Source organism: Thalia democratica, chromosome 1, assembly GCF_965202585.1.
Source record: "Thalia democratica chromosome 1, ktThaDemo2.hap1.1, whole genome shotgun sequence".
In the NCBI taxonomy this organism is placed as follows: domain Eukaryota; kingdom Metazoa; phylum Chordata; class Thaliacea; order Salpida; family Salpidae; genus Thalia; species Thalia democratica.
The window spans coordinates 89,852,042-89,924,130 of NC_139165.1; the positions used below are offsets into that span (position 1 = coordinate 89,852,042).

At 26.3% G+C, this 72,089-nt stretch overlaps 3 protein-coding genes and 1 pseudogene across 3 annotated transcripts; all 4 read right to left on the minus strand.

Annotated features, from left to right (window-relative positions):
- Positions 1-10,467: 10,467 nt before the first annotated feature.
- On the minus strand, positions 10,468-24,728 carry LOC145848881 (tRNA-dihydrouridine(47) synthase [NAD(P)(+)]-like). Its single transcript, XM_082954090.1, has 12 exons — positions 24,595-24,728; positions 24,176-24,389; positions 23,278-23,464; positions 22,115-22,344; positions 21,254-21,658; positions 20,738-20,890; positions 20,312-20,428; positions 18,295-18,471; positions 15,395-15,570; positions 12,946-13,134; positions 11,867-11,995; positions 10,468-10,747 (listed from the first exon to the last, which is right to left on the minus strand). Exons 1-12 carry the CDS (start codon positions 24,672-24,674, stop codon positions 10,675-10,677), a joined length of 2,130 nt encoding a protein of 709 aa, XP_082810216.1. The 5' UTR covers positions 24,675-24,728; the 3' UTR covers positions 10,468-10,674.
- LOC145848907 (cytochrome c oxidase copper chaperone pseudogene) lies at positions 24,693-25,513 on the minus strand (annotated as a pseudogene).
- Positions 25,514-25,540: 27 nt separating this feature from the next.
- On the minus strand, positions 25,541-26,214 carry LOC145848893 (cytochrome c oxidase copper chaperone-like). The gene has a single exon (XM_082954095.1). It carries the CDS (start codon positions 26,190-26,192, stop codon positions 25,971-25,973), a length of 222 nt encoding a protein of 73 aa, XP_082810221.1. The 5' UTR covers positions 26,193-26,214; the 3' UTR covers positions 25,541-25,970.
- Positions 26,215-47,785: 21,571 nt separating this feature from the next.
- On the minus strand, positions 47,786-58,422 carry LOC145849259 (large ribosomal subunit protein uL14-like). The gene is made up of 5 exons (XM_082954404.1): positions 58,363-58,422; positions 51,971-52,054; positions 50,542-50,670; positions 49,851-49,964; positions 47,786-48,008 (listed from the first exon to the last, which is right to left on the minus strand). Exons 1-5 carry the CDS (start codon positions 58,373-58,375, stop codon positions 47,926-47,928), a joined length of 423 nt encoding a protein of 140 aa, XP_082810530.1. The 5' UTR covers positions 58,376-58,422; the 3' UTR covers positions 47,786-47,925.
- Positions 58,423-72,089: the final 13,667 nt, after the last annotated feature.

Genomic DNA, 72,089 nt, shown 5'->3' on the forward strand with positions numbered 1-72,089 from the left:
TTTTATTAAACTGCCCTTCAACTTACTGGTGTGACTAACTCAAATACTAGAGATTTTATTATTAAAAGTTTTTTAAATTGAAAATATTTAAATCCAGGTATTTATAAATACATATGAAGACGTAGATATATATACATGTATGTATATAAACAACTAAGTTTAAGTTTGTATCATTCATCTGCGTTTACAGAAAAAAACATAAAAACACATTTAAATAAACACTTCAAAAGTAAACATATAAACTGATTTTTTGTTGTAACATTTTTTGCTTTCAGGATATATGTTGGAATCCCTATCCTTGAATTTTTAAAGATGGGTAAGTAAAGTGTTATTTATATTTAATTTAATTTTTAGAAACTGTAAAGTATAACATTTTTGCATAAATAAAAAGCTAAACAGTTTGTGCCCGTATAAATTAAAGTTTTATTTTTGTAAAAAGTTTTAATCTTATGGTTTTTTTTTTAGTTTAAAAAGCGTAAAAATTTTATTCTATTAAAGATTTGTTAAAATTAATCTTTAATTTTATTTTTAGAATAAAGTAAAACTTTATAACTTCTACAAACTAAATTTTAAAATACCTTAAGATTAAGAGTTTTTTTTTTTGATTTCATCTCCTGTAAACTCTTGATTATTAACATTAAAAACAGTTATTTCTAAAAGTTTAAAGATATGATAATTTGTTTTTGTACTGAAAAACCAAAGCAAAATTGTTCTGTTAATAGTTTCAATCAAAAAGTTATAATCATTCCTGGTATTACTAATAAGTATCAATAATAGTTGTTTAAATATTGAGTACTCTTTTTCCACTTAATAAAACTATCAATGAAAAAATCTCTAGCTTTTAGGTAGACTTGTTTCAAACTTTTTAACTTTAAAAAAATACCACCAGTAAAAAGTATAAACTGTTTTAAAATATTTTTTGTTATTAACAATTGAACGTTTTTTTTTACCAGTTTTACCCATAGAGCTTCTGGATTTCTTATGCTTTCTAGTTCCGGCAGTAGGTACTCTATACTTGATCTACACGATGTTGACTTTTCAAAATGCCCGAATATTTGATTGAGGGTGTGGAAACGAATTTAGATAATTGAAATTTTTCGTAACACTTTAAAAATATTTTTTATAAATTTGTAACTTTTGCTGATGTAACTTTTTTCGGATTTTAAATAAAGTTTTTATTTATAAAACAGAAGTTTTATAAGTTGGATTTTCACTACGTCTTTATGGATTTTTATAAAACTCTTTGTGTTTCACTTTAAGTTTAAACTAAAACTTGAATTTTTTTACATATTTAGTGTTTTTTTCCTTTTGTTCGAAAGTTTTAGACCTGCTATTGATTTTAGAAAATAAAATATTGTTGCTAGTTGAATATAAATAAAAACGAAAATTGTGTATATCGATTTGTAAACATTTTAGTTAGATGTCTTTAATAGTTTACAATAGACTAAATAAAAATACTTACAGTAAGTTTTTTTTTTTATAACAGGCTTAATAATTTCATATCATAAATTTCTTATGTGATATGAAGTACGCAGATGAACATTTGATTTATTACATTCTTTAATAAAGCTTGATTGATAAATTACATTTTGCTTTGTTAAATTCAAAAAACTATGTTAGTAAAAAAAAGGAAATAAACAATAAATTTAACAAGTTCTACTATCATAAAACAAACCTAAGTCGGTTTAAAGTAATATGATTGTGGACTATATTAAAATGGGAACGGGTCTAAATTGCACGAAGGCAAAATTGTACGAGGTTAATAAATTGCACGAGAACAAAATTGCACGAACTACATTTTTGCACAGGAGTAAAAACTACAGAAAGTAAATATAATTAAAAACAGAAAAAAAACTGAATATTGATTTAATAAATAAATAAAAATACCGCCTGAGGGTAGGGGTCAGGGGAAGCAGTGAGAATAAAATCAATGGATTAAAAAAACGATAAAAAAAATTAAAAGATAAATTTAACTAGTTCAAAAATGTCCTCGTGCAATTTATCTTCGTGCAATTTTATCCTCTCGTCGAAAAGCGTTTTCGTGCAAAAGTATATTCGTGCAATTTTGTCCCCACGTGCAATTTTTTACGCTCGTGCAAACTTGACAACTACCCAGTTAAGATAGTAAAAATTCGTAATGTTTCGAGGTTTTGTACGCATGTTTTGATTTAAAAACTCATAAGTTTTTGTAAAAGGACTCACAAAATAAAAATGTACTAATTTTTCCTTGATTTTGTAAAAAAAAAACGGAATTTTCTAATTACCAATATATAAACTCTATTTTTGGTAACATGATAATGTTATAATTGTAATTTATCCCGTAAAATAAATATTAGCTTCATCTTTAGAAAAATATGTTAAACTATAAAAAGTATAAACCTTTTTTGATTAGTTCTATTTCTATGTTAGTGCGAAACTTAATGTTATTATTTATAGCAAACAATAAAATTTATGTCAACTTACTTGTATGTATCAAATTTCATAAGTCAAAGTTGCAAGATTTGTGCTTTTGTTTTTTTTTTAGGAACATTTGAGAAATATTCCGCAGTGGGTTCAAAAAACGCTAAATTAATTATTTAATTTTTCTTTTAACAGACCTATGTAAACATTCTAAATACTTAAACTATGATTAGCCAAAGATTATACCAGTTAATTAGTTTAAAGAGAATAAAACGGTGGTTTTAGAATAAAATGTTTTCAAAAGTATTCAGCTACAGACAATTTTCTTTTTGAAACTTTAAATTTATTGAAAATAAAACTAATTATTAACAGGAGTATTCTGAAAATAAAACTCTAGTTTAGCAGAAGGCAGTAAATAGAATTAGTTGTAGCTTAGAGAGCTTGGAGTAACAGTTTAGGAAGTAAAACCTGTTTAGGGTACAAAAAGCTTTCTACAAATCAAGTGTAACCCTAATTTCTTACAAGTTGATAACTACTTATATTTTATTTTTAGGATTTTTAAAAAAATTTAAAAGTTAAGTGCAAAATGACTGCGCATTATTTTATAAATTTTATATTGGTTTAATGAATTTTTCTTCAATCTAGATATTTTAGTTATTTTAAAGTCCATTTGTACTGTTTTAATGTTTTCAGTATTCATTTTTTATTTTACAAGTACTTTAAATGTTTTTTAAACATTGTTAAAAAAAAAGCTTAAATTTTTTGTTTCAAAAGTTTAAAACTTAAACGATGGACGACAAAAATAAAAAATTAATTTAGTTTTATTCATTAGTTTTAGTTTTTATATAGTGGAACTAACTATAAACTTTAATAACAAGTATTCTTAAAATAAAATTTAAACATTTTGTCTAGAAAAAGGTTCTCAATTAAAATCAGCAATATCTAAGAAAGCTTTAAGTAACATCTTATTATATAAAGGTGATTTAGGATACAAAACATTATACAAACTTATCAAAATTCAAGATCCGAAATAACTCAAAAAAATGTTGGTTATAAACTAAAAAATTATTTGCTAATGTTATAAACTTTGTCAAGTTATTTATGAAGCTTTTTTTAAAGTTCAAAATTCAAGCTATTTAACTTGTTTTACAAATATTGTGCCAAATTTAATAGTTTTTTTCACAAATTAAATTTTTTCTTGATATATTGTAAGTGTTTTTGTCTTTTTTTATTGTATATTCAATTTTCATGCTTAATATTAATAGTAAATTACTTGTTTTGTTGCATTTACTTAATCAACTGAAAAAGCTCTTTAACTTATAGTTTAGTTGAGTTGAAATACTTTATATTTTCAAATTTAGCAATACAGCACAACCATTTTTATTAACAAGTAGATTAAACAATTTTTTTTAATGAATTTAGCCTCGTTCTTCCCTTTTGTTTTCAGGTAGTACCCAGGGTTAAGAAAACAAGTCAAAGCACACCCTTCTTACCGAGTTATTATTTAAGCTACATTTCTTTTTTCCAAATACTTCTAAAATATTTTAAGATTTATTTGTGGATAAATATAGTTATTACACAAACGGTTTGCTATAAATATACAAAAAATATTATTGGCGCTTAAAGGTTCAAACAATAGCATTATATTTTTGTGGCTGATATTATGATTTTTCTGTTTCAACCAAGTTATTAAAACTAAAAAACAGTTTACAGAAACATTGCTACAAAGTTGTATGTTGTATATTTGAATTTTAAGTATGTAGAGTCAAAACAATTCACTCAACCGTAACTAAAATTAAGTTTTACTTTTAGATTTTATTTATTATGGTGTGTGTAAAGTACATGCTGATAAAGTTTTATAAAAATTAATTTATATGTGTATTAATTATTTAACATTGTTCAGATACAAAGTTATTATTTAAGTCAAGTTTAAATGTTTTAAATATTTTGAGTTAGATTTAAGTTAGTATTAAAACTTTAAGTTTTTTATAGTTTACCGCTCCGAAAACTTGGTTTTATTTATTAAGGCTTATTTATTCTAAGTTATATATAAAATTAACTTAAATATTTTGAAATAGTGTTTTGTGGCTTTTTTTTTATAATAGATACATCGTTCAAACTGTCTTGTCTGATTTATATAAAAAAGTCTCAAATAGAATCTAGTACTTATAAGATAGTAGTTTAATAGGTAGGATTTAATTATGATTAGTATTGCCAATAAGTTAAATGTACCAAAATCAATACCTTAAACAGTTTATAAATGACCTTAAGTTACAGTTTTTTTTCAGGCTTTCAAAATATAAAACAATAATTATGATAGACATAATGATATTCACACTAATTAGTGATGCAATAGAAGATGTTATGTTAGTTTACAGATAGTTTTTATTAAACTGCCATTCAACTTACTGGTGTGACTACCATACTATAGTTTATTGAACAAAAAAGCTCAAAATATTTAGTCCTAGGACCTGGTGCACGAGGAACCTTTTTTTATTGAGGCGTTTTTACGTTGAACCACGGATGCCTTTTTATGTCTTGTCCAGGACAAAACTGACTCAAACACTAGTGATTTTATTATTAGTGTTTTAAATTGAAATGATTTAAGTACAGGTATTTATATATATATAAATAGATATATATATATATATGCATATATATATATATATATATACATAAACACAATAACAAACTATTAAACAACCTAAACTTCAAACAACAAGAAAAAACCTGCAACTGCAGGAAAGAAAAATGCCCGTTAAACAATAATTGCCTATCAAAAAATATAATCTACCAAGCAACTATAAAAACAGATGATATAACAAAATTTTACGTAGGTTCCACTAGTACAACATTTAAAAACAGATATAGCAACCATAAAGCAAGCTTTACCAACAAATTAAAAAGACACAATACCGAACTATCGAACTATATTTGGGAATTAAAAGACGCAAAAAAAGACTATAATTTAAAATGGGAAATACTCTGCAGAACCAAAACAAAACCAAAAAACAATAAAACATGCCATTTATGTTGCTTGGAAAAATACGAGATTGAAAAAATTAAAAAAGATTTATCATTAAATAAAAGAAAAGAAATGTAGCAACCCTGCCTACATAATCAAATATGTATTTCAAAAGAACAAAAACCACTAAACAATAACAAAAAAATAACAACAAAATAAATCCAAAAACAAGAACAAACAAAGCAAAGATAAGTTAACTTGTACATAAGTTGTTTTTAAAATAGGCTAACTAAAATTATTCAGTTTTAGTTGAAACGTCACAATGTGTTTTTTTGTTTTTTCTTTAAAAATCTTACTTTGTTCTTTATTTCGTTCTGAGGAGATGCATAAAGCATCGAAACTAAGTAAACGATTTGAAAATTAGTTGTTTTTTTTATAATATAAATATATGTATAATATATGTGATATATATATAATATATATGACGTAGATATACATGAACAACTGTTTTTAAGTTTTTATCAGTCTTTTTTGTTTACAGAAAGAGAAATAAAAACACAACTAAATAAAAATTAGTAGTAAACATATAAACTGACTTTTTGTTGTAACATTTTTTATTGTTTTTCGGAGGCTGTGTTGCAATCCATTTCCTTGAAGTTATAATGATGGGTAAGTAAAGTAGTATTTACATTTAATTTAACTACACTAAAAACTGTATAGTAAAACATTTTTGCATGAAGAAAAAACTAAACAATTTGTACTCGTATCAATTTAAATTTTATTTTTGTGAAAAGTTTTAGTCTTATGGTTCTAAATAATTTTAAAAACGTAAAATACTACGATAATAAAGATTTGTTAAAATTAATCTTTGATTATAGTTTAAGAATAAACCAAAAAATCAATAACTTCTACTTCCTAAACTTTAAAATGCCTGAGGATTTTTTTGATTTCATCTCCTGTAAACTATGGATTAATAAACAGAAAATGAGTCATTTTTAAAAGTTAAAAGATATAATAAAATGTTTTAATTCTTAAAACTCAAAGCAAAAGTTCAATTAATAACTTCAATCAAAAAGTTTCAATCATTCCTGGTATTACGAATAAGTATCATTAATAAATGTTTTGATACTGAATACTCTTTTTCCACTTAACAAAACTATCAAAGAAAAAATCTCTAGCTTTCAGGTAGACTTGTTTCAAATGTTTTAACTTTAAAAAAATACTACCAGTAAAAAGTATGAACTATTTAATAAAAATATTTTTTATTATTATAGCTTTTTTTTTTCAGCTCTACCTATATAGTTTCTAGATTTCTTATGCTTTCTACTACCGGCAGTAGGAGTTCTATACTTGATCTACAAGATGTTGACTTTTCGAAATGCCCGAATATTTGATTGAGGCTGGAAATGAATTTGGATAGTTGGAACTTTTCGTAACACTTTAAAAACATTTTCTGTGAATTTGTAACTTTTGCTGATGTACTTCTATCGGATTTAGAAAAAATATATATATAAAGAAGTTTTAAAAGTTGGATTTTTACTACGTCCTTATAGACTTTTAAGATTTTTTAAAAACTTTTTGTATTCCAACATTAAGTTTAAACTAAAGTTTTAACCTTTTTATATATTTAATCTTTTCCTTTTGTTCGAAGGTTTTAGACCTGCTATTGATTTTAGAAAATAAAATGTTGTTGCTAGTTGAATAAACCTACTAAAGTTTATTGAATCACAATCATTTTTGTTAGATGCCTTTAATAGTTTACAATGGACTAAATTTATTTTTTATAGGCTTAATTAATTTATACCATAAATTGCATATGTGATGTAAAGTAAGCAAATGAATACTTTTTTCATTATAATTTTTCTAAGCTCGTTTCAAAAATGTTGTTTTGTTAAATTCAAAAGACTATGTTAGTAAAAACATAAAACTGCAATAAATTTAAGAAGTTCTACTACTATAAAACAAACTTTAATTTGTCCGATAAAAATATGATTGGGGACTATAGTTAAAATAGTAAAAAGTCGTATTGTGTTGAGGTTGATTATGTCTGCAAGGACTCACAAAATAAAAATGTACTATTTTTCCCTTCATTTTGTAAAATAAGAGAATTTTATAATTATCAATATATAACCTTCGTTTTTGGTAAGATAATAATGTTAAGCTTATAATTTATCCCGTAGAATAAATATTAGCTTTATCTTTAGAAAATTTTCTTAAGCTATAAAAAATACAAGCAAAAAATATTATTTGTTAATACGAAACTAAATGTTACTAATAATAGCGAACAATGAAATTCATGTCAGCCTACTTCATAGTTGCAACTTACCTGGAAATTATGAAAAACCTGGAGTTTGATAAATTTTAAAAACCTAAAAAACCTCGAATTTTGAATAAAAATCACTGAAAACCCTTAAATTTTAACAATTTTCATGTGTTCAGTAGTAAAATTTCGATTTGACTCAAAATATCTACCATATAAATATAACATTTTTGTTATCATAAAAAAAAAATTATTAAAAAACATAAATAAAGTAGCTTTACAGTATCTTTTCATTGTTTTATACTATTTAGCACAGTTTCTTACCTTAAACTTAACTTTAAAATTAAAATAGACTCGATAGTTGTACTTTTAAAAACCTAAAATTTTGGAAAAAACGAGTTGCAACCCTGCTACTTGTATGTACTAAATTTCTTAAGTCAAAATTTGTGTTTTTATTTTTTGTTTTTTGCTAGGAATTTTCGAGAACTATTCCGCAGTAGGTTCAAATAACGCAAATTTAGTTGTTTAATCTTTATTTAACTGACTTATGAAAACATTTTTAAACTTTAATGTAGCCAAACATTGTATCAGTTAACTAGTTTAAACAGAACAAAACAATGCTTTAAAAATAAAAAGTTTTCAAAAGTCTTCAGCTACAAAAAAAAAATTTGAAACTTTAAATACAGTGAAAATAAAACTAATTAATAACTGAAGTTAATATGTTATGTAAGCCAATACTTTATGTTTAGTTCAACTATATATTTATAAGTCTATTGTGTAAATATTTTAACTAAATTTGCTTAGTTTTTTTTAGTAAACTACAAGAGTAGAATTTTACAGATTAAGTTTATAACCATTTAAACAAATTTTAAACTTTGAAACTAAATAAGATGTTTCATATTATCTACTCTATACTTATTTTGTGTATAACAAAATATTTAAGCATCATGTGGCTACACTGATGAAATTTTTATAAAATGATGAACTTTTTAAAATTCTAAACGAGTTATTGCTACTTATTTCGTTTCAAAGGCAAAACAGCAATTCATACTTTCTGGTTAAACAATACTTTAAGCATTGATGCTTTAAAGATATTTTGTTTCTAGTCGTTACTTTTTGTAACCTATCTAAAAAAAATTTGAGGACAGTAAAACTCTAAAAACTGTTATAATGTGATTCTGGAAGTTTGAGTTTTTCTGAAATCAACAAATTTAATTTAATTCGTTCAAAACTTTTCAGCACCCTTAGAAACCCAAGGAATAGCCCAGTAAAATTGTACCACGTAATTCAAATTGCAAGTCGGCCATCTGTCTAGTATTGAGCTCGTTTTAAGACTGTTAGTCAAAAGATAAATGAATTACTCAAGTTTTGCTTCAGGTAACCTTGAGTAGCTGTTTTCAGTTGTGACGCAAAAAGACATAGAATGATATTAGGATGAAACCGTAGAGTTTAGTATTTTTATATCTTCAATATTTTAGTGACTTTATAAATTTTTTACCCACAAATACAGTTTGCAACACACTTTCAAGACTTAAGGCGTCAGCTGCAAAACTAAGATCGCTTCTAATTGGCTAATACTTTACTTGGTTTTATTTTTAGTTTTAATTAACAAAACTTTCGGTTTATTTTTATCTATTTGGGTAAGGTGTGTAAGGATAAGGGTATGTAATATAATGTTCTTTATATTCTGATGTAATGTTAGTTTACCTTATTTGAACAATGTTATGAATGAAAACATTTCCAAAGCCTTACAATTGCATTTAGGCAGCTAATAGATATTTTTTTAATTTCCTTTCTGGCAAAAACATCAAAAAAGTTGGCCTAAATTACGTATTTTTTTCGAACCCCCTAAAGGTTATGGCTCGTAAAATTACTAAAGGGATTAAAACAAACATACTCGGCTTAAAAGCTCAATGTAAAAATTTAAATAGGTTTTTATATAAACCCAAAAGTGGGTAATACTACCCGTTGGAGCGATAATTGCTTTCAGAAAGCGATAACTAATGAGGCAATGAAAACATAAATGATTAACTGGTAAAGAAGTGGTTTTTATTTAAATTTCTCCTTGAGAGAGCAATTTTGAAAATAAGTCTAGACAGTCTTGAAACATCCCTTGCAATATCGGCTATTATACTGCTTAATTGGAAAAAAAAGAATCATGATAATATTATTTCTTGAGAAACCTGTGGTTTTGGGCAAGAGAATATTTGTTCAGGTCAACTTTTTATAACTCAGAACAACTCCTTCAAATTCAACGCTTCGAATTATATATTTTTATGTTTTACTAGGTACTTTACTTGAACAATAATATTTTTAGCATGATGTTTTCTTTCATATATGATTAAGTTTTTAAGAAGATCTCCTATTGTTTTTTTTTTTTTTTGTTTAGAGTAGTAGCTTTTAAAATTAATATATACCAAAATTTAAGATATTCATAGAATAAAATATATTTTTAGCGATAATTTATAAATAATTATTACTATAAGAAATATAAATAAATTTAAGTTTACTCTAACAACTATAAATAAAGCTAATCGTTTTAAATTTAACAGACGGTATGTAATAAAAATACAAAAAAAAGTTTATTTTAGCATAATTAACATAAGTCATAATAAAAACGTTTTTTAATCAGAGCTTTCCTAAAATGTTTTATAAAAAGTAAAACCTTATTTAATTAGACTTTTAGATTTTTAGATTGGTATGAAGCAAGTGCAAAATAACAAGCTACGTATTCCAAACGTTTGTAATTCAAACTAAAAACGTGCAATAAATAACCTAATATTCTAACCTAAAACAATAAAACTAAATACTTCTTTTGATAAACAAAAACATACATCCCTACTAAAAAATATTAAAATATAACAACACATAAAGTGTGGACACTTCTAAACATTTTCCATAAATTCAACTCAGATAGATTAGTTTCAAACTAAAAAAATTCAAGCCTTTTTTGCCTAACAAAAATTCATACTAGCAAATACTTATCAGGCAAGATGAAAAAGCACCACTAAATTGACTAAACATTCATCTAATTCGTTTTCTAAACTTTTCAGTTGTAAGAATTGGCTTTGTGTTTTGGCAGAAACTGGAAGCTTTTCGGAACTGGGCCAAGTAGCATTTCGCTGTGAAAAAAAATATGATATAAAATAATATTAAATTAATTACTATCTAATATGATTATTAAAGATATTCAAGAAATTAAAAGTAGTTTCTTTTTTCATTTATATTTGCAACACTTAGCAAAACAGTTTTACATGTTGTGTTATCCAACATGAAATTCAATAACAATCTTTGTTAAAAATCTTAACCATAAGTATTTTTGCCTTTTAAATTCATAGACATGAAAGTAGTTTTTAAACCAGCTCATTTCAAGCTTAAAATTTAAAAATAAATTTAAAGTTAAAAACTAACAACATATATAGAATATTATAAAATATAGTATACAGTTTTAGTACTATTTTAATTTTGTAATACTTATAACAGCTTCACATTTAGTTTATCAAACAATTCAAATAACAACTTAATTTTGACCTAATAAAACTAAATTTAAAGTTAAAAAGTATAATGGATATAGTACACAGTTTTAGTACTTAAGTTTTGTAATAATTGTATCTTTAGCATCAAACAAACAACACAACCCACCTTATTTTCACCTAATAAAGAATTAAATTTTTGTGTAACAGCTTTACATTTAGCAAACACACAATTCAACCAACCTAATCTTCACCCAATAAAACTAAATTTAAAGTTAAAAAGTATAACGCATATAGTACACAGTTTTAGAACTTAAGTTTTGTAATAATTGTATCTTTAGCATCAAACAAACAACACAACCCACCTTATTTTCACCTAATAAAGAATTAAATTTTTGTGTAACAGCTTTACATTTAGCAAACACACAATTCAACCAACCTAATCTTCACCCAATAAAACTAAATTTAAAGTTAAAAAGTATAACGCATATAGTACACAGTTTTAGAACTTAAGTTTTGTAATAATTGTATCTTTAGCATCAAACAAACAACACAACCCACCTTATTTTCACCTAATAAAGAATTAAATTTTTGTGTAACAGCTTTACATTTAGCAAACACACAATTCAACCCACCTAATCTTCACCTAATAAAACTAAATTTAAAGTTAAAAAGTATAATGGATACAGTATACAGTTTTAGTACTTTTTTAATTTTGTATCACTTATAACAGCTTCACATTTAGTGCTATAAAACAATTCAACCCACCTAATTTTCACCCAGTCCCTGCAGTCACCCGAGGCGAACAGCGTTTCGAGGTCGTTCCTGCCAACGTACTGCGGCGGCCTCTCGTTGATGCACTGCGGCTGCTGCTCCAACAAGCCCAGTGGAATGTACCTGTTTGTTGTGTTTATTAAATTATTAGTAAACTAGTATATATTACAGTGGAATGTACCTGTTTGTTGTGTTTATTAAATTATTAGTAAACTAGTATATATTACAGTGGGATGTACCTGGTTGTTGTGTTTATTAAATTATTAGTAATATAGTATTAATACTGATTGATCTGCAAAATCGTTAAATTAAATTGATCTATAACAATTGTTATTATTGCTGCTGTTCCAATAACCCCAGTGGGATGTATCTGGTTGTTGTGTTTTATTAAATTATTAGTAATATTATATTGATTTTGATAGATCTGTAAAACAATTAAATTGAACTATAATAATTCTTATTATTGCTGCTGTTCCAATAACCCCAGTGGGATGTATCAGGTAACTATATTAATTTTTTAGTGACCACTTTAAATATATATATATATTGATATTTTTCTTTATTCAATTTAGAAAATGTATATTTATTTAAATACTATGTTTAATCGACTACTTCAAAACTTTAAACTGGCTTTAAACTATTTCATAATAGATACTAAAAATTAAACTTATTAAAAGTGAAATATACATTTAAAAATGTATTTGTATACATATAATCTATAAAACATACGTAGATTAACTTTTAATATCCTAATAATATATTTGTCTATGCTAAAATCAGAAAATGTAAACATGGAGTTTTCATTTAAGAACAACTTTATTTTCTTCTGTAATTTCAGTTTTATAACTTTAAAACAACATAAGTTTTCACCTGAACAAGAAAGATAGCCACTAAATAAGTAAGAATCTCCTCGTGTTTTCAACACCCTTATCATAAAATATTAAATATAACATAAATGTTTATAATCCAACCTGAACAAGAAAGAAAGCCACCCAAGCAAAATTCTCCGCGTATTTTCAACACCCTTATTATTTAGTTAATACAAATATATACAAACATATTCATATTCCAACCTGAACAAGAATGAAAGCCACTCGAGCAAGAATCTTCTCGTATTTTCAACTCCCTTGTTGTCGCTGCCCCAGTGCATCAGCCCCTCGTCCACGAACATCTTCAGCACGTCGAACCTCTCATTGGACGAAATGTCCCAATCCCTTCGCTCCTTGATCTCCTGGAACAACCACGGCTTGATCAGGGCGCCTCTGTAGATTGAATATTTTGTTACAATAAATAATTAATATATATAAAATACTGTAAGCTGCACAATGCATAGCCTCTGTTTGAGATTAAAAAAGTTAGTTGATTAAAGTAAACAAAATTTAACTTTATGACCATATGATTTAATTATAAATTTCATTTTTAACATATTAAAATAGGGTAGTAATAATTTCAAGCTTTAATTGCTCTTGGAACAATCAAGGCGTGTGTAAATTGCGAGGTTCAATAATTTTAGTTGATTGTTAGGTTTTATTGTTAGGTTAGACATTACTGTTGGGGTTTGATTCTAATTTATTTGTTTAATATCAACCGTTTGATAATAACCGTTTAATGAGCGCTCCTCTGTGTTAGGTTGGAAAGAAAAATGATTAAAAAGTATATCATATCTATGTTAATATATAATAATATTAGTTGTTACATTTTATTATTAATTTAAGGGTTGCCACTCGTTTTTTCAAAAAAAAAATCAGGTTTTTCAAATTTCTTCTAGGTTTTCATTGTGCACATTTTTGGGTCTATTTTTAGTTTAAAGTTAAGTTTAAGCTAACAAAATGTGTTAAATTGCAAAAACATTGAAAAGATACTGTAAAGCTACTTTAAATATGTTTTTTGATAAAATTATGCTTTAAATTTATACAGTTGAAAGATTAATAGCCATGAATTTGTTTTTACTTGTTGTGAATAAGCAGTGTTTCCTTTATCTTACAAAGTCTTAAATGAATTTTGCAGTTGAAAAATATCATTTCTTCATTACCTGAGGCTGAAATGCAGTAATTTAGACTTTGTTTTTGTAAAGTTGAGATACAAATAAAGAATTAGGAAAAAAATACTTAAAGTTTTGTGCATCAATTTAAAAAATAAATCAATATTCAAGTTTATGTTTATTTTATTTTTTTTTTATAAAAGGAGTTCTTAAAAATATCTAACTATTGCAATTACAAATGAACATTTTAGGTCAAAACTTATTGTAAAAAAACTGAGAACTTAATTTTTCTAAAACTGAATAGCAGATAAAAAAATGTTTAATGAGTTATAACTTAAATAAGTACATATATATTAGAACAACTTCTAATAATATTGAATTTTAACAACTATTCTTAATAAGAAATGTAACAACAACTTGTTTAATTACAAATTATTCAATCTGTACAACCTACATCTTATGTTAAGGGTCGGAAAAGTTTTATGAGTAACATAAAGTTGTTATGATATTAAACTGAACATCTCAATACAGTAAATATGCTTAAAGGTTACAAAACTGCGTTTTACATGGATAAATATCGGTTGCAACGGTTGTAAACTTTAAACATTAGAAATAACGGTTGTAAACTACATGATGTTTCAACTCATTCTTAAAATTTACAAATGTTCTTATTCACATCATAAAAACGTTTAATAAAATGGATCTAGACTAGTTAAACTACGCCAAAAAAACAAAAAAGTGACTTTTTAAAATCAAATAAAAAATTTAAACAATTGAAAGCAAAATTAACACAAAAGAGAAGAAACTTTTAATGACATACGTATTTTTAACATCCCTTACATAAAACCGGTTCTACGCAAAAGCCACATGTGGTTACTGCTTCAATGCAGCATTAAAGCTTGTTACAAAACACATTAAAGCTTAAAACATATTCAAGCTTGTTATAAAACAATGTTTGAAGGTCAAAAAAGTTTTCATTGATTTTAATCTTTTTCAGCAAAAATTGCTTGATTTTATTTACACTGGAGTTAAGTTTATAAATGACTTTGTTTTAACTAATTGTTAAAAATCAAGGTCAACCATGTTAACTTATTTTAACTTTGATGTAAATTTATGCTAAAATTACTGGGATATACTGAACAACTAGCTGGTTGTAAAAAATACATTTATATACACCTTAATAAATTATATTAACCTTAAAATTTAACTACTAAAACCGACTTTTTAAAATAAGGAAATTTGCAAACTTGTGGTAATTATGATATGATAAACAATCACACATAAAACTTTATTATATTCATATTTTTAAATTGTAGTTGTAATTTCATAACAAAATGTTTGTTTAAAATAGTAAATGGCTACTAATTAAAACATATATTTAGATTTTCAGGTGAAAAACTTAGTTTTGACAATTAATTATAAAAAATAATACTTTATTTTTTGTTTACCATTTATAAGTAATTACCTGAAAAAACCTTTTTTTTTGTATTTTTTTAGTATTTAAATAGTAATATTTAACAAACAATTAAAAAACAACCGACCTTCCGATCATAACTCCGTCTATCGAAGTGTTGTCTATGACGTCATAGTAATCGTGCATGGTCAGCACGTCGCCGTTGCCAAATATGGGCATGGGAGAAGCGTGCTGAGCGCACTTGTCCACGTACGTCCAATCGGCGGCCTTGGTGTACCTCGCCTCGCGCGACCTTCCGTGGATCTGTTGGGGAAATTTGTTTACTAGATTAAGATGCAAACTAAAATTATCAGCTTTTAACTGTGCACTAACTGACGTTGGTACATAAAGTTTAAATAGAAATAGAAATAGATATTTAATTTTCTCAAAATTCTTGGTGTACCTCGCCTCGCGCGACCTTCCGTGGATCTGTCGGGGATACATTCCACATTTAGTAAAATTTAAATTTTTATGTTATTTTGTCGTAGATCTGTTGAGTAAACTAATAAATGTTCAACTAAACAATAACAGCATATTTAGGTTTTTTTTTGGTTTCATTAACTAAAAAGTTTTATTAGTCGTCTGCTGTAGGTATTTAACAAACAATAAAAAGTAAATAAAATCAACTATAAATTTTATTTTTCTAAAAAAAATTGGTGTGCTTCGCCTCGCGCAATCTTTCATTTATCTGTTGTGGAAATATTGATTTTGATAAAATTTTTAGTTTAGTTTTCAGTTATAACATAATACACATATAATTTGTTTTTTTTCGCTGTCTAATGTGAATCTGTGGTATGGAAAAACGCATGTACAGGAGTAGAACTTAATACTTCTGTTGGAAAATCAATTTATTATTTGAAAATAGTTTCAAGCAAAACAATTTGTAAAAGTTTTGAATTGAATAAAAACTTTACAGTCACTTTTTTTGTGAATCTAGAAGTGTTTGCTAATAGCAATTGTTCGTGAAAAGTTCTGAAAAGTTTACCATTCGTTGAAGCAAAAAATAACATAAGTGACCAAAAACTGGCGTGGGTCGGCCTATTTTTATTAAACAACCTTTAAAAAACCTGAGTGTATTTATATTTTCTGAATAAGGGCCTCTGGGAGAACCTACTATTATATTCTTTATGTTTAGATTTAATTTCAAAATCACAAAGCCTATATACATGTATAAGACTAGCATTAGTTTGCCAAAAAATCAAACTAGCTACGAGTTTTTCAAATTTCTCAACCAAGTTTTAACAATTATCCTTAGTGTGAGGTAACAAAAGTATGTTTTAGCTTATAGTCAACTACATTTACAGTAGCTTCAAATTGGAACTAACGCATCAAACGTAGTAGGAATTTAGCCATCACTAACTTGCCTTTTTTATAAACACAATAAGAATACATCTACTTGTGGGTTTCACATTATGACGTCACTAAGGGCTTCAAGTGCACTAGCTTAAAATGGTGAATAGTTTTTGATTTAATTAGAATTACCTTACTTTTTTTATTTTAATGTAAACCAGTGTTACTTAATATGTGCATTTTAGTGTGTGTGAAATTACGATGAAGAATAAATGATTTTTGAAATAAAACTGTAGCGTATATTTGCTATTTTCACAATATGACGTCACTAGAGGTTTTAAATTTTTTAAGAGTTATAATTCACTACACTAACTATGTTTATTGCTTTAATTTAAACTTACCGCTCCATTTTTGTCATTTGAATCTAGATTAGTGTTTTCTAGAACGATCACAGTAGTGTGCAGTGCATAGATGCTTATTTACCAAACATGAAAATTGTTATGGCTAAAAAAAGTAATCATAAAAAAACTAATATGTATCGAAAGTTGTTTCAGAAAATTAACTTTTGACAGTTCCTTGGGGGTTTTAATGTACTATCTAACAGAAATATATGGGATGCAACGTATACTTTAACTTGTTACAAACTTAAACAAAACACCAATACTAACTGCACTAAAATGATTTTAATTTATTACCTCTTCTTGAAATATTTTAAATGTCCTTATTATTTAATTTTACAAAGTTGCTTAATAGTTGAAATCATTACATTTATGCTTTTAAAAAAATATTTTTTTATTTATCCTATTTATAGAGCTTTTTTAATTTTTATCATGTTCTACAAGTAAATTATTTTTAAAACAACAAAAACTTATTTGAATAGTATTAATTAATTTCATGACTTAATCTTATAGTATAATTTTTCAAAATTATACTTCAAGAACTTTTTTCAAGTTCTACAAGTAAATTTTTTAGAAAACAAAAACTTTTCAACTAGTAATAATTATTTTCATGACTTACTTAAAGTTTTATTAATTAACCAAGCTTGTGGGCACATATGTACCCACATACGAATGTGTAGTAACACAATTGCAGCAGTGTTGCAAAATCATCGTTGCACGTTGCGTAACTTTTATATTTACATAACACCTATTACAATGGTGCACGCAAGTTTAACTTAATTAGTTGTATTATTACAACACAGGCTTGTATATAATATTTATCTCCATCTAAAAATTAACTACATATTTTAAACAAATAACAAAAGATTTAATATTTTACCTCCTAAAAACAATTTTCATTAATAGAGATTTTATAGTAATACTTATACTTACTAAAGTTTTACAGTTATTTATTGCAGTTAAATTTAATTCAAACCTGTCAACTTGTTTACCCTCCTACATAAAAAAATTCTAATTCTAAATAAAAATAATACTTAAAAAAAAATTTCAATAATCAAGTATAAGTATCTAGCAGATCAAAACCTATATAAAACTAACAGTAACAATATAAATAAATAATGTATGTTAATAAAATAAATATATTTAAAAAAAACTTTCAACAAACAAGTAAAAGTATTTAGTAGATCAAAACTAACAGTAACAATATTGCATCCTCTTTATCAAAATGAACTTTTAAAAACTTTCATAATTTAAAATTATTTTATAGTAATTTTAAACTATATACGAACAAGCAACTAACGGTGACGAGATCGCATCCGAGCTCCCTCAGTTCGGGCAGCAGCTTGTGGGCGGTGTTCCTTCCGGTGTACACGCCGGTGCGCATCTTGCAAGTTAATGGAACGTCCAGCACCCGCTTCATGCAGTGCACGATGTCGAACAGCTTGTTAGTCCTCCTCATCAGACCCGACCCTGCGCCCTGCAGTGTGTGAATTTTTTTTTTTTTTAATTTTTATTGGTTATATTATCAACTTGTTCGTCCTTCTCGTTAGACCCGACCCCGCGCCCTGTAATATTTATTTTTTATAAAAATTTTTTTGGTTGTATTATTAACTTGTTCGTCCTTCTCGTTAGACCAGGGTTTCCCAAGCTTTTTTTTTCAAATTGCCCCCTTTGGAGAAATTAAAAAGGCTTTTGCCCCCTCCAACACGACTACCATTTAAAACACCTAAGACCTTTTTTTTTTGCTCTTCATCTGCAGCTCAATAATATCTAGTGCAAGTTTCAAAATTTTAAAATCGCCCCCCTTTCGCCCCTTTACTAACTATTGCCCCTCAACTTTTTAAAATCGCCTCCAGGGGGCGGTACCGCCCACTTTGGGAAGCCCTGCATTAGACCCTGCACCCTGTAATGTTATTTGTTTTAATAAAAATAATTCTGGTTAAATTGTTTTATGCAGCAAACAATGTCGAACAACTTGTTGGTGCGACCATGCATTCTGTAATGAATGTGTGTGAATTGGTGTTTGAATTATTTAAGTTTAACTTTACTTTTTGTTGTAAAAGTTAACTCAAATTGAAAAGTGCACTATGTCGAAAGCATGTTAAACCTGACCCTGTACCCTACAATTGTATATGAAGTTAGTGTTTGATTTGTTAAAGTTGGCACAGATATAAATTTTGTGGAAAAATATTTTTAAAGCAAAGTCTTAAGAAACAAAGAATCCTTAAATCTATTGGTCTTAAAGTATTGAGTATTGTTCTTTTCAACCATTAAGCCAAAAAAAAAATTATTATTAGCACTTAAAGATTTCATAAGTGTTGAATTAAGTTATAATAAAAAATGAAAAACTTTTTTTTTCTATCAAAAAAGTAGTGTTATTTAAAATGCAAAAAATATAATGTTAATATAATAAAATGTGCCTATATGAAAACAATTTGTACACAAAAATGTTAATGCAAAAAAGTTAAATGAGTAAGTTTAAATTTAATTTTTAATATTCTACTAATACTAAGAAAATTATTTATACGTGAAACACCTTTAAACGCTATGTCATTAAAAAACTCAACAAATTTAAGGTTAAACTAATATTTGCAATGCGTCAGTAAACAAACAAACGTTCTTTCTGTTAACATTTGTCCGCGCTTTTTATCAAAAAGTTTCAAGTGTGCATTTTTAGTTTCACAACTTTAAGCTACATAAGAAACATAAATTCAATTATTACAGAAACTCAATTGTTACAGAGACCAAACTACTTTTTACCAGTGCTATAAAAACTATCCAACTTGCAAAGCTAAAAATTTCAAATACAAACATAATACGCTTTTTAAAGGGCACTTGAGCATGAAAAGCTATTTTCGTTGAAGGTCACAGTGCGTTGCAAGATAGTTGAAAACGAGTGCGTGATATTGAGTTTATTACATGGTTGAATAAATTGTAAAGTTTCATGTTGTTGTACTTTTTGTTATATAGCTACTTACTTGATTCGATTTGACTTTTAAACATCTATAAAGTTATTTCCAGTAAAAAGTGAACAACATTAATAGTAAAATATATATATACTACCAAAGTACATTTATTTGCTACCGTTTATTTAGTTTTTTTTTTTTTTTTGGTGAAATCTCATTCAAACACGCTTAACCTACTTGATATATTTCACAACTTAGACTTGTAGGTTTATGTAAATTTTGTATTAATAACATTAAATAAACAGCTTTCTTCTTATATAGAATATCAACAGTACAAATCACGTTGATATCATAGAAATTAAAGTTAATTTTTCAGTATTTATTTATTATAAAACCTCGATAGAAACAGACCTTTTTATAAACGAGATCAATAGGGCAGCCCATGTTGATATCATAGAAGTCAATGTCAATTTTACTGTTCAACATTTCGGCGCATCTGGTCATTGAGTCTGCGTATCCACCCGCTATCTGTGTGAATAAACATATTCTGAATAAAATTATTAAAATAAGTGAAAAAACTTTTATCATAGCATACTCTTCTGGTATAAAAGTATACAATAAATATAACTTAACTTGTAAATTAAAGTACAACATTTTTTAAACGTTTTAGTCCTTTTGAAAGAAAAATTATTTTTTTTTTTTTAATTCAAGACATTTATCCTTTGTATAAAAATTGGCAATTGAGAATAAAAGACATATTTAGTGAAATATCTATACAAAAAACAAACTCTAGCTAGACTTAAAGTATTATAGGATCAAAACAAAATAGTCAAATACCTGCACGCCGAATATGTCTTCGCAGGGGTGCCTCTTCAGCAACGCCCACTCGGACGTCTGGCCCCTGAGCAGGTTGGTGCACATGGCCATCTCCCCGCACGTGATGTCCACCCCGAACCGCTTGCACACCACCCTGAACGGCAGGTTGCCCACCTGTTGTTTGAATTATGGTTTATTTATTATTTGTCACTTGATATATATAAAAAAATATTTTATGCTAAAGAAAAGCAAGTCACTGAAAATTTGTCTTAAAATTTCGGTTCGTTTGTTATTTTCCGCTTTAAACACAGCATTTATTCCAAGCAAAACACGAGTTAGATACTTGATACAATCAAATAAATGTTTAGTTTTTAATAAAACCAATCAGCCCAACAGTCAATAGAATAGTTTACTTTTTAAAATTAAAACACCTTTATAAAATTTCCAACGACCTAACAAAATTAATTTTTTTTACAAAATCAAGGGCACCAACATTAAATGGTTCATCTTTTTAAAACATTTAAACACCAAACTAACAGTGGTCAACGGAGCCAGGTACGTTTTGTGCCTGAAATCAAGAGTCTTCTTTTCAGTGGTGCGCAGGGGTATCATGTCAAAATCAGATACGGGCCCCAGTTTTTCCTGCTTTTCATCAATTGCTTTATTCACTGCGTTTTCATCGGTCGCTTGCACGCTGTTAACAGTGTTTTCTTGATTCTCGGCATTAATCCCGGTAGGATCAGGCGAAGGTTCATCATTCCGACAACAACTCGAACCGTTTTCGTCAGTTTTTGGCTGTTGTTGATTACCTGTGTCAGAAACTGCATTTTCTTCCTTGGCTTCTGTTGGCTGTTCGCTTTCGTCTGTTTTGGATGGGTTGTCACAAGATTCAGCTTCTACTTCTGGTAACATGTTTTGGTCATTTGCACTTTGCTCTGTGTTCTGAAAAGACAATTATCATATTGAAACTATTAAAAACTACCACAACCATTTGTTATTTGTCAGAACTTAAGTATTCATAAAACACTCATTAGAAATTTTTAAGAAAACAGCAGTTAGCATTTTTTATTTTGACAATTTTTATGATATATGTACTTATTAAACCATACACAAACACCACACAGAAAATATTAAAACTTTTAAAAACTACCACAACCATTTATTTATTTGCTATAAGTCGAGTATTTTTAACACAAACAAAACACTCATTGTACACTTTAAAGGAAACATCTGTTAGCATTTTTTGTTCGGACAGTTCTTATAATGTATATACTTATTAAACCACACACAAACACCACACAGAAAAATTAAACTTCACTTACTTTTTTGTGTAAATGTCCCCAAACATGCAAAAATAATAATTTAACTGAAACAAAACATGTATAAAAATTAGCTAACTTTTTCTGTTTGATTGTTTTCGGCTTCTTCGACTTTAACCCTCTTGCAATCAACGCCGCCGTCTCCGTCCATCTTCCTCTTGCTCTCCACCATCTTGCTCCTCTCCCTCAAAACTTTCTCCGACTTGACAAACTTTACGGTTTTCTTCCTCAGCTGGTTGCTCAGGTCTTTGTTGAGGACGTTGATCATCTCAACGGGGTTAACCTCGTCCTTGCTCTTGTTGATCCATCCTTTATGAAAAGATTTAAATTGAAAAAAAGAATAAAATTGATAAAAAGTATCGTATGTTTTTAATATTATACTATTATAAGATGTTCTATACTTGCAAGATTGCCACAGATTAAGCTTAGAAAAAATCCTGACTTTTCCTGACTTTTTCCTGATTTCTTACTAAAATTTTCCTGACTTTTCTAAATCAAGTTCTTAATTGAAACTTATTCTAAAATACATAATCAAACACTTAAAACTATATAAAGCTTTCAATAAATGTAATAAAATAATTAATTTTTACTTTACTTTAAAATATTTTTATGTAACTATATTTAGCTATGTATTTCAAAATTACTGTTTATAACTAAATTTGCACTATATTACTATCAGATTTTAGCAAGTTTATTCTGATGAAGACCTAAACGAAATTAATTAATAACCCTTTTTTTAAATGAATGACTTATGTTTTAACTTTTTAGTTAAAATAATTAACATAAAAAACTGAATATGATTACTGTTAATATACCTTGAGTAATTACAAAAGAAGTATAAAAACTTAAAAAATACATTTCCTGTTTTAAAACATAAATTAATTTTCAAGTCAAAAAACTATCCTGACATTTGGAAAATCTCAAACAAATTTGAGTCAATTTTTAAAAAAACCTGAATAAAACTCAAAAAAGCTTAAACAAATAACAACCCATATATTATATTTAAACTTTATGACATTGCTAATACTAAATCTTTCTCTTCACCATGCTCAATAAATCTGCATGCAAGTTTTTGAAAATTTTAATTTAAATCAATTTTATCAGAACTTACAAATTAAATCTCAATTAAGATACCAAAATCATAACAAACAAAAAAAAAACTTTCTTAAACACAAAACTTCTCATCATCATGATCTTAATCAAATCTCAATTACAAACAAATGCTTTTCACAAACACCCCACCTTTCTCTTCATCATGCTCGATATGTTCCGAGGAAAATCTGCACGCGAAGCCGAACCGGCAGTGGCCCTGCTTGTTGTAAGTGGGGCAGTCGGCTGATATGTCACGTGGCTTGTCGCGCATGAACTCATCCACGTTATGTTGGTACTTGCACTTTTCGCCGAAGAAACACCCGCCCTCCTTACCTATCTGTTGGAATTTTCATAAATTAATATATTCCTTAATTGTATACTAGTGAGGGTAGAATATGTAAATATAAGAATTCTATTAATATACAAAATATAATTTATGTTGATATTATTTGCATTTGTCGCCGAAAAAACATCCCCCTTCCTTACCTATCTGTTGAGGGTATTGATGCTTAAATATGCATTTATTCAAATTAGTGTAAGGAAAAAACTGACATTTAAAAACGTGCAAAAAAAGTTTTTCTTTTTTATGTTGCCGTAAAAATATGTCTGAATGAATAAATTTCATTATTAAATTTCATTTTATTTCATTAATAAATATTAAATATGTTTTGTTTTGTTTTATTGCTTGAAGATTAAACGTAAACATGAATTTACTTTCCTTTAAGTGATTTTTGTCTTTTACTATATCCTTAAAGATTTTTAAAAATGGTCAATTTTAGTTTTTAATAATAAAATGTTTGGACCCCATATGGCCTTAGTTAACTTAGTTAAACTTCTTACTCGCCTATATTTTAGAGTGGAGGAAAATAATTTATATAAAAATAAATAACAATTTTATTAATTTTAGTTGTGTGGAATTTTTTTTATTGAATACTTTAAACTATTACTACTTATTTATCACAGAAGCACTAATATAACAAGCTAGATTTCTTTCATTAAACACACAACAAGTTTGCACCGCTTAAAAACCATAACGAAAAAAACTAACAAGGCTGGGGCAGAGCTGTTTTGATAATTCTTCCCTGAAAGTGTAAGGTCTCTTCTTGTTCTGACCTCTCTTCCTACCCTTCTTGCCTTGTTTCTGTGGTGGTTGTTCTTCTTTCTTTTCCTCTTTAACCTCTTCTACAACCTCTTTAACAGCTGGTTTTTCTTCTGCAGCCGGTTTTTCTTCTACAGGCTTTTTTGTTTTTATCACCACATATCTAAAATATATATAAACTAAACATTTGGACTACACGTTACTAACTTTTATTAATGAAGAAAACTTTATTTCAACTTGTTACTGTTTCTAAAAATTTGCACACACAACTCAAAACATTTTTGACTTATTTTTGATTATTTATGTGTAATTGTCATTAAATGTGTGAATCAAGTAAAAGTAGTAGTTCTAACAACTTTTATACTAACTCTTTCTTCACATGTGCATTGCCATCCATATTCTCAGGAAAAAATCCCCTGTAGCTGCTTTTTAATTGGTCGAAATCCATTGCAAATATAAATAAAAGCTATAAAAATACTACTGATAACTACCAAGTACAAATAAGTGATAACCTAGAGGATACATAATTCGAGATTAAATAGCAGAAAAGTACACAATGTAATTAAACGATGTTGATTGGCATATAATGTATAGGATATCAATTGACAAAAGTAAGTATGCATAAGCGCAAGTCAAACTGTACCAAAATAATTTCACTAAAACTGTTGCATAGTTATTTGATGTTAAAAAATAATTAAGAGTATGATAACTTTTAACAATTTGTTTTAAATAAAGACATGTGTTTAAATTTATAAAAAAAGATTAAAGTTTGTGCATTAAGAAATTATTAGCTGTTCAGCAAAAAATACTATTAGATCAAACTTTATAGAAGGCTAATCTTAACAATATCACAATTAATACAAACAGGAATACTAATCTAAATATGTGCATTGTACAGAATATTTTGACTAAAAACATAACAAAATTAAATTAAGCATAGTTGATAAAAAAATTTGAGATTTAAAGATTCTGATGTTTACACATAAAAACATTATTATACTACATAAAATAATTAATTATTTACAAAATATAAATGTTTTTCATTATGTACATATTTTCACGTTAAGGTCAATTCTCTTCTAAACATCGAACCCGAGCTTCCTCAGGCAAGCGCTGTGCTGCTCCACCAAGCTCTGACAGTTCTCTTCTCCCTTCTCCTCCACACAAGCCTCCATGGCCTTTCTCTCCTCCACGCACTCGCAGCAAGGCTTGAGCAAGTTGCCTTCTGCGTCGCGGGGCTGGCCCGGCTCCAAATTGGCGGTGGCGGCTTGGTCTGACATTTTGTATCTAAAAATCTGATTATTTATAATAAACCTGGAAATAAATAAAGTGTCAGACACATAAGTGCAATTGAAAGCTATCGTGTGGCATGGTTACTAAAATAGAAATGTTTGTACACAATCAATTGAGCTATAAAAGTACCTATGTTTTTGTAAGAAAACAATTTGAATGACTATGTTAATACATGTCAGTTCGTGGGAAATACACACAGGTTAGTATGGTAAAAATTCCATTATTAAAAATAACAATTTAAACTAGTATAACACAATAAGTGCATGAAAGGGTATTTTAACTCGGTTATCAGAAGAATTTACATTATTTGCTTTAAACATTAAAAAAAATGTAACAGTTAAAAACAAAACTCCTAGGTGTGTTTGACACTGAAAAGCTATACACAATATGTACACTAAAATGTCCAAAAACAAAAATGTCTCAGGATCAACAACTTTCTTTTCTTATTCATCTAAACATTGAAGCCGAGGTCCCTCATGCACTGCTTGTGCGCCTCGATCAAGTCCAAGCACTTCTCCTGCCCGTTCTCAACAATGCACACGTCCCTCACCTTCTTGGTGTCCAGGCACACGCAGCACGGCTTCAGCGGGTTGCCGTCCTTGTCCACCGGCTTGGAGGATTTGGGTGCTGCTGGTGCTTCTGCTGGTGCGGGTGCGGGTGCTTGGTCAGACATGACTGTTTTTTTTTATTTTATTTAATTCTGTAAAATAACGTTTTTGTAAACTTGAAAATTGTTTTTAATTTAGAAACAGATACATGTATATGTTAGTTATTTGTCCTATTTAAAATTTCTTACTTCAGAGTTGCTACTATTGGAAACAAAAAAGTCAGCTTAAGTAGCTAAAATTAAGGAAAATTAAATAAATAAATTTGAAGTAAAAACTAAAACATATGGTGTTAATTATTTGTTTAATAAAATTACTTTTTAAGAGAAAGAACAAATAGACTTAAAGTCTTATAAAATAGTCTGATATAAATGACAGTAGCCTGTAGTTTTTCAATTAAAATTAAAACATCCAACAAGGCTAAGTTGATCTGTTTTTTTTATCTTAAAATAGCCAAACTTATCTTGAGTAGCCTTAGTGTGTGGCATTGGTAACCCAGTTTTTTATTTATGCTTCAAAAATAAACTAACATTTAACCTTGTAAGCTGTTGAAATATTAATTTTTATTAAAGCTACAACAAACTTTTACTTAATATTGTCTGCTGCTAAGGCTCATTTAAGACTTTGTTCAAATTGATCAGTTTGTATTCAAATATGATAAGTGAATTAAAATTTATGTTATTTATTTTAAAAAACTTATAAAGCAAAACTTTTATTTGCATTATGGCTTAACTTATGCTATGATATTTTATGTTTACATACACAGGTCCATTCATATAAGTCAGGTTTGCTACACTTTGAAGTAAAAAATCTAGCCTGAATGACAAAACTAGCACAATTTAAAAAAGGAAGTAACATATAATAAGCAAAAAATGGAAATGAAAGTTAGTTATTCAGGATTGAGCATCTAAAAATATCACATTTTAAATATAGGACTTAATATCTAACAGTTAAAAACAATTTTTAACGTTTCATAAAGCCTGAGATTTAGAAAAAATACTAACTATTTTTTTCAAAAATCAACAAAAAAGTTTAAACACGCCTGAATTGTCATAAGTTTTTTTTTTTCAAAAAAGCCTGCGTTATCCTGAGTAGCCTGAGTCACAATTTTTATCTGAAAACTAATTTACTTTTTTTTAACTTTGCTTAAATATACTAAGATCTTTACAGGGTTCGTGCGCGAAATTCCTTTTCATTTAGCCTGACAGAGACCTATTTAGCCTGACATTTTTTCAAAGTAGAAAAAATCACCTTCAGAAGGCATTTTGGGTATTGGGGGGTATTAATTAGCAAATTAACGCAATAAAAGTATTCACAAAACTACTTTTAAAGAAAATAAAAATTTAAATGAATTATTTTTCAACACTTATCCATTGCTTACCCAGCAACTTGAATATTTTTAACTGGTCATTATAATTTCTGCTTCAATGAATTCATACCTTAATTAAATTTTGGGGCTTAGTTACATCCACCACTTATCACCCATATACAGGGTTCGTGTCAATTAGTACTTGAATTCGTCAATTATAAGTTACATGACTGGACCAGAAGCTTTTATTACAATATGTGAATAAGTCTGTAAAAGAAAAACAAAATGTAATTAAACACATCTCTCAAAAACTTTATGTTATCATTAAAGCATCTTAACTTTTGAAATAACAAATTAAACTAATCATGATATTACATACGTTATTTCAAAGAATCCTTTTAAACGAATACATAAAGATAAGTATTAAACACATGATCTGGACTCTAAAACTTATCTTTTCATTAACAACATAATTTTTGAAATAACTACTCAAACTAAAAAAACAGTTTAAGCTTTTTATGTTATTACATAAGCTATTCAAAAAAATCTTTATAAACGAATGAATAAAAAACATTTATACAACTATATAATATATAATAAAATATATAATAAAAAACAGTTTAACCAACTAAGCTCTGAAAAACAAAGCTCATGTAAAAAAATTCAGACAAACAGCTAAGTTGTTGAACTAAACTGTAATGTTTAAACTGTACTTTTTTGTGAATTTTTATAATTATGAGGTATATAATCTACTAAAAATAAAATAATGAAGATTCTTAAAATTATTTTAGAGATTCAACAAAAGTTTCTAAGCACTTATTTTTACAAATACTGACTGATTTTGTCTTAAATAACTAAATCTTTATTTAGAAATAAATTCACATCTCAATTTGATCTTAATTAAAAAATTTCATGCATTTGAACTGACAAAAACTGAGATTCTCAAATTTTTAAACATAAAAACTGATTTAGCCTGACGTTTTTCAACTTTTTTCAAAAAAACTGATTTAGCCTGATTTAGCCTGACTTAGCCTGACGCGCACGAACCCTGTCTTTAGTTTTGAAGCTTTTCAAAATACTGAGAATTTTTTTCATAATAAAAAAATATACTTTTTTTTTAATAAAATTGATGTTAGTAAAAATATTTAAATATTAGTAATGAACTTAGTGTTGATATTTAGAAAAGATTTTTATTAAATGAAGGAAAAGAACTAACTTTAATAAATTAGTCTATTTTTTACTTATTAGTTTGTGCCTTTTATATGAAACTAAAAAACTTCTAACAGTATTAACACATTTCTTGTAAAGCTTGAACAAAAAAATAATGATCTTTTTTTTTCTATTTGATAGAGTCAGGGTTGCCACTCTTTAAGGCAAAAAACTGCCTTAAACTGCCCTCAGTCATCCTGAGTTATTTTTTAAAGTCGCTAAAAAATAAACTTTGCTTCTGGTACAAACCACTTATACCTCATGTTCATTTTTCTTTATATTAATTAAAATGAAGGTTGTATGTGTTTATGCTTCTGCTTTAGATGCTCATTAAACTTTTAAGAAATAGTGTTTCAAAGTTTCAAGTTAAAAGTTTAAATAAACTAAGATTGAAAAACTGAATTTGTTGCTAATTTATTATAAATACTGAACTTTACCACATGAACAACAACAACAGCATCCAAGACAACCTACGACCAGTTTTGTCCTAATTAAGACTTGTCAGGCAGGCATAGTTGCAAGAAACCCTGACTTATTTTGGTTTCTTACGTCTATGCGAGCCTGACAAGTTTTAATTAAGACAAAACTAGTTGTAAATTGTCTTAGATGCTGTTGCTGTTGATCATGTGGCAAAGTTCAATGATTATTGTTGATGGCTCAAAGAATCTCAACTTTGTTTATGATGGCCAAAATAAATACTGAATAATTTTATGTCAGCATGTTTGTTAACTTTATGTCTAATACAAATTAGTATTTTTTGGACATTTTAAATGACTATATTTAATTTTACCACATAAGTTACTCACTTGAATGCTTATATATTAACTTCAATGTTCAAATTTAATTAGCAGTTTAATATAAATTCAATCATGATAAATAATAGTTCTAGAATTAGAACAAAAACTACAATGTTATTTATAAGAATAGTAAAGAACTAGCCCAAAACTGGTTATATAAAACCAGAAATATTAAATCTGGATCAACTAAACCTAATTCTAGATCTAGATAAAATATATCTTGAGATTATGTAACTATCTTATAACTATCCTAAAATTTAATAAAAATCCTTAGCTGTTCTAAGTCATCCTGAGTTCCTTAAAAAGTCAAAATATTGTGAGTTATCCTGAGTACCTTGAGTGTGTGGCAACCCTGTAGATTTTTTTTATCTAATTGAAACGTTAAGACTTTACAAGTAAAAATTTTAGGTTTTTCCAGGTTCCATGTTTTAAACATTTGTAGATTTTTACTTAAATTTATAATGTATTTAACCTTTTTTCAATTTGTGGATTTATACAGTTTTGGTTTTTTGGTGTGGGTAACTAATAAATGGATAAATTTAAAGGCATAGGGGGGAGGGGTAAAAAACTTTTTTCACCATTTGATCTAATTTTATAGTTTTTACTAAGCTTTAAGATGCTTTTTACAGATTTTAAACATTTAAAATAATTTTTGTGTTACAGCCGGTCAAATTTGGAGGCAACAATAGGTTCCTTATGGGAGATATAAACTAAAATGGCAAAAATAGAAATCACTCAAAATCTAACTCCTCCTACGTTTTTTGAGATAACTACCTCAAATTTTTAGGAAATGTTCCTTGTAATATTTAGAAAATTCTTCAGAAAAAGTTTTAAAAAGTTTTAAAAAATTTAAAAACAAAAAATTTTATAACAAGAAAACAAACAAAAAACTGTGTTTTTTTTTGTTTGTTTTTTATATAAAATTTTATTTTTAATATTTTTAAAAAACTCATTCCATCAGAACTTTTTTAATATATCAAGGAACACTTCCTGTAAGTTTGAGTTAATTATCCCAAAAAACATAAGATTAAATTTTAAGTGATATATATTTATTTGCTGTTTTAGTGTACTCCTCCCATAAATAAGGAACCTACTGTTGCCTCCGACTTTTACTGGCTTAATCTTAAAAACTATTTTGAATTTTAAAAATCTCTAAAAAGCATCTTGTAGCTTATAAAAAATATATAAATTAAGATCAAATTTCGAAAAAAAAAGTGTTTTACCCCCCTATGACCTTAGAACTAATAACTGAATGTATAAAGGTCTTCAACAGTACTTACACAAACTGTCATAATTATATGTGCAGTAACTTTGTTAAAAAACAAGGTTTTGGTTTTCCAACCAGAATTGTCCTTTGATAAGAAGTGTATGACACTGTTCCTATTGTTATAATAAAAAAATATACTTTATTATAAAAGTTTTAGCTGAAAATTTTAGTCTTTATTCAGTTTAAAATTAAGTTTACAGTATAAAAATTAAAAAGATAATGAAAAGCTGTTTTAAACAGAGTTGCAAAATATTTTTGGCAAATTTTCTCCAGGTTTTCAAAATTTTCTCCAGAATTTTAAAAGTACACGTTTTTGGGTCTATTTTTAGTTTAAAGTTAAGTCTAAGGTATGAAACTGTGTTAATCGTATAGAAACATTGAAAAGATAGTTGAAAGCTACTTTAAATTTCTTTTTTAACAAAAAAATTGTTAATGATGACAAAAAAAATTTGTTTATATCATAGATTTTTTGAGTCAAATAGAAATTTGACTACTTGACATGTAAAATTGTTAAATATTTCAGATTTTTTTTAGGGTTTTTTGGTGATTTACTACAAAGTTTTAGGATTTTTAAGCTTTTTTTTCAAAATATCTTTTTGAAATGCGTTTTTAAGTAAAACAAATTTTAAAGATGACGACAAAATTTGGTCATACAATATATTTTTTGTCAAATCAAAATTTCACTACTCCACATGCACAAGTTGTTTAAAATTTTAAGTTTTTTAGTGATCTTTGTTCAAAATTTCTCAAATTCCAGGTTTTTCCAGCCAAAATTGTGAAATTCAAGGTTTTTCCTCCCAGGTTTAGTGGCAACTCTGCACACATGTATAATTCAAACAAAAAGGTTTTTGAAAAATGAGTCAAAAAATATCAAACTATATGATTTTTAATGGTTTTTTACCATAAATGTTACATAATTTTTTAAAAATTGATAATTATTTGCTTGTGATTAAGAAACAGTCATTGAAATTGTCACACAAAAAAAAGTTCAAAAAAATAGGTTCAAGAACTTGGTGTACAAAATAATCTTCACTTATCTAGTCCATGGATACATTTTAATGTCTTTTCCAGTAGAAAAAATTAATAAATTCTTAAATTTGCTTTTTTTAGTTCTTTTTTTTAAGGTAGAAAAGTTGTTTTTCTTAAACAATTAAAGTTTATATAACAGTAATATTTGGTAACACAGTAAAGTTATTTCACATGAAAACCAAATAAGGTTTTATTTAACTATTATCTGGTATAAAAACTTCTTGTTACACCCATTTCAACATTTAAATTTACAACATAAGCCAGTTGAGGGTCATAGAAGCATGCTTTGTGTTGAAATCATTTCAATAAGGCTTGAATAAAAAATTTGGCTAAAATCAAAGTTGAAACTAAAACAAATCAATTTCAGCACACAAAGCAGAGTTTATTTTTTCTATATATATAACTAAATTACTTAGTATCTTCATTGACTAAGCAAATAGTCTAAGACTAAGTTAAATAGAAACGGAATAATTTATAACAAATATTATGACAAAAAAATATTGTGCTTTTAAACAATAACATTATATCACTTTTAAGTGGAAAGTAAACCTAAAGGTCAGTCTGATTGCATACTTACTGAGTCAGCAAAATTTTTAAAGGTTTTGTTTTTATTTTTAATTATACCCTTATTCCTAATCCAACTTTCTCAAATATATTAAAAAGTAAGCAAAAAAGTAATTTTTGATAGTTGTTAGTTTAATTTTCACTTTTCTTTATATTAACTACGCTTAAATTTAGTTAATTAATCTATTAGTATATTTATGTAATATGTGATTTATCTTAATTTATTGTTTCAATTGTATTTTCCCTGATGAAAATTGATGAAATAGTTTGAGTTTTCTTATTTATTCAGAAAAGTTTTGATTGTTAAAATTAAAAATAACAACAAAAAAAGATTTTATTTTTGCTAAGTCAGGAAATACGAGAGACTTTTTTGGTCTCAACTTTTTTAACTTGAGTAGCCTTTATAAAAAAAAAATATGTTTTTTTCTGTAATAAGTATATTCAAAAAAAAAAATTTTCCATAATAACCAGATTCCCATGATAAAAAAATCACTTAACTGATTCTCGAATATGCAATTTTTAATTAAAACATTTAAATGTTTATTCAGTGTTCAGAACTCTTTATTTCTAGATCTCTCACAAGTTAGCTATGTTTTATTTATAAGTTCTGTTTTAGGAACTGAATATAATATATTAACAAAGGTTTTAATAAGTGAAACAATAAAATTTTAAATATTCTTATTTTTTACAATAACAAATAAAAAAGTGACATTATAAGTACTTTTTAAAGATTATTTTCAGCTTATTTTATTAAGATTAATTAAATTACCAACATTTTAAACTGTCACAAAATATACGTAGTTTAAAACAAGCGTGAATTAAAAGAGCAAGTTGTAATTTTTTTGTTTTATATACTATTATTGAAAATAGTTCTGGACAAAATGATAAACTGTATTCGTGGTGAATAACTCGACACTTGAAACTTTTCTTTTTTGTAGAACAGGTCCTTAGAGTCTATAGAGGTCTTAGACCATACATTTTTAGCGCACAAATTTATCGTTCAACTTAAAATTAGTTTGTACCAAAGTAGTGCTTAAGTATATTTGTGTCAGCAAAATGAAAAATATTAGTATTGTTAATTTTGTTCATTGAACGAAAAAAAAGTGCTCAAAATTTGGTCCAAGGACCTGGTGTACAAAAAAATCTTTCGATTATTGAGTCGTACACCAGGATACAGTTTAAAGTCATTTCCAGGACAATTTTTAATAAAACAATCAGTTAAACAAAATTTAGCAGCAAAATTTAGTAGCAAAAAAAAATTAGTAGCAAAATAAATCAAACAGATAAAAAACGGATTCAAAACATTTGTTTTAGTTTGTTGTTTAACTACCTTATTGACTCTTTATTGAACGACAATAAAATAAACTATTTAAAAGTTTAGACTAAGGACCTAGTGTACGAAAAACCTTTGAGTTAGCAAGTCTTACATCACGGACGCAGTTTAATGTCTCGTTTAAGATTATTATTGTCGTTTTTTTTGCCTTAAGTAAGCAACGGAATACTTGTTGATTATGAATGCACTTTTTTGAACTTAGTGTTTAAAAAACTTTGTGTTTGTGAACTAATTTTCCTGAACTGAAATGTCTCGAGTACACACTTTTTTACTGTGTTTAAAATCTCGAGAGGATGATTACTGTATTTGGTTTGAAGTATAGCTTGATGTAAGTCAATGTATTTAAAATATAATATCACATCTTGCTTTATTACTTTTTAACTAAACAGAAAAAACAAACATCTACAACAGCGTTTACATTACTTACATAAAAATAAGAAGTAGTATTATAAATTTGTATTCATAAGAAAATATACTTTTAAATATGATTTTTTTAAGCTTAGCTTGTAAAATGCCTATTGAGGAATATGATTTATACCTTGCTATAAAAAATTTAGATACCTTACTGTTATCAAAAAAACTAACTTAATAAAAAAACTGTACTGAATCTTTTATTTTAAGAAACGTGTGAACTTTAAACTGACAAATAAAATTCTTGAAGCTAGCGACAAATAGATAACATATTTTGATAAAAAAACATCGTAAGGTGTTCAGTAGTTTTAAAAGTTACAGAGTTATACAATTCAACTTAAATAGAATTATTAAATCCTGAAAATTTCGTTAAACAATTTGAAGTCTTATTAAGTCAGCAATACTAAAAAAAGTTTTACACACTCGTCTATTGTATCAGTTTTAAACTATTATAACAAGGTACTTAAGATTTGATTTTGTACTTCAAAATTCCATCATTAAAAAAAATGTTTTTTTATCAAGTAAAATTCTAAAATATTGGTAATTGTTATTAAAGTTACAAGAATGACTTATGTCTAACTTCTGAGAATGAAAAGTGACTTGAATATGCTTAATATAAACAAATATCAGAGAAAAGTAAAAAAAATATTTTCAGAAGCTAACTTGAGGTAAAACAGACATTTTTGAGTAAACAAATTTTTATCTGTTTCTGCATTGAAATTCAAAAATTTTTAATAAATTTAAGTTGAACATAATTACTTTTCTACCGAAGTAACACTGAATAAACATAGACGAACGTTTTTAAACCACAAAACAAAAGTTATATAAATATATCATAAATAATAATATAATATATATTTATAGCAGAGCTATTTGTTTTATTTACCTTTACAAAAAAAAATTTAAATTAATTAATTAATTTAAATTAAAGAAAGGGCGAAAACTATTAAACAATGCATAAGTAAGTGCAACAACTACAATATTCCAAAACATATAACGATCTTTAATTAAACTTATAAATTTCAAAACTTAAATCTAGATAAACTTATTTAAACTAAAATAAAACGTCTAGCACAGGGTTTTTTAAAGTCGACCAAGTAGCCCCCTTGGGAGCCATGAGCAGTAAAGGAGCCACAGAAGCCATGAGGTCATAATTTGAAACGTACACTAGATATTCTGGAGTTGTTGACGGAGAGCAAAAAAAAATCTTAGGTGCTGTTGATGGTAGTATTTTGAGCAACTTCGTTGAAGGAGGCCATAGCATTTTCAAACATTTTTTAAGAGGGCCATTTGAAAAAAGTTTGGAAACCCTGGTCTAGAAACTATTAAAGGTGTTATGCTTTTATGATATGGCTACTTAACTGAACTACAACTAAAAGGTGAAAAAAAATTAACCAATAAGTTTTTTCTCGACATACAATGTATGCGTTATACTACCATAGTTTCAAGATTATTATTATTTATTGTTATTATTATATATTTATTTGCTAATTTATTTATAAAACAAAATTAAACTTATGTATTGTTTTTTTTACTCAAATTTTTATCAAAATCACTGATTGAGTGATACTCTGATTTTAACTCTTGACATAAATTAATAATACATTACTGCTCTCCAAGATTTGAACTTTGCTTTATACTTAGATAACAACATCAACAAAATGCAGACATTAAGAACACTTAAGTTAACTAAAGCCTGAAAGACATTCTGCATTTTTACCTAAAATATACGATGCTAGCTTTTAGTTTGTCAACAGGCTGAAATGGATAATATTTTTCCGCAACAACGAAAACACTGAACGCAGAAAAAAGATGATTTTGAAAGTTAAGCGTTTTAGGACTTAAAATTGTTTAACTTTTTCATTTTATGAAAGTCATAAAGTTTCACCTCTTACATATTTAAAGTCCAAACATAAAGCAAAACAGGCCTAATAAAAACTATTTCAAATCTTTTTAGTTAAAAACATTTCAAAAAATTTTATGATTTTAAAAATTTACAACTCGATAAAAAACAATTTAAATACAGTCGTACACTCTCGTTTAAGTGTAGTTAAATAACTTAAAATTATTTATATAAATACATATGTTTATAATGACCTTAAACAAAGTCAAATATACTAAATTTCAAAAAGTTAAGCAAGCATTAATTTGTAATTTTCGTCAATATTTAAGTAAAATACAGTTTTTAAAACACAAAGTAAACGATTCATAACTAAATTTTACTAAAAAAAGTTACTGGCCAAAAAAGTTTTTGTACCAATTATAAAAGGTAAACCTGGTTTAACTATTATCGTTTAAAATTTTGAAATTTTCTTCTTTGAACTGATGTAAAAGTAGCATCAATTGTGGTATGTAATTTAGAAAATATACATAAACAACCTGTAACTAATATAAATACTACTAAATACGAAAAAGTATAGTTTTTTATAATAGATTTATACCTCTATAAAGTCAAGGTTTTATTATATTTTTATATTTCAGAACTATAAAGTTAATCACGTTATAAACTTGCCTAAATATACATGAGTTTAAAATGCTTTGTAAAATAAAATATTTTATTTAAATTTAGATTTTTTTTTTCTTTAAAAAGATTATTAATTACTAAATCTAAAAATAATAAAACATAGTTTTAACTTTCATTAAAAAAAACTCAACATTGGCTTTTACCTATAATGTTAAACATATTATTACTTATTTTTCAACCAAAAAATATAGATTACTTTTATTAAATATATAGCATTGTAAGTATTGTTCAAAAATAGTTAAGTACTTTTATCATAAAGAGCTCTACCCTTTGCAATGATAAACAAACTTTGATATTAAACTTTTAATAAGCGAAAAGAAAAACCTTTTATTACTGAATATTTTATAAACAAAAAAAAAAAGTTAACAAAATAAAAAACCCCTTCGTGACACACCATTTGAAAAACACTCACACACAAGGTTGAAGTCTCAACAGTAAAAGTTACATAGCGTGGGAAAATCACGAAACATAACCAATAAAAAGTACTGTTGTTTACTTTAAACAATAAAAGTACACTATATATGTCAGTCTTTATGTAAATGTTTGTTTGCCAATAAAGTTGCAAATTACTTCAAAATTCTAGCAATCAAATTTGCTGCAATCCTGTTTCCGCAATCAACGAGCAAATAAATCCGGATATTTCGCAACTGTTTGCTCGACCTTGTCAAAAAAAAAAATGTATATAAGCTGGCGCGATAAACTTTTTTGTAACCAAAACAAAAATGACAAAATTTTCAACGACAGTGTTAGCCTTGCTGCTTGTTAACTGCCTCAGTTTTGTGCTGAGTCAGCAAAGTAATCTCAGCCAGTGCAGAATTGTCTGTGATCAGGAACAAGCGGGCCCGGAACCGGATGTTCCCTATCCTGCCCCCCGAAGAGGAAGGAAGGGTCAGAAAGGCGAAAAAGGAGATGTCGGAAGTCCGGGACAGCTGGGAGAAAGTAACAAAAGAGATATTTCTAAAAACGCAAGAAATATAAAAACGCTGGGAACAACGCTCAGTCGGCAATTTTCATTTGTAGAAACAAAGTTTCGAGCTATTCATAGCAATTCTTTAAAAATCGAACATCTTTACGAAGTGACGCAAAAACAATCTGAGATGATTGACGAGCTATCAAGTTAGTTTGTGTGAAGCGCATGGTAGAACTGGAACAATAACTAGTTTTAATTAAAATAAATGTAAAATGTTATGGTGTTATGTAAATCAAAAATTAACATTGTAAATTAACTTCAGTAAAAAACGTTTTCATTGTTGCGTAATTGTATAATAGGTTATGACGAGCTAAAAAATGTTTTTAATGATTATAGTTGCAAAAAGTACTATCTTCAATCAAACAAAGAGTTTTTATTTAAACTAAAACTATGAAAACTTCTGAAGTTCTTTCTTGGTTTAATTGTTTTTAAAATAATTATTAAGTCTGATTGATAAAAAAACAATATTTTTTAGAATGTGAAGTTGAACAAATAGAAAACGCGTCAAGCAACTTAAGAGAAGACAGTGGAAGTTCAACAGCAATATTACGTCATGGTGACGTTATTGAATACAAATGTAATGACGGGTATATTAGCTTTAATGTACCTACTAGAACTTGTTCTAGGGGGAAACTTCTACCGTCCTTAAATGACCAACCATTTACTTGTGAAGGTCAGAAACATTTTACTTAAGAGTAATAGTTTTTTTTGTTATATAAAACATTTTGCAGAAAGTGTAGTGTAAGATAAGGTAAATCATTAATACTTACAGTAACCTCTCGCTTATTTACGCACATTGTGTTCACAGAAAAAGTGCGTGAAAATATGAGAGATCGTAAAGAAACGAGAGGTACCAAATATACTAACTATAATGCCTGTTTTTTAATATTGCTTCTATTTAAAAGCAGACTGGGCACGTTCCCACTTTTAACTATTTGTTTACTTTAGTTTTAAATATGAAAACAACAGATAAAACTATACATATATTAAAAAAAAGGATTTGAATTTATATAAAATAATAATACGAGTAGAAATAGTTTTACTATTTTAATAATAAGTAGAAATTATCTTTATCTTTATTTATGTATGACATTTATATTCTATTCTACTTAGCAAATTCAATTTATAATTAAGCATTTCTTTACAATTATAAAATGGTGTTTTTTAATATATAGAGCAAGACTGCTTTATAATTTCTTTGTGTTTTAAACTCTCATTATTTCATTATACTTTCATTATTAAACACAGTCATGTTTATTTCAAAATTTTGATTTAATCTTTTATTGTTAACAAAATTTCTGATATACTGAGGTATAACTAAATGTTTATCAATTAGTCAAGGAACATAAATTAACAAAGTCTTAAGATATAGAGAGGTGTGTTAGCATTCAAAAACATATTTTAATTAAAAAATATACATTAAACCTAATTTGTGTAATATTAAAAAAAATTAAAATTTTTTATTTTGATTTTTATAGAATTCTGAAATGCGTAACTAAACGAGAGTGCGTAACGTCACGAGTGCGTAAAGATCCGAGAGGTTACTGTACTTTCTTTTTTGATTTCAAACAACTTTTAATTAGTGACTTTGTTAATCTATTTATATACAAAAAATAGTTCATTTTTTCTGATTGAGTGCAAAACCTATAAAAAACAAGCTAATGAAATCTAAAAATAGAACAATTAAGTGTAACTAAAACCAAGCAAAATTATAAACATTAGTAAATAATAAACCGCTAACTCTTGTAAAACCTTTGCTTAATGTCTCTCACGGTGTAACAATTTTATTTTCACAAGTATAAATCTTTGAAGAAAAGCATTATTTTTCCAGATATCTGTTCACAAATGCCTTGTAATAACAACGGAACATGTAATCTTGACATGAATGCTGAGCATTTTTACACTTGCTCATGTCAACTACCTTACTTCGGTGAACATTGTGAAAAAAGTAAGTTTCAAAAAAATTTTAAACAAAAGTAGCATTAATCATTGGAGTAACATATTCATTTTCTAAACCGGTTTTTGTTTTAAATATATTTTTTCCTCGAAAATTTGTAGTACTAGATTCTTTTGTTTTTTTTTTTTCGAAAATCAGAATGAATTAAGTTTCGAAGTATTTTAAACAAAAGTAGCATTTTCGTTTTAGTCTTTTATTTCAACCGAAAAACAAAACCAATTTCCGTTTTTTATTTTAACGTTTTGCCCGAAAACTCGGATTATCAGACTCTTGTTTGCTTCATCGCCAAAACGTGTTTCTTTTGCGAGATTTTGTCAAAAATTCAAAATTTTTCAGAGCACTGCGTAGACGACGCGCCGTGCGGGAAAGGTTCGAGTTGCGAGCCGTGGGAGTTCGGTGACGGTTACATGTGCATTGACATATGCTCGCCCGAAGATGAGGGGGACAAATGTTTGCAAGGTAAACACACACATGACAATATTCTAATGAGTTTAAAACCGTTAAAAGTTATAAGTTTTGAAATTTTGCAACAACTTGAATTTTTTAAACAATTTTTGGCAATTTTTTTAAGCCTTTTTTGACAGAAGTTTACACAGTGCTAGTTTTAAGCTTTTTTACAAAAAATATTTCAAAGATAAAATAAAATTAAGTGACGTATTAAAGTATTGTAACAAGGTCCAAGAACTGTTGTTTCATTAAAAAAAAGCCTGGTTATTTGCCATAACAACTTATATATGGAAGATTTAGATTAGCGCTTGAGAGTTTATTTTCGCTGGCACTGTTTCAACTTGAGTCATCTAAAATTTTACAAACTTAAGACAACATCTAATTTGATATTAAAGTGATGTTTCAAAAAAAAAATTAAAAGCTGTCACCTCAAACAGACGTTTGTTACCGCTTTGAAATATCATCGGTTTCCGGCAGCACTTACCAGAGCGCGAAAGATCACTGCGTCGAGCAAGGCGGGGAAATCGTATCGAACTTTTTGGGAAGTGAAGGAGTTGAATACCACAGGTTCGCTGCAATCTTGTGTTAAAAAACAATGAATTTTTTTTTTCAGAATAAATATTGGTTGGTTATATTTCAACAAAATTTTAAACTTATAAAAGGCTGTTAACGCTATATGGGACATTTGATAAATTCCGGCAGTGGTTTTAGACACGTTGGATAAAAATAGTTTATGATGAAATTGTACAATGCTAAGTTGTTCGAAACGCTAGAGTGCAACTTTTAATTAACACTTAATGCTTTAATCTTTTTACAATAGTATGTTTCGAAAATATAAAAAAAAAGAAAACAAGAAAGTAAAAACAAACGAAGATAAACTGTAAGTAAAAGATTTAAAAAAGAATAAAAAAATTGAAACTGAATAAATTTAAAAAAGAAAGTTAAATTTAGAGATTTTTAAAAATTTCAGCGAAATACGGAGAGTCGCTGACAGCTACGGCTACGGGTTCTGGGTGGGAATTTCCGACCTGGAAACGGAAGGAAGGTACGCGTTTGAAGCCACGGGTCGGAACGCCACCGACCTGATGTTCGAGTGGGCCGAGGGGGAGCCGAACAACTGGGACGGGGACGAGGACTGCGTCCACTATTCGAAAATACTGGGCGGCTTGAACGACCGGATATGCGAGTACCACCCTTACTACGAAAATCACGGCGTCCTGTGTCAGATACCTACTGAATGTTAGGAAAAAAAATTTAATATTCGGTCATCTCTACTTTTGTTGTTTTTTTTTTTTTTGAAAAATATTATATTCTAGTTAAATTTTTGATAGTTATTTATTTATACTTGTTTTATTTTACATACTAAGTTGTGCTTTTCTTTACCAATTACTTTTCAATGTATTGTATTTGTCATGACTAGCAAATACGTGTTTATCTTTCGTTTTTACCAAATAAACAATTGTTTTAAAATTTGAGTTGTTCACTGTAAAAAAAATAAAAGCTTTTAAACAATAAAAGAAAGCTTAAAGTTAATTTGTGAGTTTACGCTCTTTAATAAAATATAATTAAGTAACAATCTATAATAACAATATTGAAGCTGTAAAAATAGTTATGACTTTCATCATAATATTTACGGTTTTGGATTTTTGCCACAGTGGTTCTAAAACTTTTCAAAGTTTGCGCACCATATATTTCCAAAAAAGTAATGTTTAGACTTAATAACTTTGGCAGTACGATTATTAAAGAAAAAAACTAATTCTATAGCACAATTGTGTTTGTTGCTAGAAAAAATTTGAAAAATTACATTTAATTAGTATTGAAAACTTAAAATTATCATTTTATTTTAAGTTATTAAGATAATTTTAAACTATTTTATTCAAAATTTTACTTTTCAGTTAACGTTGATTAAAGTTTGTTGTGATAAAGTGTATGAATTTTTAATTTTAAAACAAAGGTTCACAAATATAAATACTAGTTTAATAAACACGATAACAATGTTCAAAAATATGACAAAAAGATCTGGTGTAAAAAAAAAATCAAGTCACAAAATCTTGTTTATATCTTCATAATCTTTCATCGTTTAAAACAAGTTATGTTTACTAGTGTTGGACATCGACGTGAAAATTTTATTATTTTCGCTTCGATAGTCCAAAAGTCGAGTTCATAAGTAATTTCATATTTAAATCCTTTTCTTTTACTAATAACTCTTTAAATGATAAAAACACTTTGGTTTTTAAAAACATTGTTTTAAAAAATAATAACAACCGCTAGTTGACGCATTTTTGCCATGTAGAATTAACTACCGATCACGCTGGGTTTCATGCTTTAATCAGCATGTTCCATCATGCAACCATGTCTTGACCAGGCGATTGTTATGTAAGGAAGACGTATATAAACAGCAGAGCAAACGAGAAAGCAGATCATTTGGATTTCAACGTTAACAAGAAGCACCACTACGCCAGTTTCCAGTCCGAAGCGTAAGCCGCCATCTTTGGAAAGCTAGCTGAACTCTCGAAAAACCTTCTCTTGGCGCTTTGAGTGTAAGTCGCCATCTTGGAAAAACTAGATGAACTCCGGTGAAACATTCTTGTTCAAGTATTTGTTTGTTTGTCTGAAACATTTACTTTGTACTTAACTTCATAACTTCGTAGTTTTTATATCTTGTTCTATATACATTTTGTATACCAACTTTAGCAACGTCGACGGGGCGTACAACTTGATTTAAGTTGTTAACGTGCCATACTCATAAGCCTACGCATACTGCAGCAAACAAGCAGCAACAACTTCCAGTTTGGATCAATTTGAACATTGAACTCGACCCATAAGCCCACGCATTCGGTGGTATAAATTATTACTTTATTTCTAATTCTCTTTATTTGAATATTATATCTTTTTATCTTGCGCGCTCTACATCCGGTGTCAACAAGGAAGTATAAGTCCCTACTATCTGAACCAGTAAACTGTACGAACAACCATCTGTTACAGTCCAAATAAAATTGTGAACTGCAAGAATTTTCTTATCGTGTAGTTGTAAAAATAATTGTATAATAAAGCATATAGATACTTGTTAGTCTATATTTAAACTTGAATTATAAGTAAAATGAATAGGGTATTAGCTCTTACACACTCTTGCACTCGGTCGCAGACCGAGGCAGCAACTAAAGATAAAGATGGCTTCGAAGCTACTGCTAATCTGGTTTCTGTCGAAACTGCCGAACCTGTTACAGAGGCGGTTTCACATGAAAATAGAGATCCCAGTGGTTCGGAGTACATCACTAGTGCAAGCAAAGTTTAAATAATAACTAAACAATCTAAATAAAAAAGCTCTGTTTTACATTTATAAACTGATAGACTGATTACTGATTGCACGTCTTTTAAGATATTATTTTCGCCAATTATTTAATTGTCATTAAGCCTATGACAAAAATAATAAAAATAAGATTTAAATTTAAGGCTAGTCAAGTGGTAGAATTTCAACTAAACAAATACAGACGTCAAAAAAGGCTGTTTGGAACGAGCCTAGTGTACATGATTTTAACAAGCTTCAAAAAACAAACTGTAAAACTATTTTTTAAATAATTATTGTGTCAAAGGGGAAAAAGGCAAAAAACGAATACAAAATTTTAGCTGTCATACTCATGAAGCTTTACATGAAACTTTAAAGTAGTTTATACTTTTTTATATCAAGGTATACCAACTGGTGACCTAAAAAAAGTTTCGTTCACAAAATATTAGCTTTATGGAATTTTAGTTGTACTACTACTATACTACTACTATTTATTTTTCCATCTGTTTCTAATGTAACACAAAATAGATAAAGTTGTTGGTTGGTTTTTAGCTCGAAGACTTAAAGGTCTTTCTATACACCAGGTCCTTTGATTGAAACATTTGAACGTTGATCTTTTGTTGTTTTAAACAGACAACAGGATACTTTTTTAACACTTTAACCTAGTTTTAGCAACCAAAAACAAACATCATTTATAACATACTTTTACGGAAGTATAGCTTTTTCTAGAACTTACGTAAACTATAACCTTCAGAATGTTCAGCGGTAGTTTAACTCTATAATGTTTTTTTTTGCTCTTAAATATTTTCTACTTCGCCAAAATAGCTTTACACCTTAACAAGATTTTATAAAGTGTTTTTGTAGCAATTTGAAAATACACTAAAATTCGTTAAACTTTTGGAATATAAGAAGAAAACTGCTTACACAAAGAATTATATTCAAAAAAAAATTACTCTTTGAGTTTTTAAAAGTTCTCTTAAAGATGCAAGTTTTCTTTTCTATTTACATTTTAAATTTAACAAAGAAAGAAATAATTTCTTTGATACTTTATTTTGTTTAGATGCAAGCTGTAGAAACTTGCTTTTGTTTTAACTAAAGTCTTTTAATTTGAATTTGTTTTGAAGGTTTATAACTTTTATAACATAAGTAAATAGTATAATTACTTAAGTGAAATCAAAGGTAAATTATAAAGTTTCTGCTTTTTAATGTTTCTAAAAAAAAACTTGTTAGTAAACTTTTAACTTTAAGCGAGTTAGTTTACTACAATGAAAACTTTAAATGTTGGTACATTTACTTTTATATTGCATTAAAAGCATTTGTTTTCAATTCTAGTGGTATACTATTTTCTTTACGGAATATAGTCTTTTATAACAATGATAAATAAATTTTATACACTTAAACCCGTTGTGTAATTCTTTAGACTAGTAAGTTTCCAGATCTTGTAATAAATCAAGTCGGGTACAAATAAACTAAACTTTCTAGTGCTAAAAAAACACTCAGAGTATTTAACTTTTTTAATCCGTTGCTATGTTATTTATGACAATAGCTAAAATAGTTTTTAACAAACCGTTTCTGAACTTTTTAAATCAATTTACATATATGAATCAAGAGTAGACAAATTACGGCTGTTTTGTACCTTAAAAAACTCAACTTTATATAGAGTCTACAAAGAGCTTTTTTATATAAAAAATATTTTAACTCGTACTTCTTATTTGAACTGTGGTAATGCTTTTTTAATACTATTTGCATAAAAAACATCATCTTTATTTGTTGTTATTACTTTTAAAGTTTAAATTCACGAAATTACGGTGGTCAGCCAAATCCTTCTACAAAAAAGAAACCGATCTGCCAATGATTAACTATAAATAACAATAAATAAATTTTCACTTTCTATTTACCGACCACTGCTAATAAATTTTAACTAAATACTCTTTGGATATAAAACTTTCGAATATAAACCTTCAGAAAATAAACAGCTTTACGTACTGGTGTACTAAGACAAGAAGGTATTAAACTAAAAAATGAGCGTATGAGATGCAAGTAAAAAGTTCACTTTTATGTTTGTTAATCAATTCTTGTTTGGCTTCTTTTGAAATTTAAAAGCTGTAAACTTTTGTGAATCATCACAGTGTAGGTATATTGCAACTTGTATGCCTACTATTAATGTAGATTTCGAGAGCTTATTTCCTATTTCAGGGAAAGTTTTGTTAGAAGTATAGTGTGGTTATCCGTTAAATTAAAAAATTTTCAACTTAAGTTCTATTCGATTAATCGGATCCAAACTTTTTAAATCGTGATCCGGGTCATTACGAAAAATAAGACCAAGTATTTGTCAATTAAAAAAATTAACTGGTACATATTTAAAGCTGTGAAAGAAATTTTACCGATATCTGATTATAGTTGAGATTGTAGAGCTATCAAATAAACAAAAATTATATTGACCTAAGAGTCAATTTTATCAAGTATAAAAAATTAAATAAGATTTTGAGGAGTCAGTTATAAGGTTATTTTCTGTTTTCAAAGACTATTTTTACTAAATCTAATCGTATGTGTAAAATAAAATTTCAACAAAAGTATACCTAATTAGGATTGTACGCAAAACTTTCTAATTTTAGACTGACATTCCTCGATTATGACTAAGATTTTTCTTTAAATTTGTTGGTCACTTAAACTTATAACCAGATGAAACAACGTAACCTCTAAGGTAATTTGTAACTGCTTAGCTTAATTACGATAGAACTTTTTAGTAGATTTCCTGTCATAATTTATAAGGCCTTGAAATTACTATAAGAATTTCAAATTAAGGAACTTTAATTGTTATATAAGTCCGTTAGACATACTTAACATTTTATTAATGAAGGCAAGCCTTAATTTCAAATCAACCTAATTCATTAACACTCACTTTATGATACTCCTATCTTACTAACATATTTACTAACACTTTAGCAAATTATTTTTGAACGCGTAAGTGATAAAGTACAGTATTGATAATCATGTTCACAATATCTGTTCATGAAAAAACTCTCGACTTTTAAAAATTTTATACTTGTTATATTACTTTTAATAAACAGAAATCATTCCTGTATTCGAATTAAAACTAAGGGTTGCCACAGAGCCAGCTAAAAAAATCTTGACTTTTATGAATAAAATTTGTAATTAAAACCGATTCAAAAACCATAGAATTAAAAATATAAGTTATAAGAGATTCTAATTTATTTCTCAAATTAAGTCCGACAGACTCATATAACATTTTATTTACAGATTGATAGCCTTAATTTTAAAACAAGTACATCTACACCGAAACACTCGCTTTATGATACTCCAATCTTACTATAGAAAATTATATTTGAACGCATAAATTAGAAAAGTATAGTACTGATAAGTTTCTAACATCTACTCAAAACAAAGTTGATTTTTAATTTTTTTAGAAACTTTCATACTTACGACTCTGTTTTTAATATATATATTAACTATTCGTGCAACACATCAATTGAAAGGGTTGCAACACATCGAGCTAAAAAGACTTATAAATCTAATTCTTATTTGATACCGATTAAAAAATATTAAGATAAAACTTAAAAAATTTTATTAGACCCTAAAAAAGTTGATTTGAAAAAGCAATAAAAAACAGATCTTAGTGATGATACACTTTTTTATTAAATGCATAAAATTTCCGGTATTTTTTACTAAAACCCGAGTTTTTCCCGGACTTAAATTATTTTCCTTTTTTCCTGATTTTGTGGCTACGTTGAAAAATGGCATTTTTGAATGCTTCGTAAAATCTATAAAACGAAATCTTATTTAGGAAGAATATTTTGAAATCAATAGTTTAGTTGATAATAAAGGTTTTTTAACTTTATTTCAGAAGTTTTCATGCATTTTTTCAGTAAACCGTTTTAGTCTGAAATTGACACGTATCCTGCCTAATATCGAGCTAAAAACTTTATTCAACTTAAAATTGTTTTTTTTTGCTTGACAAACTAACTTTGTTCAGTTTTAAAAAGTATCACTGAATTAAAAGAATATGAATATACTGATATGGTTGGCTTTAAAAACTATGTAGGACTGACTATTTAGGGCCTAACTTTGCAAGCTAATTCAAAGAAAGTTGTACTTCACGGCATTATTGTTCAAGTAAAATTTCTTAAAAATAAGTTATAAAATAAAATTGTACAGAATACATTTTTTTTTTCGCATATTTACAAACCTACTAAATAAGTTTTATTTCCCGGAGTTTTCGACTAATTGTTTAGTATTAGTTAAAACAAAAACTGTTTCATTTTTTTATAAAACTTAGTCTCAAATCAATTGAAAGTTTGCATTTTTTTAGAACTAAGTTTCAAATGTTTTATGAGTTAATCAATACAATTGAGCTTTTATAAATTTTCAAGTAACTTATTGAAATTCAAGGAGTACAAAATAATTCAGTTTTTAAACAGCAATTATAAATAGAACATTTATCCCTGAACTTACTTAGTGAGTCAGTTTACAACTACTGATTGCATTATGCTAATAAATACAAAAATTATGTACATTTATGTTTCAATTGGAACTTTTTGGAAAATTTATCTAAAAAGCTTTGCAACGCAAAATCACTCCATTACAATAGATATTTTCAACTTTAAAAAACTATTGTCAATCTACAAACTTTATAAACATACAAACAACTAAATGTCCTACTAAGTAATTTATTAACTATTAAGCGATGCAACTGGCGTTGGAGGAAATTCTCGGCCAGCAATCCGCGCACTCCTTCGCCACTGGTCCGGTGATGGCCGATCCTGAAAAATAGTAAGATTTCAATTTAAAATTTCAGATTATATCAACATTTCGGGACACGTTCAAAATGCACCAATTCGAGAACTACTTAACGATTGAACGGTAAGGGGTAAACACTGACAGTAAAAAAAATAATGTTAAATGCAAAAAGTACATAAAATAAGTTAACAAAAAAAAAATCTGGTGGATTTTGTTAGTATACAAAAATTAGAATACTACTATTCCTTACTAGTTACTAGTTTGAAATTATTTTAATACAGAAAAAAAAACTACCACAAAAATAATAACACACGGTTACTTAAAAAGCTCTGAAGGTCTTTTTAAACGGTGTCAACTTAAGAAACAATCTTTGAATAAAAATTTAAATAGTTGAGCTCTTATGTATTGAGCACTCTATCATGCAGTTTTGTAACTATGTTATAACAAAAATACATTAACATTCAGATTCGATCGTTAAGTAAATATTTTAATTAAGAATTTTTAATAAACATTTATGTTCTGATAATGACACATTTTGTTTTGAACCATGTAATTGTTTCATTAAAAAATTTTAATTGTAATTAAAAATTACTTAATTTTCCTTTTAACATATTTAAAATTTTACAACTTAACAAAATGGGTAAACTTTAAATATTTAAATAAACTTTTAAATATTTAATAATACAATTTAATTCTTTAAAATTTTAAATTGCACTTTTAAAACACTTTTTTTTCTTTAAACGTCGTGATATTGCACAAGTTATTTCTATAATAACAAAAGTTAAATAAACAATTGAATTATTCAACAAAAGTTTTATTTATAGTGTTATTTAAACACTACTGAAAAATTTACAAGGTTTTTAAAGAAATAATGCTTAAACTGGAAGGCACTAAGCCATAAACAAAAAAAAATATTTACTGACAGAAAACAATAAAATATGTATAAGAATTAAAAACATGCTTAGAAATAATACAATTAAGACAAATCAAAAGTCATAAAAAATTAAGAATTAGTTATTGACTACCTGAGCAAATACAGATACATGTTGATTTGAATATAGTAAACGCAGTCATAATATAACATAATATAATATTTACTCAAAAATAAAACGTCAAGTACTCTGAGTTTAACAATGCATATAAAAACAAAAAATTGCAAGTTTAAAACATAAAACCTTAAAAAAATAATATTTTTTGTACAAAAATAATTTAATAGAACAGCTTTAAAGCATATCAGACAGTTATACTTATATAATAAAAACAATTTATAAAAAGTTCTCAGTTACAATTTTTTCAGCAATATATTTATGCCCCGAAAGATGTAAAAATCATCATTGAACTTTCAAACTGTTTTTTATCACATCTGTTATTTAAACTGACATGAGAGTTTAAGAAATATAAGAACTCTTTCAGCTATTAAAGACTAATAAATTCAAGTTGAATTATATTTTTCTTTTATGTTGCAAAAAAAAAATCTCTGAAAATTATCAATCAGTTTGGTATAACTAGATTATTTTAGTCTTAAATCTCAAGCTCAAAACAATTTCGCAAAAAAAAGGCTACTATTAAGAAGATTGTCACTGATTTTTCGGTCTACTTTTAGTTTAAAATGAAGTTGAAGGTATAAAACTGTGTTAAATAGAATTAAACATTGAAAAGATACTGTAAAGCTACTTTAAATTTGTTTTTCAATAGAAATAAAATTGATAACTTTCAATAAAAATATTTATAAGATAGATTTATGTTTCAAATTGAAATTTTACTACTCAACAAGTAAAAATTAAAAAAAAATTCCTATATTCCAGGTTTTGTGGCAATCCTGAATTAAAACAATCAAAATATTTTTCAATATTAAAATTAAATACCTTTCATTTCTCCCTTGTTGTTGACGATGACGCCGGCGTTGTCTTCGAAGTAGATGAAGGTTCCCCACTTCCTCCGGAAAGACTTGGACTGCCTGATGATCACTGCCGGGTGCACTGTTTGAAATATAACGTGTATATTAACTCAGTTTTAACACTGGGTTGATCATACCAATTCGATCATCAGACCACAAGCTTTCGGTAGACTGAGACCGATATCGTCCAGATTGAGACTCATCAGTCAGTCACAACCGAAAAACCTGCAGTCTTCAGTCTGCAAGCATGTAGCAACCATTTGCTAGCATGGATCAGTACGCCAGCATTGTCTTTTGGTGTTCATACCCGAAAGATGAAAAAATAGTAATCATAGCATTTTAATGGTGGGTTACAAACATAGAAAATTGCTTGGACTATTCGGCTTTTGATTTGTAATTTCAAATAAAAATGCCTCATTTTTGATGTCTTGATTTAAACGAAAAACCGTTTGTATAGAAATTAAATGAATTGGACAAAAATAAACGGAAGTAGGGTATAAGTGTCTCAATATTTAAAAGTATAAAGTATCAATACACTTAAATTTCTTAAAAAAACTATTATTAAATACAACACTACAAATGATTTTAAGCATAAATGAACGCCCCAAGCTACTTTTCAGCCACTAGATAAGATTTAAAATATATTCAATAAAGTTAACCTTTCTTCCTCAGTTCGGGTTTGCCCTTCTTGACTGTTGCCAGCACCAGATCGCCGGAAGCGGCCGACGGCAGCCTGTTCAAACGTCCCTTGATGCCCTTCACCGCTATTATGTACAAGTTCTTGGCTCCTGTGTGGGGTGATTGCAGCGTAATTGTATTTACTTATTAGTAAAAATGAGTTATTTGTTTCACATTGCTTTACAAAGTTAGGTCAACAATATACATAGAAATTATTAGTTCATAGTATTTAAGCTATTGGTTCATTGTTAAGAGTGTTCTAACATTTGTATAAAAATAAAACAAATTAAAAAAAAAATATGAACACCTTAAAACTAACTAGTTTGACATAATATTTCAAGTATCAGTTTACCAAAACAAAGTTTAATTAAAACCAAAAACTTAAATCTAACCAAATTAACAATATTAATAACAAAATTATAACCAAGTGTTAAGAGCACAATCAAACACTGCAGAATTAGTTTGAAAATAACTTTGCTTAGTTGAAACAATTGAGAAATATTAAAAATAACTTTATTGTTATTAATATATAATATTTTAATATCATATATTTAAAATTTAACTTTGATAAAATAAAACACAAAGAAAGATAAGCAAAAATAATTAAATGTTGTTTTGAAATACTTGAGCATTAATACGTGTTAAATATTAAACTAAATTGATCTAATATAACTGTTAACAATCTAAAAAAATCAAAACCAAGTAGTAAAAAACAATTTAAAAAAAGTTCTCAGTTACATTTTTTTCAGCAACTTTACTTATGCCCCCAAAGATGTTAAAATCATCATTGATTTTGAAAACTATTTTTACATCTGGTATTGAAACTGGCTAAAAAAATTGACAAAACATAAACAACAGGTTTTATAAACCTTAGTATTACACAAAATTGATTATAAATTTTTAAACTTCAATTGCCACTTTTTAAAACAACCATTTTGATATGGAGAACGTCTAGGTATTTAACCGAAATATTACTATAAACGATAAAGAACATGCAAGATAGTAACTATCTAAATAAACAAACCAGTGTTATCAGCCACACATAAAAAAATATTTAAATGATACTATAACTTTCACAAGTTTTAAATAAATTTAAATAATGTAATTTTGAACAAACCAGTGTTTTCGGTACAGTTGACTACTGCATAAACAATTTGAGAAAAAAAATAACAATATTATATAATTTTAATCGCTTAAAAGTATACTTGTGAAAATAAATTCAACAATATGAAACTCAACTTAATTTCAAAAAAAGAAACAAACCAGTGTCAGCAAAACTGACCGCTGCAAAGTTTTTATTGAAAAAAAAAAATTTACTTAAAAGTTACTTCAGTCAAGTATCAGACACATGTAAAAATAAATTGAACAACACAATACATAAAAATAAAATTTTGCAATAAACAAACAAACCAGTGTTATCTGCACAGTTGACCACTGCGCTCACCGGCAAACCCAAGGTGATGCGGAACTTTCCTCCTACTGCTCCTCCACGTCCTATATAAATATAAGATTTGTTTGCAAAAAGACTGTTTTATTAAATAAATCAAATTTAAAAATTATCTTACAGTTTCACCAGTATACAAATAAATTATAAGTTGAAAACATTCATTTCCCACATACTTTCACAAAAAGTATTTATGAAGAACACTTTTTGTTTATTTTATTTTTATCTAAAATAATTGATTAAATTTTTTTCAATATTTTATATTATATCAATCTTTCTTTAAAACTTGGTCAGTAACAACTGCTTACTTCTGGTTTATAGTATGGCAAAGTAACAGCAAGTGTCTTCAAGAGACAATTAAGTATGGTTTATGTTAAATTTTATAAAACCTATGTTCAAACTTTTGTTAAAAGGTCTGACTTTACTTGGATAAAATATCTTTAAAAAATATTTTATAAAAAAAAGAAAAACTGGCACAGCTTACAACAGACTACAACACAAAGCATAAATTTTAAAACAAGATTTTGAAACAAATTTTTGAAAAAGTTAAGTTTTGCAAAACTTTTAATTAAAAAATAGATTGTTTTTTAAAGAACAGTTAAACATTTCTTAATATTTACAAAATGACTTTGTACCTAAAACACACTTCAAATAATTATTAAATACTGTCAAGTACTTTTTAAGGGTTTATTACAAATTTTTGAAATAACATTAACACTTTTACTATTTGTTTTAATTTTATAACTTAATTTTACTGCTTCTGCTTTCTTTATTTATTTGATTAAAACTAAACACTTTTATAAAAAATACATAAATATATATACAGGTCAATTCGAAGTCTATAAAAAGTTATAAAATATTTTTTAATAGTTTTAGAATTGAATTTTAAAAATATATATATTAAAAAAAGGTTACTTTCTCAAAATTTCCAAAACTGGAAAGTTACAAAAAGTTTATTGTAAAGACTAGAAATAATATTTTGAATATAGTTTTAGCCATGGGGATTCAAGTTTAAAAAGAAAAACAATTCTATAAACAATTAAAAACCTACAAAAAAAAATCAAGTTAAATAAATCCAGATATTATATAAAAATAAGATATAAAAATTAAAATTCATGGCTAGTTTTAACTTGTGACAAGTTATTGATACAAAACAAATGGACCTATTTTATACTTGTTTCATTCTTTGAAGTTAAATCATTAAAATTATGTTTAAGGCTATCAAGGAGGGGGGTGTAAATCAATTTGTTTGCAACTTTATTTCAACTAGTGGTTTTAATTAAGTTTTAATTAAGCTATAAGTTGCTTTTTTCAGGTTTTTCAATACTTAAACTAATTTTTGAGATTTAGCCAATTAAAGTTGGAAAGTTAAATAAGTTCCTTATGGAAAACTGAAACAGAGAACAGCTAGAAATGACTAAAAGATTTTCTTCTCCTACATTTATAAGAAATGCTCATAAAAGTATTCAGAAAAATTTAGTCACAAATGTATTACAAAAAAAGTTTATTTTTGAAATTTTTAGTCAAAAGTTTAATAATTCTTTACAAGAGATTTTTCTTAAAAAATTGTGCAAGAAAAATTTCCTAAAAACTGGAGGTTTTTTTTTTTGAACTGAAGGCAATTATAGTATATAATTATTAAACTGGCCTTACAAACTAACAAAAAGAAATGGTAAAATTAAGTTTACAGATGTCAAAACATATAAAACTAAATCAATTTTAGTTGAAATAATAAAAAGCCGTAAAAGCAACTTAAAGCTTAGTTAAGGTCATAGGGGGGAAACACTTTTTTTTTTTTTAATTTGATCTTATTTTATACAGTTTTTACTAAGCTACAAGATGCTTTTTACAGATTTAAAAAATTCAAAATTTTTTTGAGATATAGCCAGTCAAAATCCGAGGCAACAACAGGATCCTTATGGGAGGCGCAAACTAAAACAGCAAATAACTAGAAACCACTAATTATTTATTTCCTCCTACGTTTTTTGAGATAACTACCTCAAACTTTCAGGAAATGTTCCTTGCAATATTTAGAAAATTCTGTCAGAACAAAATTTAAAAATAAAAATTTTATAACAAAAAAACTGTTTTTTTTTCTGTTTTTTTTTATATAAAACTTTCATTTTTTAAATTTTTAAAAAATTACTTCCGACAGAATTTTCTAAATATATTAAGGAACATTTCCTAAAAGTTAAAGGTAGTTATCTCAAAAAACTTAGGGAGGAGATAAATTTTTAGTGATTTCTAGTTATTTGCTGTTTTAGTTTGCACCTCCCATAAGGATCCTGTTGTTGCCTCCAACTTTGACCTGCTATATCTCAAAAACTATTTTGAATTTTTTAAATCTGTAAAAAGCATCTTGTATCTTAGTAAAAACTGTATAAAATAAGACCTAATTTCAAAAAAAGGTGTTTACCCCTCCCTATGCCCTTAAAACTTCACAATTTAGAAATTAAATTATAAATATTACAAAAAAAATTATTGTATATTATAAATTATTTGTATCAATTCTAAACTTCATTACTTTAAAAATAGAATTATTTATAATTCTAGGATCACCAGGTTTTATAATTACTTGTTTTTAATTCACATGTTTTTCAAAATTTCTTCAACTCCTTTTTTTTAAAGACATGTTTTGGCAACCCAGAATTAAGGTTAAGTTGGAAAAAAAGTGACACACTCTCTTTAGACTGAAAGGTTTGTGACAATTTTTCTGCAAATATAACTTATAAGAATTTTTTTCTGGAATTTGTTGTTAGTGAAGTATATAGAGGGTCCAACTTGTTTTCTTTTAATGATCTAGTAAAATTTTATCTCAGTAATCAGAAACTTTTTACTGCTTAACCAAAACTTTAAAAAATAATCAATAAAAGTCAGTGAGTTCAGTGATTCCTTATTGAAGTCAAAAACTTTAAAAATGTCACTTTTACTATAATTTAATTAACTTTCTTATTTGTTAACCAATCTTCTGTAATATTTTTCAGTATGTCCAATATTTATATTCTACACTCCAATGCAGAAAATATATCTTTATTAAAAGGTATGATTTTTTAGATTTTTATAATGGTAAACTATATATTTTTCTCTTCATTTCAATTATTTTTATTTATTGTTATATTAAATTGTTCCTAAGTTTTAGAGTATTTAGCTCAAAAAATTAAGAAAGGATAGATTTTTAATAAAATTTTAAATTTCAGAGAAACTTAAGGTAAAAAATTTGTGGTTCATACAACATAGTGTCAGAAACTTTTTACAAAAATAATTATCTTTAGAACTAAAACATATTCTTATGATCTATAAAACTATTTTATAATGTAAAATTCAAGCTTTTACAAAAGACAGAGTTGCATTTTTTTTAGTCATAAAAACTTTCTAGAGTCATCCTGAGTTTTTCAAAACTTAAAAATAAAAAGTTTTTTAAATTTTTTAAAAATAGTAAAAATCTGATTATAAAATAAAAAAATAAAATAAATCAAGTAAATCTCATTCAAAATATTGACAAAGATTTTTGAAAAACCTTACTATCATGAACTTTTCATGAAAAACAAAACTACTAGAGTTATAAATCAAAATATCATTGTAAACTTAAGCTGTCCTGTGTCATTCTGAGATTTTGGAAAAATTTCAAAATATCTCAAGTGTCTATAGTGTGTGGCAACTTTGATAAGACCAATGTTAGTTTAAAAAAAAATCTTTGGACTATTTACATAATGCTATATGTTGTACATAACAGGGTAGCTAATGGATTTAAGAAAACTTTTAATGGTTTTAATTATCTAAATTAATTATTAGATTATCTTCATTAAGTTTTTTAAGTAGAAGTTTTTTGTTTATCTTAAAAACTAAGATTGTGGTTAAAAAATGTTTTTTTTTTCATAGAATAAATTAAGGATAGTTAAAATAAAATTAATGGATAAAGAAATACTGCTTGAATATTGTTTAAAAAAACTATGTGTTGTTCACAATTTCTAGAAAAAAATTGCTATAAACTAGCAGATTTACACATGATTCCTGTTGTGTTAAGATCATTTTGAATGATTTTATTTTCAATGTAACAGATAATAATTTTAAAACATGTCAAAATTTTACTTAATTTATTATAATATGACTAATGTTTACATTTCTTAAGTAGATGGCATTTATAATAAAATTTACATTACATTAATATTTTTTTTTGTAATTGATCACTGCATCAGAAAATTGTCAACTTCTTTGATTAATACAGGGTTGCCAACTTCAACTGCCAAAAAAACTACCCTGAGTCATACCGAGTTCTTTTTAAATCTTTTTTCTGCCTCAAGTGCAAAATACTTACTTTTGAATACAAAAGTACATTTTTCTTAAAAATTAAAGGAAGGTTGTATATGTAGCATGCGCCAGCATTAGATGTTCACTAAACTTAGGAGAAATACACTTATTTATGGGCTATGTACACAACACATAAAAATCTAATTACTTTTCAGAGTATACAATTAGAATAGTAAAACAGTCTTATAAAAAATTTTTGAGAAAATATATTTTATTTTTTATTTTCTTTAAGTTTTTAAAGTTCACTATGAATATATTTCTTATGCATTTTTCAACAATTAACCTCAAAATAAGGTTGCCACTGTTTTTTAATAAATTTTCTCCAGGTTGTCAAAATTTCCTCCAGGTTTTTAAAAGTATATGTTTTTTGGTCTAACTATAGTTTTAAATTTAGTTTAAGGAAAACTTTGTTAAATAGTATTACAACAGTGAAACAATACTGTAAAGCTACTTAAAATGTATTTTTTAATAAAAAAGTTGTTGATGATGATAGAAAAACTTTGTGTATATGATAGATTTCTTGTGTCAAATTGAAATTTTACTACTTAACAAGCAAAAATTGTTCAAAATTCCAGGTTTTTTTTGTTGTTCAAAATTCCAGCTTTTTTTCAAAATTTCTCAAATTCTAGGTTTTTTTGCCTAAATTGTCAAATTCCAGACTTTGTTCAACCCTGCTCAAAAACACTCCATTCAAATATTCTTATGAAAAGAACTTTTTTTAAATAAAAAAATAAGATTTCTATGACCAAAAGTAAAAAGACTACATGTTATACTATATTTCAAACTTACTCTTACTCTGAATTAAATAATTCATAATCAAAACTTTTAAGTTGAAATTAGAGTATAAGAGAGATTTAGATTAATTAATTGAAAATTGTTAAACAATATATTTCCAATGATATTTTTTCATTTGACCCTTCCAGATAAAACCAAATGAGTTCTCTGAATTTGTAGCCATTAATCTCATAAGCTAATTTGATTTTTTTAATTAAAAATTATGCACTAGTTACTTTAAAACTTCTAAAAAAAATTTAATTGCAAAAACTTAATTTACCCCAATTGCCATCTAATAGTTAAAATGATAGTTCATGTTCAAGTTTTGAAAAAACTTATGGTTAAGATTTTCTATTATTAACATATTAGAAATTATAATTCAAGTAAGACATTGACAAATGCTTTTCAAACTGCTTTAAATAGTAACAATTAAAATACTAATACAAAAATAAAACTTTTCTTAAAATTTAGCTAGTGACATTTATTCAACAGTTGCAATTTTTAACTAAATTACTGTTTAATTAGTAAAATTTATTTGTTTATTTTCTTTGGAAAAACTATTAATTACATTTATTTCTATAATTTCAATTTATACATTACAATATTTCACAAAAACAAACAATGGTTGGAACCATCAAAAAAATCAGTCTCAGTTGTACAAACACTTTGAAAAGATTTTTTGTTTATTAAAAAAAAAAACATTTTCAATACTTAGTCAAATAGAATCTATTTTTTTAACAATTCTAACAATTTTTGTTTATCTAAAATTGAATCCTGTCCAGTCTTTAAAATCAAAAGAGGAAGACTACTTTCATCCCATTTTGATTACAATATTTCAATAAAATTTTGTATATCTCTTTTATATCAATTAAACCATGATAGCTAAAAATTTTTTAATATAAAACTAAAAAGTATACTTTTAAATGCGTAACAGTTCTCTTTAATATAATCATGAGTTGTATAAGTAAACTTTAATTATTATATTAAAAAGCATTTTATGCACAAATATATTTTTTGAAGAGTAGTTGGTAGTTCTCAATCAGAATAAATAATATAGTCAATAAAGTGATATGTCTGTAGTATGTGATTGCAAGTAAAAAAATAGTTAATAGTTACAATTCAAGTTTACACTTAACAAAAGTTCAAACTACTTTGAGAAATCACAACTTACTTACATAACAAGCATATTACAGAGTAAAAACAAGAAAAAAATATATAAATCTTTAAACCTTAAAGTTAGTTATTGTTTAACTTTTCAATTGAAATTGTCACTTACCTCTCTTACTCATTGTAAATGTTGTAAATTGACTTCAAACAATTTTTAATGTACAATTCTAAATGTAACTATTGGTTGAAAATATTAGGAATAAAATTAAGTTCACTGTTCAAAAATTCAACGAACCTGAAGATTAAAATCTAAAAATTTAAATTTGGAATAACAGACTAAAGCTAAGAATGCAAACAAAAACTAAGAAAAGTAATTTAAAAAACAATAAATTAGAATCTTGAACCATAAATATTAAGCACAGTTAGTATATTTAAGATTGAAAAGTTCTTTATTGTTTTAAAATACTAACTATTGTAGTGGTGTACGAGTCGATAACCGAAAGGTTCCTTAGTACATCAGGTCCTTATACCAAACTTTTTGAGCGCTGTTTTTATCGTTCAATAAACAATATTGTAGTAAGATTTTTTTTTGTTAAGGGGTTAAATCAAATAAATTCACAACTATCATCTCTAATTGTTTTAATTTATTATTTTTTTAAATATTTTAAACCTTAACAAATATTTAACTCTTGACGAGCTCTATTTTTTTGGTCTCATTATTTAAAGGTAATAGTTTATAAATATATGCCTTTCAAATGCTATTTTTTAAGAACTTAACTGTTTGTAAACTGTCAGAACTCAAGAAATAAGAATTCTGAACACTGAAAAAATTTTGTTTGTTACAACTTTAAATACAATTATCGAATTATGAAGCATTTTTTATATTAATATGATAACTTTAAACAACAGTCGAAGTATTTTAAGTTTTTTTTATCTTATTTTAATACTAAAGCTTTTTTCTTTTATACGGTTATGCACCTCGTCTTGCATTACTCATTACAAAATAAATATGTTTAAGAATCGCTCGATACAAAAAATATTGTTGTATAACAGTTCTGTTTTAGAAACACATTCGTAGTTGGCTACAAAATAATAGTTTTAGTTGTTAAATATTTTGCCTTCGCTTGTCATCATCGCTGAGATAGGAATCAAAACCCGTGACTGCAAAAAAAAAAGGAAATAAACAAAAAAATTTTATAAGCAAGTTATTCAGCATTATTTTAAATTTACTATAAAGCATAAAGACATTAGTTAAATGAATAAAACACCAAAATTTATACTTTGCTCGAGGGCATATTTTCAGGTAACCGGAAATAAAGTACAAAACGCTGGACTTTAATCTAGTGAAACATATTATAGTTTAATTTATAAAATAAAAACTAACAAAAGTTAATAAATTATTTTTATTAGACTCTCAAATGAATTAAGTACATAGTTAAGGTTTTAACCTCACGATTCTGGATAAGCGCTCTTACTTATTCATCATGTGTTTAGTTTTTTTATGTTTGCTTGGGAACCTAAATCAGTTCAAATAACATTTTGGCTTTTATCCTACGAAAAATTAAAAAATAAATATGCTTTTTGGAAATTTATTTGATTTTATTTTAATGAATTTTAAGGAATTTTTAGTAAGAAAATATAGTTTACAAAGAGCATGTAATCATTTAAAGTATCTTTTGTTTGGTTAATATTGTTTTCAGTGTCAATTTAGATGTTATTGATTATTTTTTAAATGTGTCATAAATAACCTTTTACAAGGTTTATTAAGACTAATATTTTTACTTTTTTCATTACTGTAAAAAAAATTATCATGTTGTTGTGTTTTTTTTTGAGAACCTCTTAGCTGGAATATAAGTTTCAGTTATAATAAGGTTGTTATTTTTTGAGATTTTTATATAAGGGTAAATTATTCATACATAGAAAAAAAATCCAACTAAAGTATATAACATTAAAGCATTTTATAGTTTTCAAAGCATGCTTAAAGTAATTTATATTTCTTAATTGTAATGGTAAAAGTGTAATCCTAAGTGGAATTTAAAAACTTTTTATTAAAACTGTAATTTCTTTTCTTTTTTAGACCTATTTAGAATATTTGTATGCAACTAAAATGGGTTTTTGATAACCCTTATAATTAGTAACAAAAAATGTGTATTTTTCTAGTTGTTTAGTGCAGAAAATATAGCAAAATATTAATTATAACAGTTGGTAGCACAGTTGCCAGAATTTTATAGCTATTTTTGCCCTTATATAATTTTTAATGAAAACTTGACATACAAAATATTTTAACCGTTTGGTATCTCCCAAGAGCTAAGTTTGACTTACTTTGAATATCAATGAATGCTTAGCTTACTATTAAAAAGTTATAGTATAGTGCTTTTCTCACAAATTTAAAGTTTATGAAAGTAAACTTTTTCATTACTAAATACTTAAACTAAAGCCTTTGCATTAGAGCAGAGCAAATTCCTTTACTATTTTTTAGGTGATTGAAAAGCTACTTTCAAAAATTATAATTTTTTGTTTTTAAAACTAATAATTATTTCTAAATGGAGAATTTTGTGAGTTCGCATTCGTTAAATGTGCAAGTTATGAGTTTGCACTGCTGCTTAAGCTTGCATTTTAAGAAATTGTGTTAATAGTATTTTTTCTATTTTTTGCTAAGTAAATTAGACTTGAAAACTTTTTTATAAATGTAGTTATTTTTAATTCATTAACTTATATTTAATATACTTGAACGAAATATATTAAAAAATATTATGATACAATGCAAAAATTACATTAACATTAAATGGTCTAATCGACAAAAACCATTCGCTAGTTTGCAGTTTTAGCGATATTTTAAAACTAAATTTATAAAAGTAATCAATACTTATGCTTTTAAAAACAAAAAATTCCTAAATACTTTTGTTTCTTTATTAAAAACTTACCTCATTTGTAAAAAATATTGCATTCAATATTTACATTTTTATCAATACCTAAACTACTTTACATTACCTTTAACATTTATAAGCTCTCAGTAAAAAATAAGGCTTTTTCATAGTTAACATTTTTATAACATGTGAAAGTCATGTAAAAGTTTTAAATGGTTAACTTAAAAAAAAAAAATTAAAATTAACCTATAGACACTAAAATATATTTAACAACAACAGTATACATAAAAGAATTTTTATTTAAATTTAAGCTGGTCTTATAATATTTTTTGTTCATCATAACAATGAAAAATATAAGGATTAAAGCTATTGAAAATAGATACTTTTATTAGTACTTATTAAAACTGAATCATAGAAAATAGAATTTCCGATTAACGGTTATTTTTTATTGATTATTTTTTAGATTTGAAAAAAAATTCAAATGGTATAAGTTAATCTACAAAAAACGCTTTAAAAAAGACTAATAAAAACTAAAGCTTTTTTACAAATAAAAATCAAAGAAAAAGTGATTGTCAATATATAAACTGAAATAGTTAAGAAACAGTTTATTATTTGTAACTTAGCAGTACTAAAAAGTGTGAATACACCCTAAAAACAGTAAATTCTATTAAACAATGAAAGATACATAAAAGCTTTATTTTTAATTTGAAGCTGGTCTTATAATCCGTTATGTTCATCATAAAAATGAGAAAACATATGGATTAAAGCTATTTTAAAAATTACTTACATTGGTATTTATTAAAATTATTTAAAAAAATTTATGTTAATTACAAACTTGTTCTAATAGTTTTATGTCATTAACTAAGTCAAAATGAAAAAAGATCAAATAACATCAGTAAAAATACTTTGAAATGTAAAAAAGTTGATTAAGAATAGTATCTACACTGGTATTCATAATAGTTAAATTTTAATCAAAATGTAGAGCTTAAAATTATAGTTTTTAAAACTTAAGTAAAAATTTTCAGTGTGTAATAAAAAAAACTAACTTTTATCCATACTTTTAAAAATAAATAAAATCGATGGGAAGATATAGCTTAAAATACTTTTTGCACTCATATAAAATTGAATATCAAAAACTACAACATTAATTGAAAGATTACTCACTTAACCTCCAATGTACAAAGCATTCATATATTACCAATTAAGTAACAAAAAAAACAGAGATTAAGAAAAAAAAAAAAACTTAATATTAAATGTTTTAAAACATTACATGAGCTTACTTATATACAATAATTAACAAAAAGGTATGTTCCTTTAATCTAATTAATTTAAAATTTACTACACAACATTTTTGATCATATAGTATATATGAATTCTGTCTTAAAAGTTTTTTTTCTGAGATTAAAAAAATTAAACTACATGTTTCAAATAACTTACTACAATACAACTTTCAAATAAGCTTTAAATAACTAAGCTTTAAAAAGCATTTTATATTGCAAGCTTGAGTAATTTTGTTTGTTCTACATAAATATGAAAATCAATTAAAACAAAGAATTTTGAAATCCATTTTTAAATATAAACTTAGTTAAATGTAGTTTAATAAAAATAAGTATAAAAAAACACTAAATAATAACCTTTTTGTCGATATAAAGTTGACTTAAAAAGTAAAGAAACTTTTAATGCAATCAAAAACTAAATTGCTTTAAAGAGTTACTTTTTTTTAGAGTCACCTACTTCTTTAAAAAAGCTTAAAGTAGCATCAAAGTTAAAAGAAAATTCACACAAGAAGGAACTTTCTTTTGAAAATTTTACCTTTTCAACATAAAACTCGTTAAAATGTTATATGTTTAATTAGTTATTAACATGTAGAAAACAAAAACAGCAAAAATATTTTTTTTTGTTCAATTTAAAGTAGATTAACACACTCTTATAGTTTAATACAACAAAAAATAGAATTAAACAGGAGATTTTAAGCACATTTTAAGTTAAAAAACAATACTTTATCTAATTGTTAAGATTTTTACACAAATCAGTGATTGATAAACCTATAATTCTAATAAAATGATAAAACAATAGAGGAACATGTTCTTTGTTTAAAAATAATTCAAGTTTAACTTTTTAGAAAAAAAAACTGTGAGTGATAAAACTACAAATATGTACTAAACTAATTAATAAAAAACATCTCTAAAAAGTTTTCATTTCCTAAAAACTCAGATGAAATAAAACATTAAGAACAAACTATTTCAATATATCAAGTATAACTAGCTCTGAAGTTTGTGATCTTACACTTAAATCTTAATAAAGATTGCAAAACCTCTAGGAAACACAACAACTTGTTCATAATAATACATACTGTTATCTTTAATTACAAGACATGTATAAAGGTAATTTAAACTTTTTTACAGAGTTTAAAACTTCAGCTTAACCATTTAAAAATGCTTTTAGCATTGAAACATATTCTAAAAAAACAAGTTTAAAACCTTTTGAATTATATTATTGGGTAGTTGAAGCATCTAATGTGGGTCTGCTGTTTTTTGAATTGAACTTTTTAATTTCGGACAAAGAAGCTAATTTGAGATATCTATCGAACCACTTCATTGGTAGTATTTTTCATATCAACCTACAGAATATAAAAAGTAATTATGCTCCCTTTAATATATATACTGGTCATGAAAAGTGCATGAACAAGGGCATTCAAGTAGACCAACTAAAGTCAAAAACAAAAGTCAAGCTATATACAATTTATTCATATAATTTTTGATAATAATGTTTAAATGTTCGAGATGATCAACAGAACTAGAATTGACTATTTTCTAAAATTATTTCATAAGAAAAGCGTTACAATTTATATGTATAATTTTTGTAGCTTGTTTTACTTAATTTGCTTTAAACAACTTTTACTGCTTTTTAATTTAGGGTAAATTTACAATTGATTATAACAAGCTTTTTTTGTAAAAAAAAACTGTTACTTGGTTAAACCCATTCATATTACATAAGACTCTAAAAATAATTTTCAAAATGATTACAAATAAATAATAATTATATATAATATTGTTACAAATTTAGAAATTAAAAACTGAAAAATCAAAAAAGAAATTAAAATTTTTCTACTAAATAACTAGAAAAACTTAATTAAAATCTAAAAAAAAAAATAACTCTTTACAAGCAGAACCAATATTACATAATGTTAATAAATTTGGTATATAAAAAATAGTTACAACTTTTGGATGCTTACCAAAATAGCTGATTTCGCCAGCCTTAACAGTAGCCATGCCAACAAAAAGGGAATTATAAGTCATCTCCAATTTTCTTTTTGAGTAATCCTTGCACATGGGCCAAAGGTCATGTTTTATTACAGCTGTGCACTCCGTACGCCTCAAACGAGCAACTCATACTTTATCATCAAACATTTAAGCAAGCAGCTGTTTATGCCCAGTATAGCCTCAAGCATCTTAGCTTGAGTAGTAACATTTATGACAGCTATTGTGAATGATGAGGGAGCCTGGTGTAGATTTGTTTTTAAGCCTCCACTACAAATAATTGATTGTAACTTAATAGTAATTATAATTTCAGAAATCTACTCAAATTCTCTTTATTAAAATTTAAAAAAGTCATACTACAATAACTTTTGTGAAAAAGTCTTAGAGGCAAAAAAAAAATCAGTAAGTTTAAAAAATGATCTTTGCTCTTTTTCCAAGTATACTTATAATTTAGTTAATTTAAATTTAACTTACTTTTTTGAATTTAGTTTTTATATTCTAAATTTAATTAATTTTGTGTTTACAAATTAAGCAACAATTAAACACTGTTACATAATTAACTTAGAAAAATATTTTTAGAGTACTTCAAAGTTTCTGTAGGGTGAGGTTTGATTTACATTTAATAAACTTTTAATAAATAAAAATTCATTTATGTCGAATGAACACTCATAGTTAATAACACCATATTACAGAAGGCGCATTCAACTAAACGCAGTTTTACAAATGTACAAAAAATAACTTTACATAATAGTTATATTTTTATGAAATGTATTTAGCTCAAATTAATTAAAACTACTATTTGTTAAATGCTGGCTACTTATAGCATGGTGCATTAGAGTAAAACTATAAGTATTTCGGTAATATTCAAAATTCATCAATCATTTTGTAAAAATAAATAAATTACATATATAATCTGTCCATACTATTTATAGGTTTTGTTTATGTCTGTATAGTTTATTGTTATGTTTATTATATTCTATAACTTTTACTTAGAAAAATAAGTGAACAAACTAAAAAGCATCTAGAAATTTATCAAACTATACAAATATCTGCTGAAAAATATGCATGCAGTTATAAAAATTAAAACAAAACTTTCATGCTCATGCATTTCTCTTTTATCAACATTTATTTCATATAAACCTGCTTGCTTTTGATGTAACAATCAAATTGAAAAAAAAAAATTTAAGAATTTAAACAAATTGTAACATTTCACAGCATAACATTTGTTTCAAATCAACCTGCTTGCTTTTGATGTATCAATTATTTTTTCTTTAAAAAAATTTAGTTTTTTTTTTTTAAAGAATTTAAACAAGTAGAACAACAAAAACAACATGCAATTCATAAACAACTTTAACAGGGAAGCTGAATATTGACATATTTTATATCCGTTCTGAGTACATTAAGGCAGCTTCTGTATCTTTAGTACTAGAATATTATAAAGTATAAGTAGTTAAAGTGTAAATTAATATATACACATGTAATGTAACTAGCAAATGTCAATGTTTAATATATGGTATAAACAGTTTTAACACAGGAATATATACAAGTTAAAAATTTATTTAAATAAAAATTAAATACAAAACTTTGTAATAAATATTTTTTATTAAAATTTTTCTTATGTTTGACTAATAAATTATTAGATATAAACATAAATAAAAAAATTTCAAGTAGTTACTAAACAAATCTTTGAAAATAATAAACAATAAGTTTTTATTAACTATCTGTTTATCTCGTAACTATCTATATATGAGTAACTACAAAAATTAGCTAAATAACTTTTTAAAGTTTTTTTTTAACAACATTTATAGCCTTGCAAACAAATGATTTTTTAATTCTAATTGCAAAACTACTTTAATATTGGTTTTCACAATCATTCAAAATTAAATTGAAAGAAACTTTAACTACAGAATTAGAAAAGATCATTTGAAAAAAATATGTAAATCAGCTACATATTAAAAAAATTTGAATCACAAAAAATTAACCTGTTCAAAATAAATTTCTTCAAGGTTAGACATCTCTGCAGCAATTTCATAAACATTTTCAATGGATTGTGGTGGTTGATCATAAATAGAAGAAGTTCCAATTTTGTTAAGATCATCTTCATTCATTATAAAGTTGTGGCAGCATGTACCTTTATATCTTACTACACTTCTGTAGTAACATATATAATTTTAATTAATAACAACTTTGTATAATAATTTTTGATCAAGAAACTTACTTAATCATTAAAATTGAGTTTAGCAACTCAATATCCATGCGATTTTGTAGACGATTTTTTGCAACTCCCATTTGGCTAAATAATCTTTCAATTGCAGCATTTGAATGTGGTAATGTAAAGAGCTTTAGGGCAAATTTAGCAAGGTGTTTGTAAGAGCTTGTTTCTCTTTCAAGCTCTTTCAGCCAAAATTTAACTCCACTTATTTCATCTAGTAGTATTTAATACTTTCTTAAACTACTAGTACATAGTAAATAAAATGTAGTTTCATTATATTTTTATAGGAATAAAACATAATGAGTATCTAGTTAAATTAACAATTCTATTTATAGTAAATAACTAAGTTTATTAACAATGATGCTCTAGAAAATAAATAAACATGATAAGTGACAACCTGTTGCTTCATGAAATTCAGCAGACAAGAAGGACCATTCATTTTCAATGATGTCACGCTCTTGTTGTGACGTCATATTCTTGACTATTTCATTGTTTAAAATGGACTAATATCAGGCCGAGGAAGCTTAAATGCCTATTTTTTACAGTTTAGATCAATATAATTTACAGCTTAATTCTACTAAAAACTAAAAAATGCTCACTTTATTTAGTACTGAGATACTTTTAATTAAGTCCAAACACTTAAGAATACGAGCTTTAAGTTCTTTGACGAGGCTCATAACATACAACTTGCAAGTAGATCTGATCTATTAATATTCAAATGCTTAAGAAACAATATTTTTGTTAAAACTTGCTTGTAAAACAATATGCACACTAAACTAAAAATAGGTTTAAAAACCTGGGAATCTAGAGCTAACCCTAAATGTAATTAGCTGTTAATATTGAAAAACGACAAAATACTTCATTTTAGAAAACAACAAATGCAAACTACTCTATTCTGCTGGACTACACCTAATTTTGTTATTTCTCGCTCTGCAGGTTGTCTTAGACTTATAGTTGGCCTTTCTAGTCCTAATTAATTACTAAAAACTAAGTTTGTTTAAGTCAACAACATTACTTTTAAGGTGGAGTAAAGAAGAATTTTAAAAAAAGAATTGATTTTAATTAACCTTATATAAAATTAGCAAAAATGGAGCTATGTCTTGGTTTATATTATTCAAACAAAAGTTCATTGATTAAAACATTTTTAACTGTACTCTATGACTACAAAACTTATTTATTTGTTTTACCTGATGCAGGATCAACATAAATAAACTCAAGGTCCCTTATTCTCAAGCTGGCTATAAAGGCTCAAAGGAACTATCTCTTCTGATTGAAGAACTTTATTGCACTTATTGACCTTCAAAATACACATATTGAAATAAACTCTGCATTATATTTATTGTTTTTAAAGAAACACTTACTTTTTGTAGAATAAGCAGCAGAAAAGAAATGTAGACAAATACCTCTGTATTATTTAGCAAGCTGGCTATTCTATTTGCTTGGGAGCATCTTTCTGTCTCACAAAACTGTTTAAAACTTTTAGTTAGTTACAATGTTTTAAATAAAAAAAAAACTTGATTGTTTGAAAGCCTTGTTGAATTTATAAACCTCTTCAAAAAACAACTTAAGGTCACTCCAGTACTCAATCAATCTTTGGCTAGCCTCATAAATACTGAGCCAGCGAGTTGACCCAGGAGATATGAGACGTTTGGGAATTCCTCCATGTATCCTTTGGTATTTTTTTTCATATAAAACCCGCCTGTGTGGTGAGCTGGAAAACCAGTTGTATATACTGGATACCAGATCATGAACCTATTATTAAATTAAAGTATTTATATGTATAGCTTTAAAATGTATTTATGTTTAAAATTTAACAAAAAATATATAACACAATTTTCTACAAAGTTTAAAATATATATAGTTGTGAAAAATAAAGCAGCTTAAGTTTTACATTTTATAATAATAAAACAACACCTCTAAGGGCAAAAAGTTCAGGGCTGACTTTTCACAAGCGTTTTGTATCCCATGGTTGCAGCAATTTATTTGAACCAGGTGTTTGTATTTAGACTTCAAAATTGCATGCAGCCCATTTTGTATTCCAACCATGGAGGCCGCTCTGTCTGAACCTGATATTATATAAATGAAGCAAACAGAAACCATGGTTTTATAAAACACTGAATTTAGTTAATTATAACTATAATATCTATTATTTGATAACGTGTTTTTTCATTAATTTAGTGCTAATATCACAAGGTTACAACTATATTTAGATAAGAAGTTTAACATATTACTCTTAGATATTTAGATTAAGTTTTATTACAATTTAAAAAAATTATAAACAGACAAAGATATAGTAAGATTAATTTAAATTCAAACAGTCACACTTACATATGCCAATAAGATTTTCTAGTCTTAGACTATTAATTTTTAGAACGTCTTCAACAGCTTGGGCCATTGCCCGCCCTGTTCCATTTTCTAGATCTTTTAAACATAAAAATGTGGATTTTAGACTTTTTTCTTTTAAGCTGATGTATCTGATAGCAATCCCTAAATTATTTTAATTATTAAGTTTTTACTTTTGACTAAATACTTTTTAAACCAGGAATTTTCAAAATAGGTAACATTGACCCGTGGAGCAAGCATTAACCCTTGGAGTAGGAGGTAAATAATTTGAAAAGGGGTGACTTTTTAAAATTTTTTGTTAAATTGGAATTATAAAAAAGAGTTTAGAAACTCAGATTCAAATCAATAACTATATAGATAATTTTATATTTTTAATAGCTAACCAAAGTAGCTGTTGCGACCAGCCTTATCTGTAGCTTCATCAACAAAAATTGAAAAAGGTCTACAGCCAATATCTTCTAACAGTTGTTTTTTGCACATTGGCATGAGAACGCTCTTCACAACCGCAGTGCATTTTGTTCTTGCAAGATGTGCAGACTGAACGTCCTCATGCCTTAAACAACTTTTTAAGCACTTTACCAGGCATGTGCTAGTTGTCATGTTTCCATGTATAGCAAGATGCATGGCAATTCTAGCTTCTATTACAGCTGTTTGCGAACACTGTGTAACTGGTGTTGAAGAAGTAGTAGGAACCTGTTATAGATGTATTAAGATTTCTTTAAGCAGAAACTTAAAGTATATAAAGACTTTTTTTTAATTGGGTCAATTGTTTTTCTTCTTGCAACACAGAAATTTAAAGTATACAGTTTTTGTATTTAAAAAACAGCAAACGTCAATTTTTGTGATTTAAGAACTGGGCTTTTTAACGCCTTAATGAAAAAGATATGTTTTTAATTTAATATTAAAATATTGTAACAATTTGTTAAAAACTTTCACTTTAAATTTTATATTAGAAATTTAATAAAAAAAAAACTTTTTTTCATAAGTGATAAACATTAATTAATGAATATTTTTTTTCAAAAAGTGTTCCTGATATTTAAATTTTTAATTATGTTTTTAGTGGTGTACAAATTGGAAAAATAATTATATAACATCTAGATACATCATCTAATCAACTAACATTTGCTAAATGCTTGGCAGATTTTGCATGAGTTTTTAAGCAATGTGATTTTGCTCTAAGGCGTTTCATGCAAAACTTACATTTTGCAAAATAAATGCTTGTGGGATCCGGTAAAATCCAACCTAGGATAAAAAATAAGTAGAATATGTATATAAAATTTTAACAGAGTCAATAATTAAAATTACTTTAAAACTCTGGATTACTTTTCCATTTATTGGAAAACTTTTGCTTTTTAATCCAGCTAGGATCACTTATTTGTACAGTTATCATTTTACAACTAAAATGAGCTAAAAAAAAATAACACTGTAGTTAGTACAAAAATCTTTAAATTTATATTATTATAAACATAACATGATTATTATGTGTTTTGAAGTATTAAATATTTAATTCTACAAATGGGTGGGTCACTAGTTTTTGAGAAATTTTTTCCAGATATTGAAAATTTACAGTCTATTTTTAGACTAAAGTTAAGGTTAAAAACTGTGTTAAGTAGTATAACAACATTAAAAAGATACTGTTAAGCTACTTCAAATGTGTTTAAAAAAAAAATTATGAGAGATTCTTCATGTCAAACCAAAATTTTACTACTTAATATGTAAAAATTGTTAACAATTACAGGTTTTCTAGTAATTTGTTTTGAATATTCAAAGTTTTTCCAGGATTCTAGATTTTTTTACCACTCTGTCAAAAGTTTATCTTTATGTTTTACATAATTTCTATAATAGTTCATTAATGGGGTATGTTGTACATTCCATACCACTTGTTAAACTATTTATATTAAACAGGGTAGCCAGTGATTATAAAAAAATTTCTTCCTGGTTATCTGATTTCGTTCTACATTTTAGTTTTTAAGTACAAGTTTAGTTGTTTTTTAAGTATAAAATTAAACTAAAGGTAAAAAAATAATGAAAAGATACTATACAGCTACTTGATATAAATGGGTTTTTTATTAAACAAAATATGAAAAATATTTAAACATATTATCAGTATATAAAAGTTCATTTTATAAAGAACTTGTTTAAATTTTTAGTTTGAAATTCAAGGTAAAATGGGGAACTAAATAAGTTTTCTTTTAAAAATTTTTGAGATGTGTGTTGTACCTTTATAATCAAATTGAAAAGTATTTTAAAAAACAGTGTAAAATTAAGTGCAGGAACACAAATATAGAAAATCAATATAGTATGACAAAGTGTTAGTAGCCTCCTAAAATAGATCAAACTTATTTTTAGTTTGGAACTATTTAAAAAATCATCAAAGTAAATTGTATATATAAAAATATAACAACTAGTCCAACACTATGCAAAATAATTAAATCTATTGTTTCAAACAATATTTTCCAATCACCATATAAAACAACAAACCGAACAAAACAGTTGCAAATGTTTCAAAATGGCATTAAAAAATCAAGAAGTTATTTTTGTAATTTTTTTGAAAATAATTTAAGGGCATATAATCATAAAACACTTTTTTTCACAATTTGATCTTATTTTATATATTTTTACTAAGCTACAAAATGCTTTTTACAGCTTTTAAAAATTCAAAACAATTTTTGAGATATAGCCAGTCAAAGTAAGAGGTAAAAATAGGTTCCTTACAGGAGTTGCAGAATAAACTGCAAAAATAGACTATTTTACTAAAAATTTATCTTCTCCTACGTTTTTTGAGATTAGTTATTTTAAAAATCTGGGCCAGAGAGAACCTTGTATACACTTTACAAATTTAAGTTTGATTATAAAAACTAAAATGTGCAATCTTGTATCTACAGGTAGAATTTAAAAAACAAATTTACCACTTCTGTATTAAAACAGATCCTTTCTATTTTTTTTATAAAAATATCCTTTAAAGACTATCCTTTTGAAACAGTTAATATTTTATAATCTTAAACTAATATATCTACCAAAAATTCAACTTCACAAACTTAATACAAATTTTGTCTTAAATATAAGTCCATTAGCAACCAGAGAAAAAGCACATTTTCAATTTATAACTTAAAATTTATTAAAAAAAGAAAAAGAAAACATGTGAGGCTTACAACTAAGGTCATTGGATTGGTGTGCAGAAGGACCTTTCAGTCATGGGCTGCGCACCATTTGC

What these genes read in the sequence shown, in the direction of transcription:
- LOC145848893 (XM_082954095.1), bottom strand. Translation starts at nt 26,192, where the DNA reads ATGTCTGACCAAGCACCCGCACCCGCACCAGCAGAAGCACCAGCAGCA.
- LOC145848881 (XM_082954090.1), bottom strand. Translation starts at nt 24,674, where the DNA reads ATGGATTTCGACCAATTAAAAAGCAGCTACAGGGGATTTTTTCCTGAG. An exon ending in CGAGCATGATGAAGAGAAAG is followed by an intron (nt 22,345 to 23,277) that starts GTGGGGTGTTTG and finishes CTTTTCATAAAG; the next exon opens with GATGGATCAACAAGAGCAAG. An exon ending in TGGCTTTCATTCTTGTTCAG is followed by an intron (nt 11,996 to 12,945) that starts GTTGGAATATGA and finishes CACAACAAACAG; the next exon opens with GTACATTCCACTGGGCTTGT.
- LOC145849259 (XM_082954404.1), bottom strand. An exon ending in ACCCGAACTGAGGAAGAAAG is followed by an intron (nt 49,965 to 50,541) that starts GTTAACTTTATT and finishes TATTTCAAACAG; the next exon opens with TGCACCCGGCAGTGATCATC. An exon ending in CAACAAGGGAGAAATGAAAG is followed by an intron (nt 48,009 to 49,850) that starts GTATTTAATTTT and finishes ACTATTTTTCAG; the next exon opens with GATCGGCCATCACCGGACCA.